Source organism: Equus przewalskii, chromosome 2, assembly GCF_037783145.1.
Source record: "Equus przewalskii isolate Varuska chromosome 2, EquPr2, whole genome shotgun sequence".
Classification (NCBI taxonomy): Eukaryota; Metazoa; Chordata; class Mammalia; order Perissodactyla; family Equidae; genus Equus; species Equus przewalskii.
In genome coordinates, this window is record NC_091832.1 from 18,186,800 (window position 1) to 18,249,974 (window position 63,175).

Sequence of the window (63,175 nt, forward strand, 5' to 3'; positions counted from 1 at the left end):
TCTCTTCTTTTCTGTGGGACTCCGACCACAGAGTATGTTGGCCTAGAGACGCTGGCAGATATCTTGCTTTCATGTAGATCCCAAGAATGAAGTCCACACAGGAGAGCAAAGCCAAGCGCTGGAAAGAAGTCAGATATTAATCATGCTGTTCAAGCCTCCGAATCCAGCCCCCTCCAAAGTCCAGTCTACTCCTGGGGTTGGCCCTCACTGCAGCCACTACATCCTCTTTTTGTTTAACCCATCATGGGCTGGATTTTCTGTCGCTTGCAACCAAGAGTCATAACTGATAGAGAAATATGCCAAACTCATCTGTGTTTTCTGCAAACAAACAGCAATCACCTCTAGGTAACTCATGTTAAAAGGAAGAAGAAGAAGGGGAGGAAGAAGAGGAAGAGGAAGAAGAAGGAGAAGAAGAAGAAAGAAATTTAGGGGAGGGGTGTGAAGTGGCTCACAGAACCAAGAGAAAAGCAGAAAAGGCCTTGGAAAAGACAGAAGCCAGAGTGGTCCCCGGGGATTCAGGTAGCAGGAAGGAATGGACAGCATCATCAGAGCATTGCCCTGGGATAAACCGGTGCTAACCATCTACCATACTCAAGATTCAGATTAGCTTGGGAGAGAGAGCAAGAGAGTCCATTTACTGGAGTCTCACGCCCAACCTTGTCCATGGGAAGCAGGAGACCTGGATTTGATAGTCCCACCAAGACTGTACACAATCGGGGCTGGGTAATTCTCCAAAGCAAAATCTGTTTCAAGCACTTTGCATATATTAACTCATTTTAATCCTCAGAAGAGCCTTTTGGAATACATATGGTTACTATTATCCGTATGTTACAGATGAGGAAATTGCTACACAGAGATAAAGTAACTTGCCTGTGGTCACACAGCTGGTAAGTGGTAGAGGTGGGATGCAAACCCAGTCAGCCTGGCTCCAGAGTCTGGGCACTTACCCCACGGCACTATAGGGCTTTTCCAGCAGAAGGGGAATGAAAACAGGGCAGGTGAAAACACAAGGTCCCCTGCAGGTAATGCTCAAGGGAAGACTTATGGGGACTTCCACTCCCTCTGTATCAGTTTTTTAGCCACCATGTATTAACAAGAAAAAATAAAAAGGTAATAGGTTTCTATTTTGGAAATTTTTTAAAAAAAATCCTGCTTAGCCAATAGAAAAAGAAAGGAGCCCAAAGCTGATGATGTCACTCTTTCTCAGACACAAAGAAGACTGTGAAATATCTAGGACCTGGGGGAATTCCAGCTGTCACCAGGCTGCACTAGCCAAGGCTGAGGAAAGCCAGGGAGGCAGGAAGGCATTCTCCATCCTGAAGGCACTGTTAGAGACCAGCATGGGGAGGAATGCCACGCTTTGGTGAAGCAAACTGAGGCAGCCACTGCCTGCAGCCCTCTGCCCTCACTGGACCCTGCTGGGCTCCATTCCCTCCCTGCCTCCTTTTGGGGCATTCTGCACAACCACACTGTTCCTTCTTCCCTGCAGCCAGCTCTTCCCTCCTTTTTCTGCAGGGCCCACTCCTTCAAAAATGTGGAACAGGTGTTGCCAAGCTCCAAGCCTGAGAATAGCAAGGCCATGACAAAGCTCCAGAACTTAAACCTCATTCCTCTGGCTCAGCCTTTGACAGCAGAACAGCGGAAACCCCAACTCTGTTCCAAACACAACCCCTTCCCAGGAACACAGGTCAGTCAAGGGTTAAAAGTGTGGGCTCTGGTGTCAGACCTAGGTTGGAATCCCAACTCTGTCACTAATGGGCTGTGTTACAATGGGCAAGTTGCCTAACCTCTCTGAGCCTCCATCCACTGCCAGGAAATCAGTAAAGATACCAGGGCTGAAATTCAGTCCCTGTGCATTGGTACAGCTGAACTGGTTGTTAAAACATCAAAATTCTTCCAAATTGATTGGTAAATAGACAGCAGTAGCCCTTGGGCCCCCATCTCCCTACCTTTTCCTCTTAATCCAATAACTAAAGTGTCAACTCTCAGCAGAACAGAGACAGGACTACTAAGTCCTTGATCTAGCAGTAAGGCAGCATCCATTCTGATTGGTAATTCGTGCCTGAACAGTTTGTTAGCTATTTTTAATATCACCCTGGCAGTGGCCATTTCTGGGATTAAATGATGAGATGCAGATAAAGGACTTGGCAGAGAGTCTGGTACATAGTGAAGCAACTCAGTCAACATCAGCTGTCATTGCTTTACACACCAAACCTAAAGAGCAGAGGCGGGATCAAGATCAGGGTCTCAAGTACCACGAGCAGGTGAAGAAGCATTATGACTGGCAGTTCAGGAACAGTCACAGGCCCCCAGGTGATGCACGGGCAAGGCTGCATGGGTGGTTCTGTCCGGTTGAAAGAGGCAGAGCAGGACCAATACGTCCTGCTTCACCAGCTGCCCCCCATCTTCTTTTCCCTGCTCACCTGGGACTCCTGGCTCCCATGCTTGATTGCAGGGCCAGGGATGGAGAAGTCAGGAGAAGCCACACACCAGCCCCCCTGCATTTCAGGAGAGCTTCCCTGGTGTTCACACTACCAGCTCTACTGCTCCTGTTGGAATCCCATGTCTTGTTCGCCTAGACACAGAGAAGATGTTTCCAGGAGGCTAGGCTTTGCCTTTCTAATGCCTTGGGGAATCTGAAAAGAATATTCCAATCCAAGGTCCCTCCCTAAGGACTTGAAGGATCTTAAAGAGAGGCAGTAGTGTGTCCTGGCTATGAGTGTGGGGTCTGGAGCTTGGGTTCAAATCCCAGCTATGCAGCTTTCCTAGCCATGTGAACTTGGGCTAGTCATTTGACTGTTCTCGGCCTCCGTTTCCTCATCTGCCAAATGAGAGGAATAATAGTACCCGCCTCATAGAGTTCTTATCAGGAATAAATTAGGTGATACATAGAAAGTGTTAGAATAGTGTCTGGCACAAGGTAAGCTCTCAACATATGTTAGCTATTGTGGAGGAGCTCACAGGTGTAGTGGGCAGTCAGGTTCATGCCCACATAATTCTGTCCAGGGTGGCAGTCTTTCTTCACTCTGCGAGTTGAAATTCCTCCCCTGTTCCCCTGGGCCTCCTGTACCAGCTGCCACATTTTACAGACTGAGAGGGCCAGAGAGAGAAGGGTCTTGCCCGTGGTCATATATGATGTCATTGGCAAAAATGGGACTTCCTTTTAGAGTTTCAGATACCACTTCCCGCATGTCATGCTGCCTCTCTCCACTTCCTCATGCCTTGGACAATGGTTGTCTGTGAGTGGGTCCCCCAGGGCCCAGAGCAGGGAAGGTGCTGGGAAGTGAGGGCTTTCAAACACCTGTTCCTCGTGAGTCACCAACCAAAGAGGCCAGGGATATGCCTGCCAACTGGAGCCCCAGGCACTGCTCTCATCCTGCTAGGGCCCCAGAGACAAGACATCGCCTGCAACCAGGAGAATGAGAAAGCAAAACAGCCTCAAAGGGGAAAGGGACCGTTCCTAAAGAAAAAGAGAGGCCTCCACTTCTTCCTCCTCAGTGAGCCGGGCCGGGGAGTTTCTGGGACCGGCGAGAGAAGCCTCGCCTCTACCCTTGGGAGACCGGTCTTCATCCCCTGTCGCCCCGCCCAGCTCCACCGTTCCTCCCTCAGCAGAAGCCCCGCCTCTTTCCCCTGCCGCTCTTCAGCATCCCCGCTCCCATTCGACCAATCCCCAGACGCCCCGCCCCACTTTTGACAGATGCCTCGAAGTCCCTCCCCCGCACGTGGCCCAGCTGGAGGCTATCTGCTCCCCTTTCGCCCCCAGTTTGGAGTAAAAGTGTTCCTTCCCATCGCCTTGGGTCGGGAGCTCTCAGCCGTCAGCCCAGCCGGAGCGGCAGGGCCGGGCTTTGGGGAGAACCCCAAGTGCGGGGAGGAGGTGTTCCCGGGGCTCTGAAACCTTCCAGACCCGCTCTGTGTAAACCGCCTTCGGTTTGTGTCAACATCCGAGGCAGGAGACTGGCGGCGGCTGGGGACCGGCTCCGTCTACGGGACGAGAAGACGAGAGGGTGGGGAATGGAGGGGTCCGTGGGGTTGGCGGAGGGAGCCTTCTGGCGCGATCCCGAGACGTCTCTTAGGGGTCTATGAGAAATAAGGAAGATCTGCCTGGGGAGGGATGGGAATTAGGGGCTGTAGGGGGCCCACGGCTAGCGTGGGGCTAATTAGAGGTTGGGCACTTCGCCATCCGCGCTGCGCTCTCCGCGCCCACACGCCCTGCTCTCTGTTCCAACAGCAGGAGGGTGTGTTGGGGGACGTGGGGGTGATGCGAACGCGTGGGTTGCTGACCACTCCATCTCTTCCCTCCCCCACTCGGATTCTCGGCAGCTCTTCGTCGCCCTCCTCCAATTTCGGGTGGGCTATGGAGGGGGTCGCATCTTGTGACTCATCCCCTCTTCCATCCCCACCCCCGCTGGGGCCCAGGAAGAGAAGGCTTAGAGACTCGGCTGTGGCTCTCTTGTTTCCATAGCAACCGTGCAGTTGTTTTTGAGAATCCACTGCAATCGCCGACACTCTTCACCCCAGACTGTGGCCGGGGGTCTGCGCATCAGGGCGGGGTACACATGGGGCTAGAGCCATCCCCCTTCCTGGCGACTCCGGGAAGGTCAGCGCGGACGGGCGGGGCGCGCTCCCGCAGCCGGGCCTCGCTGGCCGCCCGGTTCCCACCTGGAACCGCGCCTGCCACTCCGCGCCAGCGGAGCCAATCAACGCCCAATCTGCTCGGGATGAGGCAGGGCTTATGCAAATCGCGTCGCCTCGGAGAGACACAGTGATACAACAGCTGGGAGGCGGCTCCGGCGCAGACCTTGGAAAGCCTGGCCGCCAGCTCGCCAGCCAGTCGCGGTCCCCGCGGTCCGCCGAGGCTCAGAGTCATCCAGCGACCCGGGGAGCGGCCTCAGGTAACGTGGGTGGGGCCGGGCGGAGGCCCTCTTCCCTTCCCCCTCCACTCTCCATTCCCAGCCTCGTCTCCTGACCACTCTGATTCATCTCCCTGACCCCTGGTTCCGACATAGGCGGCAGCATCTGGAGGGCCCACCCTTGGCCAGGGGACCCCCACCCCATTCCAGGCCCCACGGGTGCTAGGGAAGGAGGCAGAGCTGCCTCCTTAACCCCAGCTCAAGTAAGAACAACCACCCCTCTGACCCCCAACACAGACACACACACACACACACACACCGCACGCACGCACACACACACACCCCTGGAGGTGTGGTGTTGCTGGTGCTAACAGAAGCACCAATCACCCTCCCTCCTTTGGAAATGAGTAGTCCACCCTGCCGCATGGCAACCTCCCACCTCCATAGATAGCCCCTCCCACGCCACCCAGCCCCACCAGCAGCTCACTGCACTTCACATCCAGGTCCCTGCTCCCAGAAACAGCCTCCACCGCCACAGAGAGCCCACTTTTACCTCAGACTGTCCCCTCAGACTGTCCCCATCTCCCACTCCTCAAGCTGACAGCACTCATGGCATAGCTGGGGGAGGGAAGAAGCTCCCCCCCACCTCCCAACAGCCCCTGTCACCATCTCAGTGCTGGGCAAAGACCCCGTGTGTGGCCTCTTTCATCCTGGCTGGATGAACTAGGGAGATCCCCCACCCCCAGCAGGCCACCTATATCTGTCAGTCGCTGCTGCCAAGGTCTCAGCCTCCTCCAGTCCCCTCACCCGCCACAGCCAAAGTGCCAAAGTCCTCTCATTCTACCTATCAAATATCTTTCTAATTCATACCCTCTCTGACCTTCCTGTGCCCAGGTGCTCCCTCCCTCCTGTCTTCCCACTGCTCCACAGGGACTGTGCCAAAGCTCCATGTGGACTATGTCACTCCTTTCCTTAAGGCGGCCTGAACCTGGAGGGCTAAAGAGCTGTGTTCAAATCTTGCCTCTGCCTCAGTTGCTGTTGACTTTGGCCAAGTCACTTCCCTCTTTGATCCTTCATGAAACGGGGAAGGGGGCAGGACAGAGGGTAGACTGGATGAGATGATCTTGAACAGCCTTCCAACACTGACACGCTGTGGCTCTATGGCTGATTATAAGAAAACAGGACCCCCTGCCTCTTTCTCTGAGCCAGTAGGATGTTTCAGAGAGGAGGGCTGGGGCCTCACCAAAGGGATATTGGTTCTTACCCAGGCCCAGATACAGGCCACTCCCCTCCCACATGCTCTCCAGGCCCAGGTTCCTCTCAGCTGTCAGCAGTCCCTCCTAGACCACCAACTCACATGGCGTGGAAAGCTCCAAGGTGGAGGTGGTCAACAGGGCCCACCCTTTGTTTATCATCCCCTGCCTCTCATTAAGAAAGAGAGGAAGAAGACCTGACTGCTGCCGCTAGGGCCACTGCTTGGAGAAGAGCAAAGGGAGGAGAGGAAAGAGAGGAAAATCTCCTGACCAGGGAGCTGTTGTCACCATGGCAACTGTCTCAGCACCAGCTCCTCTGGAAGCTGGGTGAGGGTGTGGGATTATTCCCTCCCTTGGTCCCTCCATCCTCACTGCCACCTCCCCATTTGAAGCCCACAACCCTGAGCCCTGCCCTCTGGAAGAAGACTCTGAGTACAGAGGGGCAGCGGCCTTGTGTGTGGGGCAGTGCCAGCTCCTTCACAGCTGGAAGGCAGCCCTCGGGAGGTAAGCAGAGGAGCCTGCCTATGTTCGCCAGTGCCACGGCTCCCACAGAACATGTCCCCAGTGGGTTCTGGCCTTTGCCTTGAGGCTGCTGGGCTCTAGTTGATCTTGGGTGTCTGAAGTGGGTGCAATAGCAGAACACATAAACAAAACAGCCTGACGCTATTCCAAGGAGGAAGAAGGGGGCTCCACCCCTCTCGTGTAATCCACCAAGAGACATTCATTGAACATCACTGTGTTCCAGGCGAGGCCTTTAGGTCTCTGCAGGGCAGTTCTGTGCAGCCACAAAGGGCAGAGTGGGAACCCGTGTAGGGGAGCTACAAGAGGGCAAACTTAGGATCAATGGGAAAAGTGCATTTCTCCCTGTCTGAGCTGCTCCAAAGCAGACTGGGTCCTATTGGGAGGGGATAAGCTCCTTGCCATTGAACAAAAAGGCCTGGAGAACTTTTTCTGGCTCAGGCAAGGGTTTAATGCAAAGGTCTCTCCCACTCAGGCTCCATTCTGGAATTCTAGAACACCAAGTGAGAGTCAGAGAGCTCTGGAGTCTACATACTTGTGGGGCTCAACTCCACGGCATCACAGGGTCTACTCATGCACCAAATGCTGAGCCCATGCTGCTGCCCATCCACTTTGCAGGCTGGGAGAGGCTGATCATAAGGAAGTGGCTTCAGCCAGGCCCGAAGGCTGACTATAGCTGTGTCAGCCTGGGAGAGAAGAAAGGATACTAGGGGTGGGGAACACAGTTAAGCAAATAGGTGAGGTAGGTCCCGGCTGTGAGAAGCCCAGCTTGAAAGGAGAGTGTAGTTGTGAGGGGAGCAGTGGGAGGTGACACCTTGACACCAGATTCTAGAGGATTCTGGAGTTTGAGGGGGCCCATGGACATGGCCACCTCTAACCTATATGGAACTTCTGGGCAAAACCAGGAAAGACATTCCCTGGGAACTGAGGAATCAGAAGAAAGGCCTTCCCCGTGAGGCAGTTGAGCCCCATGGGCATGGCTTGGCAAGTAGTGTCCCAGTTGGATTTCAGCCCCCTCACCATGCCCCTGGCCCTAACTACGGGGAGAGAGGACATATTGAAGGTTCCACGAGCACTTCAAAAGAAGGAATAATGAGACTCGGTGGCAAGTTGGACCCAGGGAAAAGAGAGAGGGGAAAACTGAAGGTAACCAAGACCACATTTCCCCCGGGACAAGGGAGGGAAGGAAGGGGCGATGGAGAGAGAAGGACCGCCATAGGTTGAGGGAGAGTCTGGTGGTAGATGTGCTGCGCCAGAGGTGCTGGTGGGCCACTTGGAAGGGTGGCTGTTTCCTGGATATCAGACACCATGGCCTGGAGCTCAGGCAAGACAGTCCCACGGAGGCCAAGAGGGAGATCAGACCTGTGGTTTTCCCAGAAGGCAGGTAAGAGTGTTGAAGGTCTGTACTAGAGGAGGGTAGCCATGGTTTGGAGAGAGTGGTCCAGGCAGGTGGCATGGATTCAGCCCGGTGCTCTTCGAGACCTTCCACTGACCTGCTGTGTAGCTCTGAGCCAGTTTCTTCTCTCTTTGGGTTCCAGTTTTCACTAAAATAAGGAGATGATCTTAAAGGGCACTGCCAGCTCTGCCTTTCCAATCTAAGGGCAGTAGAGGGAATGAGGAGAAACAAAGGAGGAGGCCTGGGACCAAATGGGGGCTGGGAACGTGTATGGCCCTGGGAGAGAGAGAACTGTGGGAAGGCAACACAGGCAAGGAGGAGAAAAGGGGCAGAAGGTGAGAGCCACACAGACACCAAGACACGCACGCACCGACTGTGTGTGCTGCCAGATGAGGCAGTCACATACATTGACACACGCTCCCACACACCCAGCTCCTTACGCAGACACTCAGGAACATCCCACAGGAGAGAGCGGAAGAGACTTTGCCTCCCCTGTCAGACACCTCCACCTCTGGGTTCTCTAGCTTCCTTGACTATACCCTGAGTCTTCAGTGTCCTTTGGACTTGGAGAGGGGCAGCTGGGGTTAGAGCCTGCCTCCTTCTGTCCATGGGTGTTCCAGAGGCATCCTTGACTCTGACCTGGATCCCACAGTTCCAGGTTCCTGAAGATGGCATGCCTCCCCCTCCAGGGCTTCTCTTGGGGGCAGATAGGATTCCTCATCCTCTGGGGGTGGTAAGTGGGAGAGGATGTTGCCACCCCCACTGCTCCTTGATCCTCCTCAGGGAAGAAGTAGAGGAATCTCAGGCCCAGGGATATCCTGTAACTAGCTTGAGGTCACACAGCAAGGGAGGGGGCATGGGACAGACGAATCTCAGATCTGGTTGTCCAGGGCACTCCCAGAAGTAAGGATTGAAAGCCACAGTGGCCTGGGTGGAAGTGGAATTCTTTCCGCCAGCCTGAGGACTTCCTTTTCCAGAGTATCTTCATGACAGGCTATCCTGGGGTTGGAGTCTGCCCCCTTCCAAAGAGACTCTAGGCAGGTCAGAGTCACCTCCCAGGACATATCCTGCGAAACGCAGGCTCTGGAGGGACATTCCTCCCATGGAGGCCAGACAGGATTGTCCACCCAGCCTTCAGGGCCTGGTGGGGCCTCGTCCCAGCCAGGCTTCCTCGGGAGGACTTGTGCCTCCCTCTTCACATACTTCCCCTGGCACAGGCCACTCAAGCGGCTCATGTTCCAGCTGGGGACTGACACTTCATCCTCCCCAAACCTGCTTCTCAGCAATACTATCATCCGTTCAGCCCCAAATCTTAGCACCTGCCTCAACTCTTCTGTCCTCTCGTCTCCACATCTAATCAGTCGGCAAGGGCTGCCAATACCCCCTCCTAACATGTCTCGGTCCATCCCCATCTCTCCACAGCCCCTATGCTAGTGTCATCATCTCTCACCTTAGCTATGCAGCAGGCCCCTCTCTGCTCTCTCTACCTGCCCCCAGGTCATCTTGTACACAGTAGCCAAAGGAAAAATTCTAAAACACGTTCCTTCTCTCTAGGTGCCCGGCACCTAGTTCGGGACCTAACATATTGTCAGCATTCTGTAAGTGTTTGTGGAATGAATGCTATCTTCCTACCCCTCGCTTTAAAACCTTAGGGGCTTCTGTCCCCTACGGGTAAAGGCCAAATTCCTCGGCATGGATTGGAGACCCCTTACAATCAGCCATCTACCTCTGTGACCCAATTATGAGTTATTGAAGGTTGGCTCGTGTCTACTTTATCCCCATCACTGGTACACACACACTGGCCTAGCACACAGCCAGCCTCAAGAGATGCTCAGGGAATGAACTACTGAAAAGTAGAATGCAATCGGTCATCAATGCTATCAGCTAGGATTTCCATCTGTACAGAGGAAAGAAGGAGAGGAGCTTCCTGCTGGCGTGGCCTGAAAGGCCTTGAGGAAGATTGGGGGATGGTGCCAGGGGGACACACGAGGACCTGCCTCGGATTCCTGGTGGGAGAGGAGCCTGCAGAAGGGGGTGGGGGCTGAGTGTGGAAGCTCTGAATAGCAAGGAAAGGATTAGGACTCTATTCTCTGAGCATGGGGAGCTATGGAAGGTGTCAGCAGGAGAGGAGAGGATGAAGATTGCGGCACGCAGCCCCAGCCAGTGAGGAGAAGGAGAGCTGAGACCTGGAAGGCTCGAGATCCTAGGTGCCAGGAGAGGAACCCTGCTGTGAGGGGAGCGGAGGGGCCTGCTGTGGGTGCAGGATGCTGGAGAGAAAGGCACCCTGCTGCGGAGAGAGCGAGCCCTTTATGGGGGAGTGTAATGAGGGGAACTCCCCCCTTGCGTTTAGGGGAGAGGGGCAGGGAGGGGCGCTAGGAGCTCTTATGGGAAGGGGTGTGGTGAAGGATAGAGCCCAGCTGTAGGAAGGTACGGCTCGTTGGGGGTAGTGGTGAGAGGAAGGGGACCCACCCCGCTGTGGAAGGAGGGATCCTGGCTGTGGCAACGTGGGGTTTGTTGTGGGAGGGGGCTGTTGTGGAGAAGGGGAACCCTGTGCCCGGGGACTTGGGAGACTGCTGCGGAGGTGAGGGTCTTGCCCTGGACCAAGTTGAGGGAACCCCCTGTCCCCCAGGCCCCGCCATGGGGAAGACCAACAGCAAGCTGGCCCCAGAGGTGCTGGAGGACCTGGTTCAGAACACCGAGTTCAGCGAGCAGGAGCTGAAGCAGTGGTACAAGGGCTTCCTAAAGGACTGCCCCAGCGGCATCCTCAACCTGGAGGAGTTCCAGCAGCTCTACATCAAGGTGGGCGGGCCGGACGGGAAGGGCGGGGCCAGGCAACCCCAGGGGTCGGGCCGGACAGGCGGGGCGGGGCCAGGCAACCCCAGGGGGCCGGCCGGACGGGCGGGGCGGGGCCGGGCAACCTCACGAGGCGGGCCGGCCGGGCGGGGCGGGGCCAGGCCACCCCAAGGGGCGGGCCGGGAGGATGCCGCTACCTCTGCGTCCCAATCCCCGGGTCTCTGCCTCAGTTCTTCCCGTACGGCGATGCCTCCAAGTTTGCGCAGCACGCTTTCCGCACCTTCGACAAGAACGGCGACGGCACCATCGACTTCCGGGAGTTCATCTGCGCCCTTTCGGTCACCTCCCGCGGCAGCTTCGAGCAGAAACTCAACTGGGCGTTTGAGATGTACGACCTGGACGGCGACGGGCGCATCACGCGCCTCGAGATGCTGGAGATCATCGAGGTGCGCTGGGGCGGATCCGAGAGGCCGGGGCGGGCTGGAGCAGGCGCCCTTGTCTTTGCTGCCCTGCCCTTTTCTGGCGTCGCCCTCTCCACCCACCCTCCTTTCCAGCACCATCCTCAGGAGCCTCCTCGCTGCGCCCCACCTCTCCCCGCATCCCGCCTCCCAGGATCCAGTGGCCACCTAACATTGATTGGGCGCTCGGTGTAGAACAGGCCTTGTGCTAAATGCTTTACCCAATAGCTCTAAGGGGTAGTACCATCAGAAACCCCATTTTACAGAGCTGGAAACAGTGCAAGCGGTGGTCCATGATTCAAATCCAGGGAGTCTGACTCCAGAGCCTAAGTTCCTAACTCATTAATTCTTCCAACAAATATGTATTGAGTGCCTGCCACATGCCAGGCACTGTTTAAAGTTCCTGCTTTCATAGGATATGGCTGCTAGTGAGAAAATTTTAAAACAGCAACAACACCAAAAACTATGCTGCGTCAGGCAGTAAGTGTTATGAAGAAGGTAAGCAAAGCAAAGTAAGAGGAGAGAGTGATGGAGGAAAGGCAATTTTATATGGGGTGAAATGTGAGCCGCAACCTGAGTCAGGTGAGAGAGCTAACTACTTTGATATCTGGGGGAAGAGTGTTCTGTGCATAGGGAGCAATAAATGCAAAGACCCTGAGGTTACGTTGTGTTTGCAGTATTCAAGGAGTAGCCGGGAGGCCAGGGTGGAAGTAGAGGAGTGAGCAAGAAGAGAGTGTTAGGAAGGCGGTCAGCTAGGTAGCTAGGAGCACAGTCACTTAGCATCTCATATTCTGGAGTAGAGACTCTGACCTTATTTTGAGTGAGCTGGAAAGCCATGAAGGCTCCCTCTATGCTCTGTGTGGAGAATATACCCAGGGGCTAGGAGGGCAGCAGAAGCAGGGAGACGGGTTAGGTCCACAGCAGTCCGGTCAGGAGCTACGGAGGCGACAACCGTGGAGGAGCAGGAGAAGGGGTAGGAAGTGGTTGGATATGGGACCTATTGCAGAATTAGGGCTGCTGAGATTTGCTGAAGGATTGGATGTGGGTGTGAGAGAAGGAGAGTCAGGAACAGCATCAAAGTTTTTGGTCTGAACAACCAGAAGAATGAATTTGCTATTTACTGAGACGGGGAATGCTGGGGGAGAAACAGGTTTGAAGTGAAGAGTTGGGTTTTAGATATGTTTAGTGTGAGATGCTCATTAAATATCCAGTCTTAATGACCATATAGCACTTTCCGGTATCCTCACCATCTCCCAGTGTTCTCCCTGTCCACCCCCGAGACCCCTTCGTTCACCCCTGATCCTCCCCCACCAGGCTATATACAAGATGGTGGGCACTGTGATCATGATGCGCATGAACCAGGATGGGCTCACGCCCCAGCAGCGTGTGGACAAGATCTTCAAGAAGATGGACCAGGATAAAGATGACCAGATTACGCTCGAGGAGTTCAAGGAGGCAGCCAAGAGTGACCCGTCCATCGTGCTGCTGCTGCAGTGTGACATGCAGAAGTAGAGGCTGGTGAAGGGCAGGGCCCCTGGCCAGGAGGGGTGTGGCCACCTCCCAACCCAATGACCTCTGTGGCTGGCCCTTCCCCAGGGGGAGGGGTACTCCAGCTCGCTCTCTGGCTCACCCACCCTCCTGCCCAAGCCCTTGCTCCCCTCGGTCAAGATCCTTGAGGGACCACCTCACCCTGGAAAAAAAGACAGCTCCTCAGGTATCCTGTCATCTAGCCCCATCCCCAGTCTTGGCCCAGAACCAACACCTACTGGGCATAGGGGCGTTAACTTTTGCCCCAGGAGGCAGGGTTTAGGAGGGGGGCTGAGGTTCTGCTTTGAAATTCTATCCTTCTCGGGATTTTGCTTTCTAAGACTGGTCCTACAGACCTCAGTTAAAGGGCCAAATTGGGTCTGTCCTTTGCTGAGGACCCAGATCCCTTAAAGGTGGTCTCTGCCCTGCTCCCTCGACTCTACCTGGCCCCTCTGGCCCCAGCCTTTGGAGCATTTCTTCAGTCCTTTCTTCAGCTAATGTTTATGGAGCACCTGTCCAATGCCAGGCAGCTCTAGGCGATAAGGATATGGTGGTTTACAAGACACATATCATGCCCTCTGGAAGCTCATAGGGCAGTGAGGCAAACTTCCAGTGGTCAGAGCCTCAGCCAGGGATATCGAGCACAGCTGAGCAGAAAGTGTGGCCGGGCTGGTTAAGAGGAACTATTAAATCCTTCAGCTCAGTGTCACACAGAGCAGCTACAGAGGATGAAATGAACAGTGTTTGGAAGTCTAGGAAGCATGTGAGTGGAAGTTTTACAAAAAATTGAAATTTATGTAATGCTTATTTTTTTAGTACCCTTTAAAAGAGCTAAAGTTGTTTTATTAGTTTAGGATATTAAAACATACTTTATATTACTTGGTTTCTTGTAAAATGATTAAATGAATATAGAAAATGCTGATATTCAGGGAAAAAGAAGAGCTGAGAAAAAAGAGAGAAAATACCATGAAATTTACCAAATAAGACTTTTTCTTATCAAGCGAAGCCCTGAGCTGTCACCATCAGCAGTTTCTGCTGCTTCCTTTTTAATGATCTTTTTCAATTCAATGAGCAACTCTCTATCGTGCACATCTCTGGTTAGGTGCTGACTTCAGAAACAGAAAAAACAGGCTTTGCCGAGAATGAGACAGGTGTATTTCCCACATCTTAGTAGATCTTTTCTGGATTTGGTCTAGTTTCAAGGAGGGGCTTGTCCTTTCACTGCTACGGAAGAGAAGGAGCTGGAAGAATAGGACCACCTGGCCTCTGTTTAGGCTACCAGGCTGCATTTATGAACCAAATGCCTAAAAATGTGCAGGGCATGCTGCATTTGAAAGGCTTTTCCTAACACCCAATCCTAAATCTGCCGAGTAATTCATCATCTTCCTAGTGCGCTGGCTTTGCTTTCCAATGTCTTCTTCCTGATTTTAGATCCATGAGCTATACAGCTGCATGCTTTGACTGCCAGAAAATGAATCTTGCTTCTTCATCAAGTCTTTCGCTTTACTTTCTCCTGTACTCGTGATCAGAAATTAGCTTTGATGTGCAGTGAGTTGATTTCCTCTTGAACCGCTGGTGAGAACAGTCAGTACACAGGTGCTGTCAGCCCAGGATGGGAGCAGGGGATGACTGCTGAGTCCTGGGGGTGGGGGATGGATCTGTAGGAAAGAGATGCGGCATGCCTCTGACTTCTGAGTGCTCACCTGCCCTCCCTCTCTGCAGGTGGAAACTCTTGGGGATGCTGACCTTTGGTCTCAAACTCTATTGAACCTTGCTTCTTGCTGCCCTTGGAGATAGCAAGGCCACTGGGTTGCCACCCTCTTTCTGTCCTTCTCCCTATGACCTGCCACATGGTAAGGCTGGGGAATTCACATCCTCAGGCAGGAACCAGCAGTTTTTTATCCAGTAATGCCTCAAGGGATGTTCTCTTGCTCTCAGGAGCTGGCCATGGGGTGTGTCTTGAGCTGTCAGTCAGCATCAGAGATACATAAATACTCAACAGCTTGGCTCAGCCGAGACTTCCAGTGGAAGGCTTTTTACAAAGTGGGGTTCCGTCTCCCAAATGGTGAATCTAACCTAATTCCCAATTGCACAGAACTCCATGACTTTCAAAGGCTTGCCATCTACCCCGTCTCATTCTATCCTCAGAGCCTAGGGAAATAGGGATTTTCATTCCCTTTCTGCAGACATGGAAACTGAGGCACAGAGACGAGGAGTCCCTTGTACAAAAGCAGATAATCAGGAAGTGGCATAGTGTCAAGACTTGAACCCAAGGCTCTCAGAGGGTTTCTTCCCTCCAGAGTCTCTTTCCTGCTCATCTCTCTGACTCTGAGTTGTACCAAGGTTGACTGTGGAGCAGGCCAAGTCTTTTTACAAGCGTCCTGCTAAGAAGTTTCCGAGGTTGTGGTCTTCTAAAAAGAAATAGGAGCTTGAGTGAAGTCTCCACATTTTCAAGCATTTGATTTTCTGCTTCTGGGCAGCTCTGCTAATGGGTTAATGCTGTCCTGGGAGGCCTCTGACTTAGAACCTTGGAAGCATCTTATGCTGTCTTTACTGCTGTCTTCCTTCCTAAGAGAACCGTTTTTGTTTTTTCCCTTCTGGTGGGCAAGTCCTACCCATGAGGGTTGTGTTTGATCACTCCAAGCTTCTGGACATACCCCAGCAAGGATTCTCAAACAGCCCAGCAGTGTGAACACATAATGCCACGCCAAGAACTGGGACCACTATCTTGCCGATGGGAGAAGCCACAGGCAGGCCGGGTCTTGCTCCCACATTCTTCTGGGTGTCCCAGAGACTGCGTGCTTGGGAGCTCCTGTGGTGGAGCACCAGCCCTGCTGTGAGAAGAGAGGCAGGCCTCCCATTCCTGCCCCAGCTGAAGGGACCTGCCACAAAGCACAAGGCTGGCAGAGATTAAAGTATGACTTGCATAGATACAAAAATATACAGACTGCTAAAACACTGATACATCCAAACTCTCCTTTGAAGATCTCTATCTTCTTGCAGCAGATCAATGAATTGCCAGGTCCCAGAATCTGCCTTCTTATTCTGTCCTCATTCATCCTTTTGGGCTAATTGATGAGCCTCTTATTTCTTATCTCCCAAAATCATCAGCAAGGGCTACTTCAGATGGCCACTTCAGTCCTTTGAGCTGTGGTCGGGATTATATAACTTACCTCTAAATCAAAAGTTAAGAAAAAGGAAGCCCGTAAACAAAGATACCAAATATTTTCCTGACAATGGCAGAGTCCCGAGAAGTAGAAATTCATCCTGCTGCAGAGAGAGAGAGAAGGTTGGGGGGTGGGGGGGGGGGCAGAGAAAGAAAGGAAAGAGAGAATAAGAGGATAAATTAGGGTTTCTAGGCAGGATCATAAACCGACACAGTAAATGTTTTTACACAAAAATTTATTAAAGCAACAAATATTCCCTGAAGGTCCCCCCGGGTGAGGCTTTGTGCTGACTTTAGAGATCACTGTGGAAGCAAGAATACATTTCTTACATGTTTTATTCATCGTTTTTGGGGGAAAAAAAATATTCAAATCCCGCAGTTGAAAAGCTTCCGAGTGTGGGGGCAGGACAGGGCCTCCTAGGGTGGGCCTTTCCTTCTTGGTGGAGGCTGCAGGAGTGTGGGGGCCTGGGGAGGTGGGCGGCCGGGTGGCAGAGGGAGCCTCCCAGCTCCTTCTCCAGTGTAACCCCCACGCCCTTCAGATGCGCTGCCCCTGGCTCTGCCTGCAGGGACTGTCCTCACTGTTCGACCCTGTGCTGTGTGGTGTGTGTTTTTCAATGACAGTGAATAAAAGGTATGACTGTGCTCAGGGCTACTACTCTTCCATAAGCTGGGACAGGGCTGGGGTGAGTGGAAATGGGGAGAGCTCACCCAGTGGGAGTACCTCCGAACCTCCTTGGGGCTGAGATTCCTCTAGCAAGTACTCTGCTTACGTGGAACCCATGGGAGTGAGTTCAAAGAAGGGGTGAGCAGATTACAAGGGACCCAAAAGAGGGAAAATCAAGAAAGGCTGGGCCTCCCGAGTGCTGGAACTGGTGATGGGGCCTCTCCCTTCTTATCTCTGGGCCTCACGGGCTCTCATCCCCTTGGCGTATTTGCATCTGTGCTCTTTCCCTTGGTTTCTCTTCAGTCCTCCTTTGCTTCCCTGCACAAAGTGGCTGCTTCACCAGCTCTGTATCAGGACTCACCAGTGACTGACAACTCCCCTTCTCTTAGTTGCAGTTCTCAAGCAAAGGAATCTGATTGGCTCCACCTAGCTTTTGGTGGGAGCCCTTGGTCCATTCATCAGTGGCCAGACTGAGCGCTGATATGTGGGGCCTGTGGGCAGAGCAGTTCCCTCAGAAGGGAGTTAACAGCAGCAGATAGTGGGACCTAGATTCTCCCTCTGTCCAGCGGAAGGCATTGTAAGAGCTCAGGTGAGTGGGTGGTGGGCAGTGGGGAGAAAGGCTGAGAACCAGGATTACAATTAGTCCATATGATGCCTTTTGTACAGATTAGAAAAAGGCACCCCCTCTGAGTGGAAGCAGCCGCATAAGTATGCAGCTGGGCCAGTGGATGGCACCTTGGGCTAATTAGAACAATAGCCTTCTTCTGAACACACACAGCCTTGTCATGTCAGGGTGCACAGCATCGCAAATGGAGCATAGCCTGGATTCCAGCCCCCACCTGCCCTGCTGGTCAGGGGTGTTGTGTAGTGCATAACCTGTTCCACCATCCCCAGGAGCCCAGCCCAGAGCCCTGAGACCCCCTACACTGACCCAAATACGGTAGGGGCGGGAATGGGAGTTGGGGGGAAGTGATCATCTCACAACACCCCCCAATAGCCCGAGAGGCACTGTTCCCTGCCAGGAGTTGGGGGCAGTGGCAGCTGGAGGTGCCTGCTTCCTCCTGAGACGCTCAATTGCTTTTACAAGGGTTTTCTCAAGGACGCTTGGCGGGGGCCAGCTCTCCCGTGGCAGGAAGCAATTAGGCAAAGAAGGAGGCTGACCTGGCCTCAGGGCAACCGTGAACCTAGGGAGGTGATTCAGAAGCCTGAGAACTTGGGGCTGCTATTCCCGGATGAAGCCGCGTGGGGCGGGGAGCGGGGGGATGTCTTGTTCTCTGCCTGCCTTGAGACACACAGGTCCTGGGGCACCATCTCTAAAAACCCCCCACTCAGGCCCGTGCTATCTCTAGCCTGGGGTCAGTCCACCTCCTGCTTTCAGGCTTGCTCTCTGCACCATCCAAGAAATGAGAGCCATCTTCCTAAAGCGCCAATCTGACCACGTGGACTCTTCAAAGTCTCCCCTCTTCCCTCAGTGTGATAAGCTCTTTAAAAATCCCTCAAGGCCCTGTGTGATCTGCCACCTGCTGGCCTCAGAAGCCTGCTCTTCCCCCCTCTTCCCCCTCCTGCACCCTACACCTGAGCCACCTCGAATTGCGCCCCCTTTCCCTAGAGGGTGTCTTGGCTTTGTGTGCTTGTGCACAAACCGTTGCCCCTCCCTGGGCCACCCATTCCTCTGCCTCAATGACCTTCTCTGTGAAGCCCTCCCAAACCTCGTGTGTACACAGTCCATCATGGTTACCAAACTGCTTCCCACGGGATTCCCGTCAGCTGAGCCGAGTCCGTGTTTCAGTCTCCGTTTTTCAAAAAAGGACAAGGAAATGAAGGCTCAGAGATTGGTTAAGGCTGGGACTTGAACTCAGGTCTCCTCACATCAAGGCCACTGTTTACTGTGCTTTCTCATCCATGAGAGTGAATCCAAATCGGAATGTGAAAGAGGAGGTAACAAAACATGAGCTGTGGGCTTCAGAGGAGGAAGGGTCTTACCTTGAGTCGGGGCGGAGCAGGGGGAGGGGGACAGGCTGAGGGTGAAGGGAGGGAGAGATGGCTTCATGGAGGAGGTGGCATCTGCCCCTGGGTCTTGCTAAAGTCCAGGCGACAGGGCCAGGGCTGTGCGGGGGAGCAGTTCAGGTGCAGGGATCCTGGAGTTCCCTGGAAGGGGTTTGTTTCCAGCTTATCCATCTGAAGATGTGCTAAGCCCCAGGGAAAGAGCTGGCTGAAGTACAGGAATGCAGAGAGCCGGGGACTCCCTGCAGCCAGCCGTCAGGATGTGACAGGGAAGACAGAGGCAGTGGCCAGGAGCCTGAGAGGGTGGAAAGCACAGCCCAGGATCAAGTTCCCTAACCCTTCCAGAGAGGGCTCTAGGAAAAGGATGAACCAGGATTCTGGGCAGGATCCTTTGACGGCAAGCGACAGAGTCCTACTCATGTCAATGTGAGGAACGGGGATTAGTGGAGAATTTCGGTTGCAAGTGAACAAAACCCAACTCAAACAAGCTCAAGCAAAAGGAGGCTTATGGGCTCATGTAACTGGGAAGGTCAGGCACTGCTGAGTCCAAAGGCTCAGTGATGCGGCCTTTCTCTCTCGCTGCTCCTCTCTCTCTGTGACTCATTGTCCTCTCAAGATGGGCTTCTCCTGTGTTCCTTCATCTGCCACAGGGAAAGATGGGTTCCCAGCTGCCATTGTCTTAAATTAATAACCCCAGAGAAGAGAAAGCCAAATCTCCCAGAATCCCTATGTAAGAGTACTGAAGAGTGCTCCAGCTGGGGTCACGTGCTCATCCTCGGCCCAGTCAGTGTGTCCAGGGAAAAGGGTTCTACAGTTGGTCATGTCTGGGTCACATTCCTATTCCTGTGACCAGGGAGGCAGCGTCTATTACTAGGAGAAAAGGATGAGAAAAGTTGCTAGTCAAGCAAAACCAATAGCCACCAACTCTCTTGGGGGCATTTGTTGAAGTGATCTGGAAATTTCGAGGTGGGCACAATAGCTGGGCCTCAACTCGGACCTGGGAGACTGTCAGGATCAGAGGCAGCTCCCTCTCAGGCAGCATCGTTTCTCTTTCCTGGGGTCTCTGCTGCCCTCTGCACGTCTTCTCCCATCTTTATCTGCCGATCGACTCAGTCGGCTCACAGAGTTTCTGCCCTCTTTTAGCTTTCTCTTGCACATAATTGCAACTTGCTAAGGTTCATCCGAGTCTCTTAGAAGCCAATTATATTCCATAGCATCCTCAGCATCTATTCCATTGGTTGACTGTCCAGCACCTGTTTCCCAATGCCAAATTCCTGAGAAAGAGAAATTTGATTGGCCCAGATCATCTTTTCAACCCAGACCACACAGGTCAAAGGTCACTGGACAGCATGGGGAAGGTTCACCTTTGCATCAGGTGCTCACCCTCATCCAAAGAGCCACTCTATACGTTCTTCCTAAAGGACCTCCTCCTCATGAGGCACTGGAGAATAACTGACCCCTTCCTAGAGTTGCATTATCTATTGTTGCATAACAGGACACTCCAAAACTTAGTGCTTAAAACAACAACGATTTATTATTTTTCATGATTCTGTGGGTTGGCTGAGCTCAGCTGGGAGGTTTATTGCTTTGTGTGCTGTTGGCTGGGGTCACTCAACAGCTGCTGTCCCACCGGGGTGAGGCTAAAACAGCCAAGATGGCCTCACCTATATGACTGGCAATTGGTAGTGACAGTTACCTGGGAAACCACTCTTCTCCAGTGCCTTCTTATCTTCCAGGGACTCTGTGCCTCACCATCTGGCCTTTCCGGCAGGACAGTCCAGACTTCTTTACATAGAACCTGGCTCCCAAGAGGGCAAAATGGAATCTGCAAGGCCTCTTAAGGCTTAAGCTTGGAAACCGCATAGCATCACTTCTGCTGCATTCTATTAGTGAAAGCAAGTCAAAGCAAGGCACTGTGTCAACTCAGATTCCGCTCCACTTCTGTCTGGGAGGAGTGTCAAAGTCACATTGCCAAAAGGCAGGCAGGATGGGAGAGAGTTTGAGGCCCTCTGTGGAAACAATCTACTAAGCCTGGAGAAGGGCGAGTCTAAACAAACATTCCCCAATCCTAAAACTTTTTATTATTATTGTTATTTCCCCTTCCCCCCACACAAAGTTTGTTGGGTTCCTCCCAGGACGTGGGGAAGGCTGGGGAGATCCCACCATTCTGTACTCCCTCCCAGTCAGATGCCTTCCAGGCTAAGCCAGTATTTTCTTCTGCTGCTCCCACTCACCTGTCCATACTTCTAGGCTCACAAAGAGATGCCCCTTGTCTGCTTCCTGGCCTGTACCTGGGATGGGTGGCATTAGTGTCTGCACCGCAGGATCTGCACCAAAGGAGACAATGCCTGGAACTCCAGGACCGTGGTCCAAGATTCTTTGGTTGCAAGTTTCCTTTTCTCCCCTCCCTGCATGTCTCTTCATGGCATGTAACTAACCACCCCAAGCTCGGCAGGTGGCACCTGGGAGTGAGCGCTCCCTGCTGGTCATCAAGGGGCCAGCAAGAATCCGGGTTGAGCGTCCCTGGGAGGCTCTCCGGTCTGGATCACCCGCCAGGCGGAGAGGAGCCTGGTCTCACCACAGCCTTCACCAGTCCCTTCGCCTTAGTGGGGAAGAGCTGTCCGCTGTGCGCCCGGCTAGGAGCAGGCTCCTGCTCATGGACACAGTTGTCCACCCACCACCTCCTCCCTGTCCACGGAATGGACTAGGGTCTAGAGAAGGGGATGCCGCTCAGGGTCCCAGGGTTCTGGTATCAGAGCGGAAAGAGGGGGGCTAGCTCTTTTTTGGGGGCAGAGGGGGTTAACTTTTATTTTCTCCTTTGGGAATCACCATCCTGGGGGAAAAGAGTTGTCAAGTCTCCCCTCTCTTGGTGCCTGCGAGAGCCTGCGAAGATCATGATCCCCGCAATCCTGTATCCCCAACAGCCCCAAGCCCCGCTTCAGGCCCCCTCCTCCTAGAGCCAATCCCCCATTCACTTGGTGCGTGGAACGGTCTGGGAAGGAGAGCTCAGTTGTCCCGAAATACACATACAAGAGCAACGACACACGGGCATCCGAGAGGGCGCGTTTAGCACCCCATCGGCACCCCCCCCCGCCAACACCACGCCCTCCCGCGGGGCTGGCGCTCTCACTCCCGGCCGCTGCCCTCCCCCTTCTCACGCCCGGGACGCGCGTCCCTTCTGCAGCCCCGGCCGCTAGCTCCGCGTCTCCTCCGCCGCCTGCTCCGGCCGAGACGGGGCAGAGGCGGAGCATGGAACCCGGGGCGCCCCGGGAGCCCCGCGAGCCCGGGCCGGGGGCAGAGACTGCCGCGGCCCCGCACTGGGAGGAAGCCAAGACTTTCTACGACAACCTCGCGCCCAAGAAGAAACCCAAATCGGTAAAAGCAGGGCATGGGTATGGGAGGAGGGCAGGGGAAGGGTCGCCGGGGGAGGGGTGGTAAGCCCCCTGGAGAGGGACCCGCGGCGCACCTCCAGGAGGCAACGCAGCCCCTCAGCTCCAGAATGCGCCCGGCGGTTGGCACCGGCTCGGGTTTATTTTGGGAGCTCTGCTCCGGTGTTTTTTTCGGGGCTCGGGTTCCACGCCAGGATCCCCCTCCCCCACCCTGTCATCAGGGCCGAGCTCGGGGCCGAGCGCATTCCCTCGCCCACAGCCCGGGGAGTGCGGACAGCACTTGTTGGCAAAGCCGGTCCTTGGCATCTGCGGAAGCGCCCCGGACTCGGGTAATCCGACTCTGGCTCCTTGCTGTGCCGCTCCGGTTTCTGACGTATGGGCACCGGGATCCACACTCGAGCCTCTGTGTTCAGGCTCTGGGCTTGGGGCGCTGCGCTCCCCGCATCCTAAGGGAAGGGAACTGCGTTGAGATCTGTGCTCCGTGCCCCTGGTTCCCGGCTCCCGAAGCTGGACTCTGCGCCCCAGCTCCGGGCTCTGTCCCCTCGCAGTGGGCCTCAATATCCCCGGGATCCCCGTGGTGGTCTCGGCTCTCCGGGACTCACACAGAGGAAAGAGTTCCTCCCCCCATCGGACAAGTTCATGATGCTCTTCTTGGCCGCTGGCCTTGCTCACTCCAGCTGCCCAGATCTCAGAGTTTGAGGAGGGAACAGAGGACAGAGGGTGGCTCAGAGCATCCTCCAAAGAGCCTGACCTTAAAGCATCCAGCTGCTTCCCTCCAAATACCCTTCCCCACGAGGCCCACCCTGTCAACAGGCATGTCCTGTAGCACCTCTAGGCTCGGCTCAGCAGTGGGGAGTGAGTGATGAACTAGGCTGAGTCCCTGCCTCGGGAACCCGCAGTGCACTGAGGGAGACCCTGGATGTGGTGTGTGCTCCTACATGATGCAGTGGGAGCATAGGGGAGGTGTGACTGCCGACTCAGGAAGGCTTTGTAGAGGTGGCATTTGAGCTGATCTGAAAGCCTGAGCAGGTGGAGTTTCCCAGGTGGAGGGGGCAACAGGATGGGCAAAAGGCCTGGAGATGTCTCTGAACCTGAGTGGGAGGATGCAGAATCTTTGGGGAAGAGCTGGAGGGGTGCTGCGGACCCATGGAAGGCCTTGAACGCCGTGGTAAGGAGCCTGGACCTTATTCAGTGGGGTGAGGGGTTTTAAAACCGGGTTCTACCGAGGCCCATGTTTCAGAGGGTCTGCACACATGTGAATCCAACCTATTTTCTTTCTCCTTCCAACTATGTTTTAAACAATTAAAAATGTATAATAAAACTCAGCTCACTCAAATGTATTATGTGGACAGTTTAGCACCCTGGAGACCATTAACACATTAACTTATGTGGCAGGTTGGTTTTGTTTTCTTCTGTTTTAGCAAACCTCAGGATAAAGCTTTTCCTGTGCTCTATTTAATAAAAGAGTATCTTGAGATTGCTGACAATTGTTGCTGAGTCTCTTGAGGCTTGCAGTTTAAAACAAAACAAAACAAAAAGCCTTTTACCATTTGCAAGCACTTATTGGTGCGAATCAGGGCTTTCTCAATACTGTGCAATTAACGAACAAACGCAGAAACACACTGACTAGATGATGAAACTTAAGTCTGCTCCGGCATCCTGCTACCCAGTTTCAAATTTGTCGTCACCCGAACAACTGTGTTGTTTTCATTGGTTGATGTTATAATAAATACAGCAAAATACATTTGAATTTGTAAAATAAATTTACACCAGGAAAATATGGTAATATCTGTTTTACATATTACAAGACTTCATTTGAATAAAAGGTCAACCTACTTTTTTAAAAAGCATGAAAACCATTATGGAGCTATTGCCAGATTTTGCAGCAAGGGATTAATGTGGTCCTATTTTCATTTAAAAAGATCCCTCTGGGGTAGTGTTGTGGATGGACTGGAGAGGATGCTTCTGGCAGCAGGCAGACTGGTGAGGAGGAAGCTGGAGTACTGTCATGGCCTGGGGGATGGAGAGGAGGGGATGGACGTTGGAGACTAGAGTGGTGAGTGGAGTTCATAACCCATTTCCTCTCCAAGCACTAAGGAAGCTGGGAGCTCAGGCCCAGCTGTCGGTCATGACCCCTCCATCAGCCCCCAACCCTCACTGTTTTCTGGGAGACAAGGAGCTTGGTGGCTTCCTGGCCCCCACTCCTCCCTGTAGTAGCCCCTCCTCCCACAGGCTATTTTGGGGGCTTTGGGCCTCATGGGCCACATCCGGGCCTGGCCTGGGCTTACTCTCATTCCCAGGAGCCTGAGTGAAATATTTAACCCCCGAGACCCATAGGAGGCCCTCACCTCATGGGGTCAGACGACTTCCTCAGTCCGGACCTATCTGTCCCCCTCTCCTCTGGAGCCCTTCTCCCTCTAAGTCCTTCTAGAAATAACAGCTTCTGGCCATGTCTCTATCTTGAGCCCAACAGGCAGAATCATGTTGGCCTAAATGAGAGCTCCTCAGGCAAGCTGGGTGGGGCTGGGCGGCCCTCCACTACCTCCACCCTGTCCCCCAGCCCCGTGGAAGACAGGCAGAGCTGGCAGGACCCTGGCTCCCTGGAGCCCAGTGTTCCCAGGCTGAGTCCCTGGTCTGGGATAAGGGTCTTTCGGACCCAATTCCCAGTCTGGAATCTGGACTTCTTTCTGATTTCCGGAGGAACTGTCCTTAGGTGCACCTGACAATATGTGACGGGGTGGCCTCTCTCTGCAGCTGGGTCCAGAGGGTTCCTGAGTGCTTGGTTTCTCCCGGCTCTGATTAGCCCCCTTCACCCGTTCCTTCCACTCCACCTGGAGCCTGGACAGACTGCTTGTCTCTCCCAGCTGGGATGCACATTTCCTGCAGCAGCTCCTGCCCTCCGGGCCCCTGGACTCCCCCTTCCATGACAGGTGTCAGAGCAGGCTGAGCGGGGAGGCAGGGTCTTGCTCTGGGGACCTCCATTCTGAGGAGAAAGAGAACCCTGCCCTTAGAAACCTCGGTCTGAGGCACAGCGCCCCTCACCATTTCTCTCAAATCTGGACAGGGAGGGCTGTGTTGGGGGAGTGTCCCAGAGAAGTGCCTGAAGTAGCAGGGGCGGGATCTTCTGGGAGCGATTGAGGAGGGGCACATTGGAGGGGCTGCTTTGATGACAGAGGCTAGGCTAGAGGCCAGAGACTGGGGATCTCATCCTGGCTCTGCCTTGACTTTGCTGTGCAACCTAGAGTAACACTCTGCCTCTCTCTGGGCCTATTTCCCCATCTGTAAAAGAGGGAAGTAGAGACTCCTGAGCCCATACAGCCGGAATATTTTTCTTGTAATGGCCAGAGGTGGGATAGGGTGGGGTCTGGGCAGATCAGCCAGAGGGGACGCAGAATGCTGTAGTCTGGAAGGGACTGTGGGACAGAAAGTGAGGAGTGAGACCTTGGCTGGCTGCCTGGGCTGGAGCAGCCAGCTTGGGAACCTGCCTGAAGGGGCTGGGAGGGCAGCAGGCTCTCTGTCCTTGAAGGGGTGATGGGCCTGTGCCTGGGGCAGTAAGCCCAGGGGGTGGGGCAAGCTCAGCTCGTGTCCTAGAGGCCAGATGGCTTCCTGGGTTTATGAGAGTGGGTCTCCCCACTCCCCCAACCCCAGCCTTACCATCCCTGGCCATCCCTCTGCCACCCCTTTTCTTAGGTCTTTTAACTTTACCTTCTTTCCTTGAAGGCTCACAGTAACCGAGGCGGGTGGGAGGTACCCGGCTCAAGGACACACAGACACACGAGGGTGGTTGGCACCTGGGAGAGGCACTTGGGCTGAGCCCCAGAGGACAGGCCGTGTCCTGCCACTGCCTTCCACTGACACTCCAGTCCACATACGCCATCTTGGTTGGGGTAAAGGTCAAAAGCAAACTGAGGTGTACCTCACCAGCTTGGGGAACTCTCTGGTCCTCCATTCCTACTTTGAGGTTCTAAAGTTTCACTAGCCGCTAGCCATTTGTAGCTACTTAAGTTGAAATTGATTAAAATTAAATATAATTAAAAATTCAGTTCCTCGGTCTCACTAGCCACATTTCAAGTTGCTCCGTAGCCACATGTAGCCACACGACAGCACTGGACATTTGTTTCTATTACTGCAGAAATGTCTACTAGATAGTGCTCTCGATAGGATGGCACAAATCTCTGCCTTGGGGATAGAGCTTAAGCTCCATGGGGGCAGGGATCACACTTGTATTGTTTCCTGCCGTGTCCCCAGCACAGTGCCTGTCATGTGGTAATCACTCAATGTCACCAACTGATTAGGATCCAGGCTTGATTCCAGAGAGAAGCAGGGGTTGAGTGCGTGTCCACAGAGCTGTCAGGAGACGCCAGAGGTCTCCTGATACGTGAGGTTCATTTATGAGTCTTGCCCCCAACTTGAGCTCCTGTGTCTTCATCTGTAAGGTGGGAATCACGGTCCCAGGACCGCTCAGGTCACAGAGATGTGGTAGGACTCCAGATGTCTGTGAATCCATTGGTCTCCCACATTCTCATCCTCCCCAAGGATTGTAAAGGCTCCAGCTGCTATCCGTGGTGGCCTGCTCCTGTTCCCATTCCACTGGAGGTGGTGAAGGAGCTCTGAGGCCATCCTGGGGCCCTAAGGAAGGCCCTCTGCAATCTAGCACCTGCCTACTCTTCTGGGCTCATCCACACCCGTGCCCATGACCTGAGCTCTGCTCACCCTTGTGAATGCACTGTGTAGCTGCACACCTCCTCGTGCCTTCCTTGTGCCCTCCTCCTCCTTCAAGAATCCACTGAGGGGCCAGCCCAGTGGCGCAGTGATTAAGTTTGCATGTTCTGCTTTGGTGGCCCGGGGTTCACTGGTTCGGATCCCAGGTGCGGACCTAAGCACCACTTGTCAAGCCATGATGTGGCAGGCGTCCCACATATAAAGTAGAGGAAGATGGGCATGAAAGTTAGCTCAGGGCCAGTCTTCCTCAGCAAAAAAGAGGAGGATTGGCAGCTGATGTTGGCTCAGGGCTAATCTTCCTTAAAAAAAAAAAAGGGAATCTGCTGAAATGCCTCCTCTCCGAACGCCTCCTCAGAGCCCCTGTTGTGGAGACTTTGCCTGTGTTCTGTCGCTCATTTCAGTCCCTTTTGCATTTGTGTTTACCTGTCTTTCCCCTCTACCAATCTGTGACTCTGAGCGTGGGAGCCAAGTCTGTACCAGGCAAAGCCCACAGGACTGGCACAAAGATCCAGTAAGCAGTTGTCAAATTTGCATCAACCAAAAAAAAATTCTCTGAGCACCAACTATATGTCAAGCAATCTGAACAGATTAGGGCACTGATTTCTAGTTCATGTTATACTTGTCATGGCAAATACTGTTTGTTATTGAAATATACTACTTAAAAGTTTGCATGCATTAAGACTTTACTGAGCACCTACTATGTGCTAGGCACAGTTCTAAGCACTAGAGAGACAATAGATGAACAAGATAGTCGTAATTCCTGCTCCCTTAGAACTTAAGCCTGGTTCCTGCTTCCTCCCTAGAACTCTGTCTAGAAATTGGAATAGTTAAATAAGTGATTATAACTGTGTTAAATTTAACTAAAAAGGAAACCCATAGGAGAGGTAACCAGCCCACCACTAGGGGTGAGGGAAGTCTTCCTAGAGGTGACATGTAGTTTGAGACCTGAAGGTTGGGTAGAAATTAGCTGGATGGAGGTCGGGGAAAGAGCAGATCAGGCAAAGGGAACGTCATGTGCAAAAGCTCAGAGGAAGAGGGGAAGGTGTGCTGGGCATGAGAAAGGGCAGACTGAGCAAAGCAGGGTAATGGGAAGGTGAGAGTGGAGCGAGAGGTGGGAGTCTGTTGTGAAGGGCTCCCTACTCCGTACTCAAGGCTGCTGAAGAGAGCTGGAGAAAAGTGGGCGCCATTGGAGGGGGGTGCCACGATCAGATCGGAACTTGAAAAAATCCTCTGGTGACAATAGGGGTGACAGATTGGAGGGGCGCGAGATGGTGAGGGACTGGACTATGGTAGGGAAAAGAGAAAGAATTGGATGGAGCCTAGCAGAGTGGACAGGTTTGGTGATTGACTGATTGGGGTAGGGAGCTGAGGAAGAGGGAAGCATTGAGGTGACTTCGGGCTTCCGGCTTAGGTGATGAGCGCATGGTGGGGCTGAACAGTGAGGTGAGGAAAGGAGGGAGGTGATCAGGTTTGGGGGTGGAGAGGGCAGCGGGAATTCGGCCTTGGGCACGTTGAACTTGAGTGTCTGTTAGTCAACTGGGGCAGTTAGAAATAGGAGTCTGGAGCTCAGGAGAAAGATCTGGGCTGGAGATAAATTTTCTTACATGATTATCATGTTTCTGGGCATCATTTCTTCCTAAGGGCATGGAGCTCTCATTTTCTAATGGAAACCATCTGGAGATCATCTTGAGCATCAGTCATACTCTGACTACAAACACTGTATTCATTTTCCCATTGCGTCCAGATGGCCGACTAGATTGCAAACTCCCCGAGGGCATATCCCTCACATCCGATCATGCTCCTCGGTGGAGAGCCATCATGTCTCTCAGTCCCCAGCTGGGTCCTGCACCGAGGGGTCCTGACCCTGGTCTGCCCCAGCCCAAGGCTGAGCCTCCTAAGAGCAGAGGCTGGGCCTGGGTCGTCTCTCCATCCCCAGTACCCGGAGGGGCTGGCACATGAGACCTTCCTCAGGGGAGTCTGAGGGAGGGCCTTTCCTCCGCACCCCTGCAGCCCAAGCCTCAGAATGCAGTCACCATCGCTGTGTCGTCCCGAGCCCTGTTCCGCATGGAAGAGGAGCAGCGGATCTACACAGAGCAGGGCGTGGAGGAGTACGTGCGCTACCAGCTGGAACACGAGAACGAGCCCTTCAGCCCTGGGCCGGCCTTCCCCTTCGTGAAGGTGAGGGCCCCTTCCGCCACTCGCCACACAGTGCCTTTGTGGGCATTAGGAAAAAGCACTCCCATGGGTGTTTGAGTAAGGAAAAGGGGCCCCCTCTGGGCAAATGCCACCCCACAGGAGCACAGCATGGCAAGGGAACAGAGCCATTGCGGGAAGAAGAGGCCACCCTATCCTCTGGACTAATGCAGCCCCACTCCAGGTAACCCGTGGGTGAGTGGGATGTGGGCTGGACTTTGGTCACTCCCCCTTTTAGTGAGGCACCCCTGAGCAATAACCAACCCGTACAATGGCGAGATTAGGAGGAGACAGTCCATGGCCACTGATGTCACCCCAAGCCTGGCCCCTGACCTCCCTCTCCTCCCCACGTTGGGTCACAGCTCACCCCTCCTCCCCAGCCCTGGCTCCCAACTCCAGGTGTCAGTCCCTGGGAGTCTTAGCTGGAGGGTCCCCTCTCCCATCCAGGCTCTGGAGGCTGTGAACAGGCGGCTGCGGGAGCTGTACCCTGATAGCGAGGATGTCTTTGACATCGTCCTTGTGACCAACAACCACGCTCAAGTGGGTGTCCGTCTCATCAACAGTATCAACCACTATGGTGAGCACGGGGGCTCTGGCCATGGGACACCCCTACCAGATGCCTGGGGACAGGGCCACACCTCTGCAGGGTCGGGTAAACTGGCTGGAATGTCAAGCCCAGTGGTGTGCCTGGCTCTTTAAAAAAAAAAAAAACAAGAGGGAAAGAACCCTGATTGTAGCATTGCCATTTCAGGGTGTGACTATTCCCACCATGGCTAATTTCAAGCTATCGACAGTTGAACACTCTAACTGGCTCCAAAAATCCCTGAATATTTAACATTTGGCTCCTGCAAGCTGGCTCCAGCCAGCTCCAGCACACTGTGGCACAGGCCCCGCTCCCTGTGTGATCGGGCAGGGCACTTGCTGCCTCCGTGCCTCAGTTTCTCTATCTGCAATGGGGCTAACAGGCCTCAAGGCTGCTGGGAGAAGCAGGTGCAGTCATCAGAGTGAAGGAGCTTTGTGTCTTTCTTCAAATGCTTGATTGGAAGTAACAGACCCTCCTGAGCTAGCTGAAGCTGAAGAGAATAATTTCTTATTAGGCCGCAGTGGTGTCTCTTAGAACCACAGGACATGAAGGAGAATTGGGTGCACAAAGGCCTGGCTCCAAGTACTGGAAATTTCTTCTGGGCTCTTTTTTCTCTCTGGGCCACATGAGCCGTTATTTCTGCTTCTCTCAGCAAGTCTGTTCCCTTTTTCCCGTGTCTCTCTCTCTCTCCCCAAGCTATGTTTCTCTGCTTTTCCTGAATATGGCCAAAATTTACAAGTTTACAAGTGCTTGTTTTAAGCAACCAAGAGTGGCCAGTTGGCATTTTTAATCCTAATCTGAAGTTCCTGGGAGGAGGGGTGATATTCAAAATATTTAACCACCTTGTGACACAGGCACTGAGTAATCAGGACAGATGCCACCTGTAGTGCTGGAGAAGGGTCCTGCGGGGCTCCCGTGCCAGCCATTTCTCCTTCCATTGCAGATTGTCCTGCATGAGGGGCTGGGGTAGTGATGGGGTAACAATTGGCTCAGAGCAGCAGCCGTTTACCAACCAGCAAATATTTTACAAGCTGGCAGCCATGGGTACTAGGTGACGATCAGTCCCGGCTGGGAGAGAATCTGGCTGGCCTAGCCTGGGTCAGGTGCCTGCCCTGATCCAGTCAGCTATGGCTGGGGGGTCAGTCATGCCTGGGGGACCCACATTTTGTAGTACTGTCATTCCCCAATGAGAGGATGTTACTGTGAGCCAAGCAGTTGCTCCAGAGATGAGATCACCCCCATTTCATGGATGAGGGATGGAGGGGCTCAGAAAGGGGGAATGCTGGCCTAAAATCACTCAGAGAATCACTCTGCTGCCCCACCACCACTCAGAACCAAGATGGCGTCCATTGGACATGGAGGGACCACTCTGAGGCCCTGAGAGTTGGCCCCGGCATCACCTGGGTACTCTCTACCTCCTCCCCAGACCTGTTCATTGAGAGGTTCTGCATGACAGGTGGGAATAGCCCCATCTGCTACCTCAAGGCCTATCACACCAACCTCTACCTGTCTGCTGATGCGGAAAAAGTGCGGGAAGCCATTGATGAAGGTGAGTCAAACTGGAGAGGGAGAACGTGGGGACTCTGGCAAAGGGGTCCCAGAGGAGGAAGGCCTGGTCCTAAAGCTCTGAACAGGTGCTAGGGGTTGCCATGGTAACTGGAAGGGGCATACCTTCCTCAGTTGCTATGACCTGTTCTGTAAACTCTGAGAACAAGGCCTCACCTATTCCACTTATTGCCCATCTGTTCCACTCTCCCACCTCCTGTGCTACCATGTTAAGGATGCTTTTACTCAGCAACATCACCCAACCTTCTGTTTCCATGGAAACCTTCCTTACAGCTCAGAAAGCTACCCCCCCTAAGAATCCTCCAGGTCAGTAGGAGATCTGATTCCTGTGTGACCATGGGCAGCCTCTGCCCCTCTCTGGGCCAGTGAGGAAGGAGATCAGTATCTAATCCAGCCTGAGCAGTGGGGTCTGGGAAATAGCTAGCATTTCCAGAAGCTGGGCTGGCCAGTGTTGAGACAAGTCTAGGAGACCCAGCGGCAAGTACTGACGAAGAGAATTTCCCTCCCACGTGTCTCTTTCAAGGGGCCGCTTTGGGTGGTATCCATAGTCTCAGTGCTCCCAACAGGGTGTGTATCCATATTGTACATGGAAGAAAACAGGCCCACAGAGGAGGAAGGACTGCCCCACTGCCCAAGAGGGCCCCTCAGGCTGAACGCTACTGGCAGGTTTCTTTATCAACCAGCAATGTATTCATTTTCCCTTCCTCTTTCACGCTGTCTCCTGCCTGGAAGCCTGGCCTCTCTCCTCACTGATGCCTCACTCCTCTGATCTGCTTGGGGCTCCAAGAGGCTTTCTTTGACCAGGGACCAGAAGCCATTTCCCTAGACAGGTGTCACATCCTCTGGTTGGGCCCTTGGCACTGGCCTGCATGTGTGCCTCTATATACGTGTAATTTGAGCTCAGGCTAGGGAGCAGAGGACAGTCAGGAGGGAGGCCCTGCCCAGGGTGGGGGTGATTCTGGTTCATTTTGGCTCTGGTATTGGCAGAGCTGAGAAGGTGCCTGGCCTAATGCCCAGGGCCTGATCCTACTTATAGCATCCTCAAGCTGGTGAAATTGCTGTGGGGCTGGCACTGCTCGCTCCTCCCAAAGCTCTGCCTATGCCCAGCCCCTATGACCCTAGATTCCCAAAGGGCAGGGCTGAAGTAGCCTTTGGAGAGATGGAGAATAGGAAAGGGACTGGGCCAGCTGCCCGGTCCCCAGCCTCCTAGCACTGGCTCTCTGTTGTCCACTGCAGCCCTAGTCTGGAGCCTGGGTTCCCGGGAGGCATCCTTGAGCCCCCGGAGAAGCCCTGGGTTGCAGAGAATCTGTGCACATGGTTGAATGTAATTAGCACTGCCTCCTGTAGCCAACCACGGCCAGGCTGCCCTGAGTAGAACATACCTGGGTACCACTGTGGTGGTAGACTGAGGGTGCCCACACCCACCCCACCCCAGACTGCAGCCTGGGATCTCAGCCCTGGACAGAGCTGAAACGCCCTGAATTTTACCTTGGTCCAGAGAAGGGGAGGGACCTGCTGGAATCAACAGCAAGAGAATAACTGAGGCCATGTGAGGATCAAGGCTCCTCCCCAGCCACCCTGTAGGTCTGCATCAGGGGCCTCTGAGGAACTCCTGGGACAGCAGTGGCCTGGAGGACCCTTCCTTCCAACCAGGACTGACGTTTGGCTGGTCCACACCAGCATGACCTTACTAGATATTAAAGTATTGAAATTCCTCCATACTGATTGATAGCTGCTCCTGCCTTGAGTCTTCTGAGTGCCCCCCTGTTCCCTCGGACACCCCCAGACCTTCCCACAAAGCAGCAACTCAAAAGGAAACCCTGGCACAGGCCGGGCCCTCACAGCCCTACTCAGAGCAAAAGCCACAGTCCGTCCTTATCGGCCAGCTTTTAAATATTCTGAATATTAGCCCTCTCTAGCCTTGCCCTGAGTCCTGGGTGAGGCAAGTGGGGCGAGGGTAGCCTGACACAGCTGTCTCCTGGCCCCAGGCAGCTGAGGCAGGAGCCAGGGGACCCCTATTGCCTGAGGAAGGCAGACGACACTTGCCTCTCTCCGCCCAGGGATCGCAGCCGCCACCATCTTCAGCCCCAGCAGAGACGTGGCTGTATCCCAGAGTCAGCTGCGCGTGGCCTTCGATGGGGACGCGGTGCTCTTCTCGGACGAGTCGGAGCGCATCGTCAAGGCCCACGGGCTGGATAGGTTCTTCGAGCACGAGAAGGCCCACGAGAACAAACCTTTGGCCCAGGTGCTGCACACACTCCCCAGAAGCCCTGAGTTGAGCAAGGTGTCTCCCCAGAACGTGCCCTTGGCCGAAACCTCCAAGCACAGAACCAAACCCCAAGCTTGGCCCAGAATCCAGCCAGGGCCCCTCACCAAACCTCCAGCCCTCATCCCTCTCGCCTGACCCTTGGCTCCCCTCACTGAGCTTCTACCCCTTCACTGAGCCCCCAGCACTGCAGTCCAACTCCCCCTTTGAAGCCCCCTTTCTCTCTCTAAGCCCCTCTCTGTAGCCCCTACCTCTTCTTCACAGCTCCCCTCCCTGAAGCCCCCATCCTCTCTCTAAGCCCCCATCCCCTCTCTGACGACTCCATCCCCTCTCTGAGGTCTCTATGCCTTTTCTGAAGTCCTCACCCCTCTCTGAAGGCCTCATCCTCTCTCTCTGAAGGCGCCATCCCCTCTCTGGAACCCTCATCCCCTCCCTGAGATTCTCCAGCTCCTCTGAGTAGGCTGCCATCCTCTCAAGAAGCCCCTGTTTCCCTGGCTGGTTGAAAGGAGAAGCTGGACTGGTACCCCTCACCCAGGCAGGGAGATCCACCTGGTGTGGGGTCTGTGGTGGCCCATCTGCTTTGGGCCACACCAGCCCTTCCTCCCTGCCATCCATCCCTCAGCAGGGGGGCTCAGGGACCCTCACTCACCCTCTGTCTCTGTGAGAGCAGCATATGCCCTTGAGCTTGGTGGAAACTCCCTGGGGTTGCAGCTGTTGGGATTCTCCAGGCCTGCTGGGAGCTGCTATTTGTACTTTTAGCAAAAATCTGGGTGCTCAATAATCCCAGAGCCCCTCTCTCCAAGAGCTCAGCGGGCTTCCGTTGTGGCCCCTGAGTGTTCATTTCACTTCCGTTAGTGGTTCCTCTAAAATCCTCCGGAATCCAGGGCAGGACAGTTTTCCCACCAAGTGGTAGGCAGAGGCCCAAGAGACCACTGCTTGCTCCGGGTCACCCAGCGACTGAGGGGTCTCCAAGATGAGAAGCCCATCTTTCCTTGTTTCCAGCTGCTGTTAGTTTTCTTCTTCCTCATCATCTGGTTCTTTATTCACACGTCCTCATTCGTTAAGCTTCATTGTTCTGGGCACTGTAGACAGTAAATCCTTTCCCTGACCCTAGAGTGCTGGAGCAGGACACCCTCGGCCACCTGCGCACCCCAGGAGCAGGTTGATTTTTGCCAATTACTCGTTGGTCTGTCTGTCCCAGCTGTTTGCAGCTAGAGTCCATTCTGATTGGAGGGTACCTGTGCCATAGTTTCTAAGTATTTTTAATATCCTCCCTGCTGATGAGCACAGAAGGCCACACTTACAGAGCTGCAGAGCAGGCACCCATGTACCTGGGGACACATGGATGGACATACATAGTAACAGCTTCCCTGATATGGTTATCCTGACACAGACATCCCCAGCCCCAGCAGTACCAACACCCAGACTGACATAGGTACCTACGGTCCTGTTGATGCACACAGTGGCCTGAGCAGGCAGAGCAGAAGTGAGAGATTTAGGGATCCGGAGAAGCTCTCCTTCGCCTAACAGCAAGATGCTAGTGCTTTAAGTAGGAGCCCAGCTGGAGAGGGGGCAAATGTTTGGGAAGGGAATGAGCTCACAGTGTTCCCTTGCCTTCTCATAGGGCCCCTTAAAGGGCTTTCTGGAGGCGCTGGGGAGGCTGCAGAAGAAGTTCTACTCCAAGGGCCTGCGCCTGGAGTGCCCGATCCGCACCTACTTGGTAACGGCACGCAGTGCAGCCAGTTCCGGGGCCCGGGCTCTCAAGACCCTGCGCAGCTGGGGCCTGGAGACGGATGAGGCCCTGTTCCTTGCGGGAGCACCCAAGGGCCCCCTCCTCGAGAAGATCCGCCCACACATCTTCTTTGACGACCAGATGTTCCACGTGGCTGGGGCTCAGGAGATGGGTACAGTAGCCGCCCATGTACCTTATGGCGTGGCACAGACACCCCGGCGGACTGCACCTCCAAATGAGGCCCCATCTGCACAGTAGATGAGCCCCCAGCTTCACTGACCCGCATTGCTCCAGGCTCAGCTCCCTGTCATTCTTTGAGTCACACAGTGGCCCCTCCTAATTCCTCACCATTCTGCCCTTCCGCATGTCTGCCCTCGTCCCTATGAGTGCTGTACTTGTAGGAAACTATGCAGACTGGCCCAGCATTCTTACCAGCCCTCCTTTTGGGCTGACACTGTGCCATGATCCTGGCTAGGAAAGCAAGACTGTGCAGCGTTGCTGAATTTAAGGGGAAGTTGATGGAACTGAGGGTGGGAAGGTCAAAGAAGCCAGGATGCCTCAACAGTGACTTAGGATGAAATTTAGCTCCGTGTAGTGCAAAGAACACTGATTTGAGAGAGAAGGGATGTGGCTTCTAAGCTCCGTCCTGGCATTAACTGCATGATTTTGAGTAAGTCCCTTCCATTCGTGGGCTTCAGTTTCCCCATCTTTTATGTGGTTTTCAAACTCTCCTTTACCCTTAGAAGCTTGGTTTTATAAGATTGCCCTCTTTGAAGGAAGCATTCTGTGCCAGGGCTGCTGCTGGTATAGACGGCACCTTTGTGCAAGTTACAGAAGGATGCTGTCTCCAGAATGAATTACGAAAAGGCGGCCCTTCTTCTGGGCTGCTCCAGTCCCATGCTGGGATACCCAGCTTGCTTCAGGATATAGCAGGATATTTCAGCCCCCACGGGCACCTTAGTCCGGAGGCCTTTGCTATATGGGCAAAATGCAAATCGTCCCATAGCAATCCTACCTACAGTTTTTATACGTTTGGGAACCACTGGAAAAGACTTATCCGCTTCCTGTGATCCTCGAATCTGAGCCATCAAGGGGTCAGCCGCCAGATGCAGGGCTGGTGAGAGGAGCCTGGGGGTGAATTTCCCCTGCACGCAAACTCTCCTCCAGCCAGCAGGGGGTGCTGCAGGCTCTTCCTGGGGAGGAGCTCTAGCGGCAATGGGCTCAGTGCTTGCTTTGCCTTTCCCTTAGCCAAAGTTCAGTTGTTCCTGCCTGCCAACCCCCTCACCTCAGCCCTCACTTCCCCAATTATTGCCTCTTGCTGTGCTGCCAAGCATCTCTGCCAATGGGGAAAGAGGAAGAGTATCAGGGTTTACTGTTGTGGGCCCAAATGAAAGGGAAGAAAGTTCAGTGGCTGCAGTGAGGGACGTTGTCCAGGCTGAGCCCGAGGGAAGGCCTGTCTGGGGCGATGTGGGGAGGTCTGGTCTGGGGCAGTGATCAGTTAGAGAGGAAGGAGCTGAAATGTGCGATGGCAAGATTCTCCAGCCATGGGATCGTGCATGGAGATAATGAGCTCTCCGTCACTGGGATGCTGTGCAAGGGACTCCAGGATAAGGTGACTTCCCCCTGCAGTGCACTGATGAATCCTCCACCCCAACAGGAGCCCCTTCGTCACCACTTCTAGGGGAGAACTGTCACTGCTTGATGAGTCAGCCTCCTCCTTTGCTGACCAGCCTAGCTCTCTCCAGAAGGAGGGCAGGAGCACCAATGGCTGGTCCTCAGGAAGACCCAGAAGGGGTGAGCAGATGTCTGTGTGGGGGGCTGATTGCCCGGCTCCCTGGGGGAATCCTAGCTGTGAGCAAGCACTTTGTGAAGACGGCCAAAGGTATCACGGGGGTGGGGGAGTGTCGGGGGGAGCCTGGAGGTGTGTGCAGGAGAGCTGGAACGCTTTTGAGAGCAGAAAAGGGGGGAAGGGCCACCTGGAGCCTGACCTTTGTCCTTCTGAGGACTCAGCCCAGGATCTGAATGGACACAGGTTCTGGGTATTATAGAGCAGGGTAGTAGTTGCAGAAAGATAATCCAGGAAGGAGAAAAAAGTGAGAAGACAGAGGTGGTTCTTGAAAGGAGCAGCAGTTTGGGCCAGAAGTGCTGGGCTGGGCTTTCACTATCAGCCCTGTCCCGCTGGGCCTCTTGGAGGCCTCCAGGAGGCGGGTCCTGGGAGGAAGGGCAAGGCTGTGCTGAGTGCCCGGGGCGGACGCCCACTGCCCACGGCTGACTGCCTGATCAGGGGAAGGGCAGGTGATGAAGATGTCCTTGTGCAAGGTCATTTCCATCCACAGCCAGCATCCTTCTGGCCAACAGAGGAGACCTCAGGGCAGAGGGCCCGGTTCTGAGCTCCTTCCCCTGCCCGCGCCCCATCCCAGCCGAGAGATACTGTGAGACCTGAGAACTGCTTTGAGGAATGAAAAGAAAGTGAGAAGGACAGCTCAACTCAAGTCACCTCGGATCCTGGCTGAACCACGTAAGGGCTTCTGCCACCTCCCCTTGACCCCCTCGGATGAGCCTTCAGGACTCACACAGCCAGCTGGTGGTCCACAGAATGGCATTAGGCTATGATGACCACACATACGCTATGAAGGCAGCACCAGATGTCACCTAATTAAGACAAACCCCAGGGATCCTGGGAACCAAGAGGTCCTGCCCCCAGAGCCTAGTGATCAACACCTGATTCTTCTAGGTCTCCCGGGAAGCAGGCAAATATGATGCTGGAAGCAGAAAGATAAGCCACCATTAATAGAAATAGACAGCCATGGGCAATGAGAGACACTGGGGGTCCAAATTCTATTATTGAAACCATAAATGAGCATCTCAGGCCTGGAAAAAAGGCTTCTAGTAGTTGGAATAAAAGGCGAGAAGTCCTGGGGCAGGCTTAGGCAGCTGCCAGACACACTTGATCGTTTCAAGCAGGGAGGAGGAGCCCTGGGGCGAGGAGCGTCGTGTATTTCATCACCAGACAAATTCAAAAGCCAGGTGAGCACAAAGCCCCAGGCCCAACTCTGGCCTGCAGCACTGGGCAGAGGGGCCACAGCTCCCGAAATCTGGACCCCTGTTGCCAACAGCACTGCTTCTGCAAGTCCTGCGGAACACTTCCAGGAGATGCCTGCCAACGAAGTCCCAGACTCAATGGAAACTGCCACTTAGCAGAAAAACAGAAGCCCTGTTACTGCGTGCTAAGACGGCTAAGAGGGCTGCAAAACAGCCCCCTCCCCTTCCTGAGAGCCCAATAGGAAGGGTGGGAGTGCAGCAGAAAACGCCAGAAGAATTCAAAACCAGCAAGAAGTTCAAATCCAAAATGGTCTGGCATTATAATGATATTCAACCAGTGTGCACCAGTCCAGGCAAACTGGTGCTTAAAATATTGAAATACCTCTGTAACCGTTGGCAAATCGCGCTGCCTAAGCCCCTGATTGCTGCTGAGTAGCCTCCGCTGGCCTGACCCCTCCACTGTGATCAGTGCTTCCTCCCATGATCCAGCAAAAGGGTCCTCAGGAGGCTGCACCAGCATGATGGACAGTGTCCACTCTGTTTGGTGGTGCCCCGGCCATACTGATTTAGAGGGGCGAAGTAACTTGTCCAAAGTCACACAGCTAGGAAGCGGCAGCACGGGGACTGAAGCTCGTGTCTGTCTGATGCTGGGACTCAGGCTCAACCGTTTGCCATATGGCCCGTACACCTGCTTAGAGGCGGCAATAGAAGCTTCATAGCAAAGGAGTTCACCTGATAGTCAGTTCACATGTTGACCTCCTGCATGTTATTTTAATACACTTGAGTGTGTACATTTTTGTTATACCTTCCTAAATAACTAAGAATAATTTAAAGCCAAACATTTGCAGCCCCCCTGAAATACCTCCAAACACCCCCAAGTTCTATGAAGGCCAGTCTGAAGACCCTGCATTGGGCTAACACAGGGTTGGCAAACAGTGGTTCCTTGGGCCAAACCTGGCCCACCCCCTGTTTTGATAAAGAAACTTTTGTTGAAACACAGCCATGCCCGTTTGTTTGCAGATGTCTATGGCTGCTTTTGCACTGCAGCAGCAGAGTCGGATTGTTTCAACAGAGAGCACGGAGCTGAAAAGATTTATCTTTACAGACAAAGTTCGCTGACCCCTGGGCTAAGGCAAACCTCCCTGGACCACTCCTCAGTGCGAGAGACCAGCTCACATCCACCGAAGCATTGGGAGGTGGAGGCTGGCTCTGTTGCCCACAGGGCAGCACGTGGGAGCTCCATGCCCACCTGCAAGCATTGTTAGGGCTGCAAAGAATTGCAGAGTTGATGCCAACACAGCAGACCCTTGGTGTCTGAGGATTAAGACTTCAACTTTTGACTATTTTCAAGTGACCCATGGCCTGTTGTCATTTGAAATGTGGTTGATGCACAAATTTGACTCGGGTGTGCCCTCCCAAGCTGATTAGTGAGGGGCAGGGAGCAGGACCCCTGGCTGGGGTCGAGCCCAGCTGGCAGTGCAGCATCTGCTCAGTGTGGCTTTCTTGTTCTCAGCTTGTTATTGCCCTCATGGGGCCTCTCGAGGAGTGATAAGTGCTGGTAGACGGATGGGCCTTGGTTAAATATTAGTTTTGGATAAAGCGAAGTGCCCCGTGTTGACTTTAGTGCTCAGATCTCACGAGTCCTCCACATGTTCTCTGTGGCAGCAAGAACAAACTGTTCACGACAATGGTCCCAGTGAGCGCTGTATCGGTGCAGAAGTTACTGATCAAGCAAGAGATAAAACTCCAGTGAAAGATGGAATGGCAGTTTTCCTGTGGTATGAGGGTGTGAGAACAAACACACATGCCTCATGATGGAATTGTGGACCAGGAGAAATCTAGGACCCTGCAGATCTAGGGATTTACTAAGGTTCCAGGATCCACTGCAAGAATGGCAAGTGCGGAAGCAGTCCCACCTACCGCCATGGTTGATGTCGCCATTCCATCATGATACTCTTCTCCGCTAAGCCTAGACTTGGCCTCAAAATCCTTCTCAACCCAGCATTCCAGGCAGCCACTACATGAGGGATGGAATCCTATTTTGCTGTCCTTTCTGGTGTTGGGTATTGCTTTCCAGGGAGCATGCAAGGCCCTGAATGTTCATTCTCTGATGCTGTGGTGTGACTCTGAGGATGCCAGGGTCTCACCCGACTCGGGCAGAACATAAAGACGAGGGAGACTAGCATCCTGTAGTTGGTGGCTCCCTGAGGAACTGTCCTGGGTTTCACCCAGTCTTTGAGCAAAGTAAAACCCCCTCCTGCCAGTAGGTGGCACTGCAGGCCCACTCTCAGCCTCTGGCCTCGGTGGTTTCATTCACTGGTTTATTTTTCTCTCCTGCCATGTTACTTGGTGCAGTGCTGGACTCCTGCAGGTAGCTAAGCCAAAAAGGACTTGAAGGGCTCTGAAAATGTTTGCTAAAAATACCTGTGTGAGAAGCTGATTGCTCTTACCAACAACCACTGTGATTGTGTGTATGGACACACCCCTGTGAGTGTGTGCAACAGGATAAAAACTGCATGTGTGCATGTTTATGTGGGTGTGTGTAACGAGTCAGAAATCTCTGCTGACAACTCTGTGTGTGTGTGTGTGTGTGTGTGTGAGTGTGAGTGTACAAGATGGTTATCTCTGCTAACTGAGCATCCTGGGTTCCACATACTGATGGCCAGCCCTGCTTCTTGGGACTAGTTCTGGCTGTTCCCATCGTCTCATGGGCATTAGCGCATGCTCCGGGCGGGGGCTGCTGAGGCCAGGCTTCTTATCTTTCTCTCCAGTTTCTAGCCTCTGGCCAACAAGGTCTTGGTCCTAACCCTCTGCCTCCCACCCCTAATCCTTGCAGCTTTGGGAAGGAAGTGGTAAAATCTGTGCTAGGACAACCCTTTTGGCTGTACCTGCTTCACCATCTCTACTTGTTTCTTCCCTTCCTCTGAAAGTCCAAGGCCAACATGCATAGTTGGGCAGATTGTGCACTGCACAAATTCAGATGGAGCCATTCACGCTAACTATGACATAAAGTGTAAAAACCAGCCAATTCTTCCCAGCTGCCCTGGTCATCTCATGGCCATGGCTAGAAAAGCTGCCTTCTTCCCTGCCCCCCTGGCCCAGCCCAGCCTAAACTGGGATTCCTTCCTCTGCTTGGGTGTTCTAGTCTGGCCCAGAAGTGACTTATGCTTGGCTTTGATGAGGAATTCTCTCCCTGCTGGGCCATCCCCCAGAGACCTTTGGGATTCAATTTATGAAAGTGAAATATGGCTGGCAGCTTTTCAGTTACTCATCTTTGCAAAGTGAGAGGCCCCTGTAAGACTAACCAAAGTTCTGGGGACTGGTGTCACTGACTCCCACGCTCCTGGCCCGGGGGTGAATACACCTTCATGGGCCAACTGTGGAGATGGGTCTGCCACAGAATTAGGGTAAAGGCCTCAAGGCTAGGCTTGTAGCTGCCACCAAGCAGAAAATCATGAAGTCACCACACACTGGATGCCAGGGCCAAGTCACAAACCCTGATGCCCCCAAGGGCCAGGCAGGAAACAGAAAGGAGCGAAGAGGATTAGGCGGGGTCTTCGGTGAAAACGCTCTGTCGTCCGACACGGGTGCTGCCATGTGGGCATGCAGCCTGGTGTTGCTGGGTCTTCCACTCCATTTTTCAAGGGAAGCTAGAAATCTGGACTTCTAAATGTTGGCAACTGTTTTGAGTTTAGAAAACACTGCGCAGGCCAAATAAAACACATCTTGCAGGCTAAATCCGGCCCTCGGGTCTCCAGTCTGCACCCACTGGCCCAGGTCCAGGGAACTGGGTTTTTCAGAACCGAGTAACTGAGAGTGTAAGAATATTACCCTCAGACTCACAGAGTTTGAGATCTTTAAGAGACCTTAGAGATAACCTAGTCCATCCCTTGTGTGTTTTAAACTGTGTACATCCGAACTTCTTTATTAATTAATAGCACACACATCCTTAACTTCCGGTTTCTACTTAAAAGTATCTCAGTACCTCCAATTTAGGACAAGATTTGAAATGAAGCCTCTACACATGATGTGCTTGTATCTACCTGTCAGAAGCGCTGTTTTATACCATTTGCTTTATGAAAGCTCTACTTTTATCTTTTGCAAACATGGACCGCCCAGTCTTCCATATAACCTGACCTCCTTGGGTTGTTTTTGATGGTACATCTTCTAAGTGCCTCCTTAAACCGTCGGAGCATGTGTTTCTTCATTTGCGTGACTTTCCTCGCCCCGAGGATAACACTGCTCCTGCTTTTCCTGGCTTTGCCCCTCCCTGGGCTGCTCTCAGCCCTCCCCAGGCCCCAGCTCTGTCTGGCTCTGCAGCATTTACCCAGTCACAGGACAAAAGGGTGCTGCGTGCTTGTCAGTGTGGATCCCTCTCACTCCCCATGCTTGTCCTCTACCTTAATTTTGCAACATGGGCCTCTGCTTCTTAAAAGCCATTCAAATAAAAGAAGACTTTTAAAATAAATGTATACTGTTGTGTTTCCCCCTCTCACAGTTGTAATCACACACTGGCTTAGGGTCCCCTCAAGAAATGCTAATGGGGACGCGTGTAGTGAACAGGCCTGGGATCAGTTCCCTGATGGCTGCGAGGGTCTCTCTGTAGACCCACTCCCTCCACATGAAGACCACCCCGAGGGGAGATTCTGCCATGGACGGCAGCCTGAGCCCATCAGAAGGCAATCTTCCCCCAGCAGTGCTCTTGGCGTGGACTCAATGTCCCCATCTGGAACTACCAAGCGGGGGGTGGGGCATGGGGTGGGAGGAAGAAGAGAAGCTAAGAAAGGATGAGAGATGGAGGAAGAAGGGGGTGACTCAGACTCCAGCCACAGACTTCCTCCTGCGCCTCAGCCCCCCTCCACAGCCCACCCAACCTAGGGCCAATACTTCTGCACCATTCTGTCCACCACCCTCCTTTCTCTTGCACTCCCCTTCACCTCCAGCTGCTGAGCCCCTGTCACAGTGCATCTCAAACACGATTTCCTCAAATAGGCTCCCTCAAAACTCTGTGCATCGTGAGGAACAGATCACTTCCTCCCTTGAACAATATTTACGTCCATGGCTCTTTCTTCCATAGCCCAAAAAGTCTCTCCAGCTTCATTTTGGTGTCCCCTAGCCCTAAATAGGTGTCAATAAAAGTGCCTGTAAGTGAATAATTGGATTAGGGCTGACAGGACTAGGCCAGCTGCTGGCAGCCAATGTCATTTCTGAACTGGTTGTAAAGTATTTTGAATATCTCTCCTAAAAAGATCACCAAAGGATCACCTGTGGCCTGTTTGAGTAGGAAACCAAAGGTATGGGAGTCTTAATGCATATTAGTTATTTATTGTGTGTAACAAATTACCCCAACACTTAGCAGCTTAAAACAATAAACATTTATTATCTCATCATCTTTTTTAAAGATTGGCACCTGAGCTAACATCTGTTGCCAATCTTCTTTTCTTCTTTTCTCCTCCTCCTCCTCCTCCTCAAAGTCCCCCAGTACGTAGTTTTATATTCTAGTTGTGGGTCCTTCTAGTTGTGCTATGTGGGACGCCGCCTCAGCATGGCTTGATGAGCAGTGCTAGGTCTGTGCTCAGGATCCGAACTGGTGAAACCCTGGGCCGCCAAAGCAGAGCGCGTGAACCCTACCGCTAGGCCATGGGGCCAGCCCTGATTATCTCATGATCTTTGTGGGGCAGAAATCAGGAGTGGCTTAGCTGGGTGGTTCTTGCTCAGAGTGTCTCCTGAGGTTGTAGTCAAGCTGTCAGTTGGGGCTGAAGACTTGACTGGGGTGCTTTCAAGATGGCGCACTCACATGGCCATTGGCAGGTAGCCTCAGTTCCTTGCCACAGAGCTGCCTGAGTGTCTTCACAACACAGCTGTTGGCTTCCCCCAGAGTAATCCAAGAGAGAGCAAGGCAAACTTGCTTTAAAAAACTGTCTTTTCTGACCTAGACTTGGAAGTGATGTATCATCACTTCCACTGTGTTCTGTTGATCACACAGACCAACCTGATGCAGTGTGAGAGGGGACCACGCAAGGGTGTGAACGCGAGGAAGTGGAGGTAATTGGGGGCCATCTTTGAGGTTGGCTCACACGTATTATTATGCCTCCATCAGCCAGGTATAACTCGGGACTTCCGAGTTTATCTTAACCATTCCCCAGCCTCCAGTCAAGACCAGCTCCAAATGTGCCTCCTTGATTCTCTAACCTGAAGTCCCCCACCTTCCCACCCAGTCACCAGGGACAAGGAGAAGTGTGACTCCTCATCCATTTCCTTCCTCACACCTCTCATCCAGCAGATTCCTTCAGGGGCCCTGGGGTCACCTACTTGGGAACGTCATGGAAACTTTGCGTTCTGACATGTTTTGGTCTCACTGTGAAGTTTTTATAATGTCCGAAAGACCAGTGGTACCAAAGCTGCTTACACTGGTTTGTAGCCAATGAACCATGTCCAAGGTGAGGGAAAGGGCAGGGGTGGAGGGAGGGGGGAGGCAGGGCTGGGGAAGGAGGTGGCCCAGCGCCCTCTCCTGCTCCGCCCTTGGGTGAACAGACCAATCCTCTGATGCCATAACTGAATCCTGTACTTTCTGACATGATCTTGAACTGGATTTGGGAGCAAAAACCCCATGATGTGGTAGAGATATGACTGTAGCTCGGAGCAGTGGGATGGAGAAATTGTGGACATAATTCTTTCTCCTCCTCTGTGCCCTCCCTTTTCACCCTGCAAAGCACATCGGAGACCTGAGAGCTACATGTACTCTTTCTTTGTCTTTCCTTTCTTTTGCTATTGGTGGTCAGTTCTACTTGCCAACAAGTCATTTTAAAAAAAACATTTTTTGTAAAGAGGTAACTCAAGGAATAAAATTACAAATTTGCATCATAACAGTGAATAGAATAGACTCTCTTCTAAACACTTTATGCAAATCAATTCATTTAATCCTCTCAATAAGCCTACGAAGTAAGTACTATTATTATCCCCATTTTACAGATGAGGAAACTGAAGATCAGAGAGGTAAAGTAACTCACCCAAGGTCCACAGCTAGTAAGTTGTAGAGCCTGATTTAACCTCACATTGGCTGGCTCCAGAGTGTGTATCTTAAGTGCGACACTATACCGACTCTCCCATGTATATTTTTAAGATAAATGCATGTAAGAAAATTTGAGCTTACATTAACTGACCTTGAGCTATGTGCCCCTGAACCTCAGGAGTGGTACAGATAATTTTCTGCTATTTGGGTCACTCTAGGGGAAAAGTTGAGGAGTGGTCTTTCACGGGCACCTCTGTAAGAAGCAGAGCCATCTTTCCAGAGGCAAAAATACTGATTCCCCCCACAGCATGCTTTTTGGATCTGGACGGGGAGGCGTGAGTGAGATATTCTCATCCACGTCTCTCAAAGGAGAAAACCAACTCAGAGAGGGGAAGTGACCTGACTGAGGACACGCGCTAGTAGATACAGAAAGGAAATTTAATACGAGGCTGTTGCTCCAAATTCGGCGCTATGCCCTCTCAAACACCATATTTTCACCTGCCTTCATCTGAATCTTCATCCTCTCATTCCCCTGACAAAGTCCCCCTTACAAGCCCTGAGAAGATCGGAGTGATTTAAAGCTCACCCAATGTTACGATACTGCGGGCACAGCCCAGGTGCAAGCTTGTCACCTGCTTACTGCAAAGCATGTCCTCTCTCCAGACCAGGGGAGATGGGTGGGAAGCTCTACTTGGCAGCATCAGGGCGGGGGCCAAGCCGAGAGCTGTGTCCTGACTATGCCCTGACACATAGTGGGTGCTGTGCCTGGGCTCCTGAGGATTTCCATCAGCCCCAGGAAGGACAGCTCCCTGAGGAGGCGCAGTCAGGGAAGGTAAGCAGACAGTAGCAGTATGGGGCGTTCAGGCTACCATAAGCAGAACTATGAGAGTACAAGGAGGCAGTATCAGTGCCCAAGGGAGGCTGGACAGGCTTCCTAGAGAGGGGCTTATGTGCTGGGCTTTGAAGGCTAAGTAGGAGTTTTTCAGAGAGAGAAAGGGAAAGGCTTTCAAGGCAGACAGACTACAAAGACTCAGAAGAATGAACCTATCTTACATGTTCTAGAACATATGAGAAGTGGCAGGTCTGGGTGGAGGTCAGCGAAGTGGTGACAGTGGGCTGCGCCCATGAAGGACCTCCCACAGGGGGTGAGATTCTGCAGCCTTCACTATGACATGTAGGAGGTGGATGTTGGTCTTATCTCTGTTTTACGGATGAGGAAACAGGCTCCCAGAGACGGAAAGAAGCACTGAGGGGTGTGAGGACTCAGTCAGGCTTGGGAGCCAGAGGCCAAGTCATCCTCTCCTTATTGGGTGGGCAATGCCAAAGCCCAGACTCTCCCCATCCCCACCCCCTCCACAGTCATCTGACTTCAGGGAGCATCGTGTCCTCAGTCCCTCCCCTCCCTCCACCCTCAGTGTCCTTGTCCTGCTGACATCATGTGCACATGGAAGAGAAATCTGCGGAGATTCCAGAGGCCAGAGTGTGGGAACCAGGACAGATGCTGCTGGCGCTGCCCCAGGGCTGAGTCTCTTCTGGAGCCTCTGGGCGCTGCCAAGGGGGCTCTGGAATGTGTCTGAGGCCTCTGGCTTCCTCCATTGCAGGGCACCCTCCCCCCTCAGGGCCTGGGAAACCTAGGGAGGCTCTCAACACCCAGCCTGCCCTGCCGGCCCTGGGCAGCCTCTGTGGGGCTTTGCGCTGCCTGCACGTAGGAACGGGCAGTGGATGGACATCAAGAGAGCTGGGCCAGCCCAGCCAGTCTGCTCTCAGGGGCCCCAAGCTGGGGACGCTGGACCCCATAGATGGAGCTTGATCCTCATGAACTCTGCAACCAAGGGATGGGGAAGGGAACCGAAGCAGTACTGTCCACTGCCTTCCCTGAAGAGGAGTTTGGGAGTGTGTGTGTGTGTGTGTGTGTGCATGTGTGTGTTGTAGGCAGACAAACAGACACAGACAGATGGTCCCACCCCCAACCCCAGCCTCCAGGATAGCTGCGCACCGCCTGTTCTGCACATGTGGCTCTCAGCAGCTGCACATTCCGTCAGTGACCAGCTGTGGCGGCAGCTGGGGAGGTGGGAAGTGAGTGCTGATGGGTCCCGGGGGAGCAGGGGAGGAGTGCAAGGGGAGGACAGGAAGGGCCTGGATGAGCAGGGGTCAGGGAAGGGCTGAGGCAAGGAGGCTCAGATTGTTCTCAGAATGGAACACCAAGCAGGAAAGTGGTGATGAGGAGGCCTGACATCTGGGCCAGAGGCCCTCTATTTGTTAGCTTTGGAACAGAGAGCCTGCGGGAGGTCCAGGGCAGGCCCAGCACACCCACAGCTAGGTCTTGGCACATAGGTGGACCAACATGAGTATAAGGAGAAAGACTCTGGGGAGTTGGATATATCAGTCTGAAGCTCAGAAAAAAAGATCTGTATTAGAGATATAAATTTAAGAATCATTGGCTTATAGGAGGTAAAGCCATGGGAGCTGATGAGTCACCAGGGGAGAAAATGCATGGAGACAGGCTCAGCCCAAATGCTAGCATTACCAAGCGTTCACTGTAAACACCAGGCAGTGTTCTATGCATCTTCCCTCACGTAATCCTCCCAAGAAGCCTATGGAGTACGTAACGGTTACCGTCCCATTTTACAGATGAAAAAACCAAGGCATAGAAAGGTCTTTCTTATCCTGGCTCGCCTCCTGCCTCACTGAGGCTCTAGGAATGTTGCTGACCCTCTCTGGGTCTCAGTGTCCCCAGACATAAAGGGAGGGGTGAGGCCCTGCAGAGAGATGATGGAGTGGCACCCAGGTGCTCCAGACCTCCTCCACACCCCTCCCCAGGCCCTGGGTGGGGATAGTGCCCCTTGTGACTCTGCTGTTTTCCCAGGGGCCAGGCACCACCTCCTCCACAGAGAGGGTGGAGGCCTTCAGGAGCCACCCAGCTCCCCTTCCCATCACTTGTCACTCAACCAATATTTACCAAACACTTACTACGTGCCAGATGCTGCTAGGTACAGGAGAGACAACAGTGAGCAAATCCTGGTTCCTGCCTTTACATCCCAGAGACAGGCACAAATTATCGCAGAATGAATAATACCAACCATGGCCCTGAGCACCCGAGCATCTCCATGCCACACATCCTCTCCTCTGGGACCCCCCAGATCCCTCCCCGACCCAGCAGTGAGAGGCTCAGTGCCTGGCCCAGCAGAGGTCTCTAGAACCCTGTTCCAGCAGAAGGCCATCACAGACCCCAAACATTTGGAGCCTGGACCATGTCCATTTAGTAATCTGAATACCAGCTCTGAGAGAAGACTGGAGCTGGCCTAGTGTGGGGGTCAGGAATTGAGAAAGTGTCACTGGAGCTGAAACCTGGCCCTGAAAATCTCCTCCTGCTCGCTCAGCGCTGGGGCAGGGGCCGGGGGAAGTGGGGAGGGTGGAGTTCCCTCTCTGCCTCCCTCCCTTTGGACTGAGGCTGACTGCTACGGCTGAGCTCCCTGGGGCTCACGCCTCTGCCCTCTCCTGACCCTCTGTCCATCAGCAAGCAAATTCCTGCTGAGCCCCTGCCGGCCTCTGGAGCTGCCTGCGGCGCCCTCTCTCCTTGACCTGCCCCTTCTTCCAACTGCTCCTGCATCCTCCCCCAGACACTTCCCCATCCACAGATCTGGCTCCTGGCTCTGCCTCCTCCATTCATGCCAAGGCCTCTGTGACCCCATGATTGCCCATCTTCCTCTTAGAGCCCAGGACTGGTGACCAGCCCCTGTTCTTGGCCCTCTGGCCTTGGCCCCAGGTGCTCCATTCTTGCTCAAATTTCCACCCCTCCCCAGAGTTTCTCTGGCTGTTTTTGCCAGGGTCCTATCCTAAGTTCTCCTCCTTCTTGCTCAGCACCAGCTCCTTGAGATATCTCACGTACCCCACGGCTGCTGCTACCAGTCCTCAAATCTCCACTCCAGCCCAGATCTCTCTCCGGTTCTCCTCCAGGTGTCCCATGGGCCTCACAGAGCATGGCCACACTGAATCTCTCACCTTCTGCTGTGTCACCTGCACCCACTCAGTCACCCAACAGGAACCCAGCATCGCTTGGGTCTGTTCCATCTTCAGCCCCTCTAAACCAGCCCCCATTGCCTGGCCTATTGTAGGAGTCTCAAATTGGTCCACCCCGCTCTAATGCACGGTGGCTACCAGCATGAATTCTGGTGCCAGCCCACCCGGCTAGAATCCCAGCTCTATGACTTACTAGCCGTGTGATCTTGGGGAAGTTACTTAACTTCCCTATGTCTCAATAAAATAGGATTATAATAGATGACAACAGTCACTTCTGTTATAGGGTTGTTGTGAGGTTTAAATGAGTTAATATACATCAAAATACTTAGGACAGTGCCTGGGACATGGCAAGTGCAATAAGAATTTGTTTTTATTATTGCTATTATTATTATTATCATTTATTTATTTGACAAATATTTTAGAATGCCTACTATGTGCTAGGCACTTTGCTACGTGCTAAGGGGGCTAATAATGAACACAAAAGTGGTTCCTACCCCCACCAACTTTACAGTCAGGGCGGAAGCCGTTCATCAAAGTCCCATGGAGTGACAGTTTCCTGCTGCTTGAGCCATGCCCTACGCTTTCTCATCTTATTTATTTATTTATTTATTTTGAGGAAGATTAGCCCTGAGCTAACTGCTGCCAATCCTCCTCTTTTTGCTGAGGAAGGCTGGCCCTGAGCTAACATCCGTGCCCATCTTCCTCTACTTTATATGTGGGATGCCTACCACAGCATGGCTTGCCACGTGGTCCCATGTCCGTACCAGGGATCTGAACCGGCAAACCCTGGGCCACCGAAGTGGAACGTGCGCACTTAACTGCTGTGCCACTGGGCCGGCCCCCTCTTTCTCATCTTAAAACAAACGGCAGCAAAAGCAAACAAACCCCGGAGTCCACATCTCCCTCCAGCTTCTGTCCTAGCTTACTTTACCATCACAGTCAAGTGTCTGGAATGAGTTTATTCTGCCAGCAAGTATTTATTGTACACCTACAGCATGCCAGGTGCTGTGCTAGGTCCTGGAGAGCCAGCAGTGTACAGAAGGGACAAATCTCCACCCTCCATGAGTTTATCTTCTAGTGGGGGACACAGCCAATAAACAACTATAGCAGCATATATAATATAATGTCAGCGATATTAATAGATGCTGCAAAGTGAGATAAAGCCAGATAGAGGACAGAGTGACTGCAGGATTGGTGGCTATTTTAGATAGGGGGTCAGGAGAGTCCTCTCTGAGGATGTGACGTTTGAGCGAAGACCTGAATGGAGTGGGGTTGTTTGAGAAGAGCCGGGGGAAAAGGATTCCAGGTAGAGGGAACAGCACATGCAAAGTCCTGTGGCAGGGACAAGCGTGAATATTGGTGGAATGGCAAGAAGGCTCTAGTGGCTGAGTGAGCAAGGCAAGGTCAAGGACCAGAGCTTAGGACGACCGTACATATCCAGTACGCCCTGGACTGTTTCGGCAGAGTTATGAGTATTGCGTCCTTTCACTCTTCAAGATGCTCCACGTTTAGATGATAAAGTATATAGTCCCCCTACGTACAGGCCGTGGGAAGCAATTGGCATTCCAAATGTGATGGAAAGCCTACAGATGGGTTTTGAGCAGGCAGTGACATATCGGACTGACATTTTCAAGGATCGTGACCAAGTACTTGAAACACTCTTCTGGCTCTTGTAACGCTCCTTCCTGGCTCTCCTCCACCTCGCTGGCTGTGCTTTCCCAGTCTCCTCTGGCAGCTCTTTTTCTTCTACTCGACATCTAAATTCTTGGAATTTCTCTGGACCACGGTTTTCAACTGGGGTGATTTCTCCCCCAGGGGACATTTGGTATTATCTAGAGACATTTTTAATTGTCACGACTAGGGCAGGTCCTACAGGCATTTAGTGAGTAGAGGCCAGAGATGCTTTGAAACATCCCACAGTGCACAGAACAGCCCCACACAATAAAGAATTTTCCAGCCCAAAATGTCAGTAGTGCTGAGATTATGAAACTCTGCACTAGATTAGCTCTGTCCAACAGCAAGATAATGGGAGAAATATACAATTAAAGTTTGCCTCGTCGCCACATGAAGAAAAAACTAAAAAGAAAACAAGTGATGTTAATTTTAACAATGTATTTTATTTAATCCAATACATATAAAATATTATCATTTCAACATGTAATCAATATTAAAAATATCAATGCGCGTCCTTCTTTCTTTTTTGAATTCTCCTGGGTATTTCACACTTACCACACATAGCAATTCAGACCAGCCACATTTCAAGTGCTGAGTAGCCACATGTGCGTCATGACTATTGTATTGACAGCATAACCCAGTACTAGATAATACAGTCTCATGTTTAAGAGCTATATAAGGTAATAAATTCTAATGGTTTGGCCTTGGAACCAAATTACCTTGCTGAATTCCACTCCTTCCATTTACTTCTTGTCCACTTTGGCTAGAGTTACTCCACTTCCCTGTGCCTTTGATTCTCATTTGTAAAGTGGGGATGATAATAATATTACTACTTTATAGAGTTGTCGAGGATTAAATGAGTTAATACTTACACAACAGTTTCAGATGTTATGCTAAGCGCTCACCAAATGTTAACTGTTTAGCTAGGCCCTTCCTCTGTCTCCGGTCACATTTTCTATCTGGGTAATCTGTCCACTCCCACAGCTTTTTGCTTTTTTTTGGTGAGGAAGATTGGCCCTGAGCTAACATCTGTTGCCAATCTTCCTCTGTCTTATGTGGGATGCTGTGGCTTGATAAGCGGTGCTAGGTCAGTACCTGGGATCCAGGCATGCGAACCTGGGGTCACCTAAGCAGAGCATATGAACTTAACCACTATGCCACCCATCCAGCTCCTCCCACAGCTTTAAGCGTCACCTATTATCTAATGACTTCCAAAGTTAAATATCCAGCTTAGACTTCTTTTCTGAGCTCCAGACCCCCTATTTAACTGTGCACCCCATTTTGATGAGCTGGGGCATCTCACATGAACTTGCCCATAACAGAGCCCTTGACCTTCGCCTGCAAGTTTGTTCCACTGCCAGCCCTTGTCATCTAAGTCATGACACAGGGCAGATATCTGGGGGGCATCCTTGATTTCTGCCTTTCTGGGGAATGCATAGTGCACGGATTGTGCAACTTCTGTGTTGGTTGAGATTTCCACTCACTGGTGTGTGCTCACAGAAGTTCCATGAGTGCTGAGGGCATTTGGACTAAGAGAGTCCTTAGGCGTGGCTAGGGTGACCCCCAGGGCCTCCTGAGGAAGCACAGGCTGCGGGTACTGACTGCCCATGCCAGCGGCATATCAGTGTGTGTCTGCATGTATGTGTTTGCGCACTTGGTCAAGTGGTTGTGTCTGTGGACATGTGTGGAAGGGGACACAGGAATGTTTTCCCACCACTGTTATGAAGTGTCCCCAAGTGTCTTGCTGTGGGGGTAAAAGTACAGTTCCTCTCAATGACCAGCTCCATTCTCCCGAGCGAAGGGGTGGCTCCCTCCATGTCCTGGTGGGCAGGTCCAAGGGAAAGACTTCTCTGGTCCCACCACATCAAGACCTCCTCCTCCCTGCTCGTGAAGTCCACCTTCCAGGATGCTCCCGTTCCGCTTCCTTCTGGGCCTGGGGCACTTCTCTGAGGTACCAGCCCAGGAGAAGGGCAGGTGAGTCTCAGAATCTTCCTTGAGTCTCCCTCCCTAGGGGCAGGGCAGCTGGAGCCCGCACAGAACGAACAGTTTGGTCTGTTGGAGGAGGAGGTGGGTACTAGGAAGGGAGGTTGGAGGGTGCCTCCCTGTATCCCTTTTGAGGCCCTGCCACAGCTCTAGGAATGAGCCCTCACCTGGCCTTCTTGGCCTCCCAGGACAGCTCTGCCTCTGGGGAACTGGGAGCTGATTCCCAGGGACCCACCCCCCCTCCACTACCACCACCATGAAGTCAGGTCCTCATGGACCTTGGCCGGAGACCTCCTGTTCAGGTGGTGCAGCCACAACCTCAGCTGTCCCTTTAGGGGATGACAGCCACCCCTCTCATGTCTGACCATTTCCTGGCCCCCACCCCCAAGCCCCATTCCACTTGCTTCGGACCCCTATGGGAGACGCTGCTAGGGGATTCTTGTCGAAGATCAGACCACAGCCACCCCCACCAGCCTCACCACCCTCACCAAACCGGACGTGTTTGCTGCCCCCAGAACCCCAGGAGGCAGAACCCGCAGAGGCCGGGGCATGGTGGAGCGGCGCCTTCACAGGCCGGCCGCGCCGGGGCAAACCAGGGACAGACAGGGACCCCAGGCTTCCCGGAGGGGCCTCCAAGGGCACCTGCCCAAGGCCACCCAGCGCGCGGCGGCCAGGAGGCCAGGCGGCGGAGCGGAGCCGGCCCTCCCGCCGTCGGTGGGGGCGGCGACCGCCCGGGGCCTTCCCACGGCCTGGCCTGTGCGTCCCGGCGGGGGCGCGGGGGCGCGGGGCCCCGGGCTGCGGGGCAGGAAGGGCCCTGGGAAAGGGCGGCGGCGGCGCCCCGGGGCGGGGCCGGGGCGGGGCCCGACTTCCCGGCTCGCAGCCGCCCGAGCCCCGGCAGCCTGCGCTCGCCATGAAGCGGCCCAGGCAGCCGAGCGGCTCCGACAGCGAGTCCGACGGCCCCATCGACGTGGGCCGCGAGGGCGAGCTGAGGTAAGGCGGGCGCGGGGAGCGTCCCGGGGGGTCCCGGGCGGCGCAGGTGTGCGCGAGCGCCCGCAGGTGTGTGTCCAGGGGGCGGGGGAGGGCAGGTGCAGTGTGGGCCGTTACACGCGCGAGTGCCCGAGAGCCTGTGCGCTCTCGCCATTTAGGGCTCGGGAGACGGGGATGGAGGTGGACTTCAGCTCGGGGGTCTGATGTCCAGTTGGCGATCGGCTTTCTGTCCAAGTGCCCGGGTGAGGCTATGCGCGAGTTCTCCCCGGAGATCATTGGAAACCCTCATAGACTGTTGGTACCATACGCCCCTTTCGGAGCCCGCTGACGATGCGGAATAACCATGCTTTCCCGATTTTACCCTTGCTTAAGCGCACTTTTCATATAGCCCCCAAAAAGCTTCCAGGGGAAGAAAGTCTCTCCTTCCTTCCTTAAGCAAACTGGACTTTGAAATAAGGTTTTGGTATTGAAGACAATAATCGCCAACTCTCCCGTGGTCAGTCCAAGGGCCTGGCCTCCAATTCAGTGCTCTTTCTCCTGCATCCCTCTGCTGCCAATGTCGTTCGGCTCTTGTTAAATATTCTGACCAGCTTCAAATCGATTGAACGAACTGCACTTGTACAGTTTGCTACTTCCCAGTTCTGTGAACAATCTAAGCTTCAGTTTCCACATCTGTAAAAAGGGTGTAAATAATAGAACTGACTTCATAGGGTTATTGGGAACATCAAATGAGATGATATACAGGGCCTAGCACATGGCAAATGCTTAATTAGTGTCAGGCCCCCAACATGTGGTACCCAGAACCCAGAGACAGCAGCAGAGACTGACTGAGAGTATGCAGGCCTGGGTCCCAGCCCCACATCTGCCACCAACTCACCATGTGGCCTTGGGCCACTGCTTTCCCTTCGTGAGCCTGTTTCTTCATCAGTAAAATAAAGGAGGATGGGGAGTGGGAAGGGGCGGCTCTCTGATCTCTCCTGGCTCATCCGAACCTGACACTCTAGAATAGAGTTGGAAGGGGGATTCAGTTCATTCTCATGGGCCTTTCTGAGGGCATGTCATAATTTCAATGATCTTCAGTTTTCGGAGACCAGGAATCCTGCCTCAGTCACAAATCCTAGTAAAGTGCCACCAGCTCCCGATTACTTATAGCTTATAATAGGAGGTACAGTAATAGATAGCCCCCTTGCATCCTGTACATTAGGTTTGGGGGTGTTTAACACAATTTCCTATACAACTTATTAGCCTTTTTAAATTGTTTGGCAGAAACTGCTATTTAGAGAAGCAGTTCTCTGAATCTGTGCCTGCTAGGAGCAGGGGAAGGGCCCAGCACCACATGGTGGGGGGGGGGGGGGGGCGGGTCTCAAATTCAATGTCATTGGGTCATCACGAATCAGATTCATGAAACTGATGCCAGAGAGCTAGGCTGATCAGAACTGGCTTCTGCCCTCTGAGAATCTGTCAGTGACCTACCAGGTCACATAAAGCCCATAGACAGGATGGAAGACAGAAGGAGAGACAGACTGTGGACTGCGAGGACATCTAAACAGGGAGAGGTCGTTCACAACCAAAGGCAGCAGGGAGGGCTTCCTGAAGGTGGTGGCATTTGGCCTATGGCATAACGGATTAGTGGGCAGTTTTTTTCCTATACAGCATTTTGTCCTTTCAGCCAGAGCCCATTTTTAGAGACTGTCTAGATTCTTAGAGGAGCAGACCCCCTCAGAGGAGAGAAAGCAATTGGACATCTGGCAGAGGCTGACTTATAGACCCCTCTTTGTAGCACTCACCAAAGGGCCCTCCCCCAGCAGACATCAATGCTTCAATTCAGGGAACACTGAACGATGCCTGCTGTAGCCCAGACCCTCGGTTGGGCGTGGGGGGCCCAGATGTATCCTGCTCAGCTTCTGCCCTCGGGGAACTCTCAGAGAAGAAGAGCTTCATGTGGAAACAAAGCCAGATAAACAGTGGCCAGGGCCATAGGGCTGGGGCAGCCAGCCTCCCTGGGGTCAGAGGCAGGGCACAAATCCCCCATACTCAGAGACGTGAGAGGAAAGAGCAGGGTGTGTGCCATCATCACTGTGGGCATCTGCCTGGTGGTGGTATCCTGCCCCATGTGACAGAATCACCCACAGGGCTCCTGTCTGAACCCAGCCCCCTGACACAGGCTGGGTCCACACTGAGAATATAGCCTCTCCCCTCCCCCTCTGCAAACATTTAATGAGCACCTGTCACATGTCGGGCACTGGGTCAGGGTCTGTGGGTCATTCCTACATGATTTAAGGCACATGGTGGCCTTTGAAGTCAGATAGACAGACCTGAGTTTGACTCTCACCACCATTAACTTGGGCAAGTGACTTGACTGCTTTCTGCACCTCAGTTTTCTCCCTTACAAGATGGGGATGCGAATGCCTATCTTACAGGGTGAGGCTTTGATGAGGTAATGTACCTAAAACACACAGTTCCCTGTTTTGGCACAAGGTGACTTCCAATTAATGCTACTCTCTCTGGGGTCACCATTCCGTTGGAAGATGCCATGAGGCAGCATGGTCCAATGAAAAGACTGGAAGTCTGAGGGCTGGACTTTCTGTGCATGGTTCTTAATGCTTTGTGTCTCTGTCACTCCATCTATCAAATGATGATTGTCCCTAAATGCGAAATGGTCCCAATTATACTTAACTCACAGAACTATTGTGCAATAAATGAGACAAGTGAATGTGGAAGTGCTGTCTAGAACAAGAAGTACTGGCTATGAGATATACGTGATGGGACAATGAATATAGGGGGTGCACTGAGAAGAGCACTGGATTAAAAGCCAGCAGACTTGGCTCCAGTTCTGGAATTTCCTCTAATTTGCTGTGTGGCCTGGAGCAGCTCCCTTCCCCTCTCTGAGTTTCCCCATTTTACAAGTGGGCTCAGTGCTCTCTGAGAGCCCTTCACTGGAGACATTGTGATCCTGCTTTTGGTTGATGCAAAACGGGTGGGGTCACCTGCCAGGGCTCCACGGGGGGAGTTTCCAAAGGGGAACTGAGGGTGAGCACTGAGGGTGGTAGCACTGGCAGCCAGACCACCTAGAAATTTGCCCCCACCCCCACCCAAGGGACCACCCCAGAATTCTGGCTAGGGACCACTCGAAGCCCGTGCAGCAGATCTTAGCAGTCGACATATCTTCTCTGGATCCGTGAAAATCTGCCTTACTTTCAGACTCTCAGACAAGAAGCTCCCACACCTCCTCCCAGTGTCAGGGCCAGATCACAGCCTGGAAGCAAGCTCTGGCTGAGCTCTTGGGAGTTTTAAGGATAAGAGGACTGGAGAGCTATTCAGACAGACAGGAAATAGGAATTAGGAGGGAAAACAATACTGAATTTGGAGCCAGAAGACATGGATTCCCATGCGGGCTTTGCTCCTTAGCAGCTGTGTAGGCTGGGCAAGCTGCCTTAGGTCCCCGAGGCTCAGCATCCTCATCTGTAAAATGGGGCTTTTGTTAGGCTCAAAGGCAGAAACATATGTAGTGATGCCAAGACAGCTGTGAAATGAGGCTTGCCCGTGAGATATGGGAGTCGGGGGAGAGGGATAATAGTGCTCAGAATGAGGGACCAGGAGAGTGGAAAAGGGATGGCAGAGCTGCCGTGTCCTGAAAGGGGTGCATCAGCCTCTGAGAGATGGTCCCTAAGGAAGGATCAGGCTGAAAGGCAGTGACGTGTGCAGTGCTAACCCAATACCCCTAGATACGCCTTATCCAGCCCTAGTCAGGGGGGAAAGGGGGCAGGCAGACAGAGGCCGTGTTTCTTAGTTTACCTTGGCTCTTGGGGCTTGTCCTGAGTGAAGCTTTGTAAACAAGTTGCCCTACAGATCTCAGGATCTGGCCGTCTGAACTCTGGACCTAACTTGCTGGGCTGTCCCTCCCAGGACCCTTCACAGGCCTCTTACCAACCCTTCTTGTCCAGATGTTTGGATGGCGATATTCTTTTCCAGATGTAGCTGGACAAAGCCAGGGGCATAGCAGTGGGATTTGACAAATGTTGATCTGCTCTCTCCTGCAACCTTCTCTCTTTGAACAGTTGATGAAAATGATACAGCCTGGGATGCCAAGAGGGTAGTCATGTGGGCTGGGACCCTCCTGGTGAGCCACATATGCTCACTCCCCTTCTACAAGGGCCTAGGACATGGATTTTTTGGTGCCACCTCTCTGTTCCCCAATGATAGCAAAGATGAGGGCTGGAGGAGGAGCTGAGCCATGAGCTGTACTGTGTTCCAAGCACTTGCTGAGTACTGGGGCTGCAATAGTGAATGAGACAGACATGGCTCATGGCCTCATGGAGCTTATGGACTTATTGGAAAGAGAGACATTAATCAAATAATCATACAAATATAAAACAACAAATGGGCATAAGCGCTATGAATGCGGACTGCTAGGAGAGTGCAGATCAGGGAACATGTAGTGTGAGGGGGGATGTCAGAAAAGCCTCCCCCAGGAAGGTGACATTTGAGTTGGGACCTGAAGAGCGGTAGAAGTGACTAGGCAAAGGGGCTGGGCCTTGGGGGTGGGGAGATTGGTGACCAGAGAATTCTAGGCTAGAGGAACAGTATGTGCAATCCTAGGAAAGAGTTCATGCGTTCGCAGGCCGGAGCACACAGAGTGAAAGAGAGCTGAGTCTAGGAGATGACAGGGGCCAGCTGGGCCACCGGAAAGATGGTGGCCTTGATCCTAAAAGCATTGAGAAGCCCCTGACTGAGTTTTAAGAGAGTGACAAGATCAGAGTTGCATTTAAATGATCACTCTGCCTGCTTGTAGGAGGTAAGAGGGGCGCGCAGGGACTGGTGGTCCCTGGGAGAGAGGACAGAGGTTTGGTCCTAAGGATGGCAGAAGTGACGTACTTTAGACATGGAACGGGCAGGTTTTAATGAGTTGGGGTGAGGACAGAGGAGGAATGAAAGATGGTGGCCAGGTGTCCACCTTGCAGAACTGGGAGAGGCGGTGCCCTCACTAAGATGGGGAACCCACCGGGAAGAGGAGGCCAGCTCATGGGTTCCTGTTCGGATGTGTGCATTTTGCCTTCCAGAATGGCAGGGGAGTCACCTTGTCTAAAGTTATTTGTTGAGGTGGTGTCTCCCCACGGTGGCTGAGCCTCTGGAGGGCTGGGGTCGGGCTGACCACCTCCAGTCCAGCCCTGGGCCTGAATGGGGCCTCTGGAGTGTTGGCCAAATGAATGATCCTCAGGGCAACCCAGTGAATCCCCTCCATTCCCAGAGAGCCTCTGAAGCAGGAAATCGTTAAGGGGGCCAGCAGCTGTGCTTAAGAGGGTTTCTATCAGTCTGGGCAGGAAAAGCCCCCAGGGCTGAGCCTCTGCCCAGTAATGGGAACTCGTGGGGCCGAGCAAACATCCATCCTTCAGGGAGGCCCGACGCGGTGCGGGGCTGCGGCCTTCTGGGGAGGCCAAGGCAGTGTCCCCAGAGTCCAGAGGAGCCTGTGACCCAGATGCCGCCTCCCCCTCGCCCCCGGCCGCGCTGCGTGGGAGGAGGCGGCAGCTGCAGGCCGCCGGAGGGCGGGCGGCCGGCGCGCCCGGCCCGTGGGAAGCGGCGGCATCTGCTTTTTCCACGCTCGTTCCCAGCGGCTCCCTCTGAAACCCAAGCCGCCGGCCCGGCCCCCGCCGCCTCGGCCCGTGCCCTCGCCCGCCCCGCCCGCGGATCGGGTTGCAGGACCCGGTGGCCGGGCTGCGGCTGCGGCTCCCCGGGCGAGCAGGCGAGCCCCCCGACTCCAGGGCAGGAGACCGCGTGTAGGGGAGGACTTGGCCCCGGGGGAGAAGGGGAGAGAGCGTCCCCACCCACGCCTGCCCCGCGCCTCTTCCCGGCCTGGGAGACCACGGCCGCCTGGGAGGGGGCTGTGCCCGCCCACAGCCCGGCCTGCGAGGTCAGCCCAGGCCAGGGAGATGGGCCCCGAGCGCTGAAAAGTCAGCCTTTCTCTTCCTCTCCAGCCAGATGGCCAGGCCGCTGTCCACCCCCAGCCCTTCGCAGATGCAAGCCAGGAAGAAACGCAGAGGGGTGAGTGTCTGTCTCCGCAGAGTTGCCTGAGTCTCCAGGGGCCTGGCGGAGCGAACCGGAGTCAAAAACATCACCCTGAACCTAGACTGCCTGGGTTCAAATCCTCGCTCTGCCAGTAGCTAGCAGGGGGGACTTTGGGCGAGCCACTTAACCTCTCTGTGCTTCATTTCCTCATCTGTGTAACTGAAATAATGACAGGACCTCCCGCAAAGGGTTGTTTTAAGATTAAGTGAATTAATGTAATGCACTCGGAACAATACCTGACACACAATTAGCCGTTATTATTTATTCCAGCCTTCCCCTCTTCTCTCTGAGCCCAGAGCTTTCACTTCCTCCTAGTGTGCTGCAGGGCGGGGGAGGGGGACAGGAGGAGGAGTGGCCTCTGCTTCTCTCGGTGGTCTCATCCCAGCCCTGCTTTCCCCCAGGAGGCAGCTGTGCTTCTACAGGCCAGTCCAGAGACCTGGGATCTGGCAGAGACCAGCCCTGCCACTCACTAACCATCAGACCTTAGGCACACCGCTTCCGTGCAGCCCTCATTGTCTTTATCAGTAAAATGGGGGGTCATCATTTCTGCTCTGCTATCAGTATTGCGAGATGAGAATGAGGTAGTGTGAATGAAAGGCCTTCCCAGCTGGAGAGAGCAATGCCCAGGACTCTTCAGACCTCATGCCCCTGGCCGAGCAGGGGTCTCCAGGGCCTGCTCCAGCACTGTGGCTGGTGTCCCTGTTCTGATTGGTTGGCGCCCTGCTGTATCAATGGTTAAATGTTTTGAATGTCACCCCTACAGATCAAGATGAGAGATCCGAGTTCTATTCCCAGCTTTGCACTTCTTTGCTGTGTGACCTTAAGCAAATCACTGCCTCTCTCTGAGCCTCGGCTTCCTCCTCCATAATGTAAGAATAGATTTTTCTCCCTCACATATGTTATGAAGGAAAATATGAGTCAGTGTCCATCAAGGCGCATTGGAAACTGTGATGAAGTGCCTACGTGTAACTTCTTGTCATTGTCTTTTAGATCATAGAGAAACGGCGCCGAGACCGCATCAACAGCAGCCTGTCTGAATTGCGGCGCTTGGTCCCCACTGCCTTTGAGAAGCAGGTAGGTGGCATTGCTGATTGTGCTGGAAGAAATACTCTGCGAGTGGCAGAAAGGTTCACCTCTCCTGGCGTTTCCTGTTGATGGGTAGCAGCTCCCTGAAGACGGTGCTACCATTTGCCGGAATAAGGGGAATCACAATTGATATTTCCTGAGGTGTCTCAGGTGTTGTGGCTCTATGTCCATCATCCAATTGAGTTGAATCCTCGAAATGATCCTGAAGTAGGGAGGGATTATTATGGCTATTGCACAGGTAAGGAAACCGAAGCACAGAGAGGTAAAGTAGCTTACACCAGGTCACACAGCTAGTCAATAGCAGAGCAGAACTGGAACACAGAACTGTGTGATTCTAAAGCGGCTTATCCCTCTGCACTACTGATATTTCAGAGCTATTTGAAAGTAGAACAGGCTGCTTGGGGAGTGAGCACTCTGCCATTGAACAGCATAGGGTGGAGGGACTACAGTGGGAAGTCAGATAGTTGAATCAGTCACACAGCCTCAAAGATTCTCACCCTGTGCCCTGAGGCACGGTCATAGGCTTGTGCCTTCCTTTATGCCTGTGAGAACAAATCAGTCATCTCACGGACATTGACTAAAACCCTCACAAGACCAGCCATGAACTAGACCTGGTACCTACCCTCATATGGAGGGTCTGACCCTTAGCTTTCACCTGGAAACCAGGTGATGCTGGAGGCTTAGGAAACATTTCCCAAGAGATAGAATAGAGCAATAGCAAGTGCTTTGGGGGTAAAATGATGAGCTGGATCTTGGGTATGGTGAGTGTGGAACTGGAGTCCCAGTGAAGCTGGTCCAGGAGGCAGGTGGGTATGCAGGAGTGGCATTCTAGTGATGGGGCAGGAAGCCATGGAATAGACGAGACCCTCCGGGGAGAGTGTGCAGAGCGAGAAAAGTGAGCCAACCCCCACCGGGAACACCGCTGCTTTAATGGATGGTTAGAGCAACAGGCAAGGGGAAAGGAGAACCAAGAAGCTGTGGTGTCGTGGAAGTCGTGGGAGAGGAGTTTCAGGAAGGATGGTCAGCAGTGCAGCGGACAGGTAGACTGAAATGAGAAGTGAGGAGAATCCGTTAGATCTGGAGGCCTTGGCCAAAGCAGAAGCCCAGTTGCATGCAGGGGTGGAGCGGGAGGAAGATGAGAAAATTGGGACAGTGAGTGCTGATGATGCTGTGCAGGTTGGGCAAGTGACAAAGTCAGCCAGAGGCCTTCACGCTTCTATCTTCTGTCCACGCAGGGCTCCTCCAAGCTGGAGAAAGCCGAGGTCCTGCAGATGACGGTAGATCACTTGAAAATGCTCCACGCCACTGGTGGGACAGGTACTGATGCTCTCCTCTCCTGGGAGTCCTTCATGTAGCAAATATTTTCGGGCCGGGCCCTGGGGATACCCTGGTGAGCAAAGCACATGTGGTCCTTGCCCTCATGGAGCCCACAGTCTGCAGAGGAGCTGAAGCAGATCCAGGTGGAACATGCGCAAACTTGGCTCTCTTCTTTGGGATTCACCCTCTCTACTCTCCGTGTCTCCATTTGTCCCAACCATTCCTCCAGCCTTAGGCCTTGGAGGAGCTCTTCTACCACAGACTGTTCTTACTGGTCCCACCCCCCAGGGCCTTGTTAAGCACGAGCCTGAAGGAGCTCGTTCTCACTGGGATCCCATTGGGAGGGGCCTGCCTGAAATTTTTAGCCACAGACGTTCCCTGGTGTGCCTGCTCGCCGGGTAGCCTTCTGGACTGTTGTGTCCTCGGTGGTGCTGGGGTGATATGTCGTGCTCACAGTTGAAGATCCGTCTAAGGATTGTAGTACAGTGCAAATGTAACTCATTCTGTTATTTTGAGCTAGGCCATTACAATAAAGTCACGGAACTGTGACTTTGAAAACACTTCAGACAAATGGCAATTTTGTCTGCATGAAGCCTCTCTGTGTGTTTTGGTGATTTCCCAATTGGGAAACCTTGAAAACTCCGCAGACCTTGGCCACAAAGACCTAAGTCCTAAAACCTTAACTTTCTACCCTTCCAGGGGACAGTTGCATTTTAAGCGGCCCACGCTGGTGCTCCTCAAGCCTCAGTGTGCAGCAGGATCATGTGGGGACAGGCAGGTGTGGGTCACACCCCAGAGATTCTGAGGCGGTAGGTCTGGAGTGAGTTTGGAAATTTGCAAGTTTAGCAAGCCCATTGATGACCCTGATGCAGGTGGTCGCTTTGGGAACTTCTGCCAACGAATGCATGGC

The 63,175-nt window shown here is 53.4% G+C and overlaps 3 protein-coding genes across 7 annotated transcripts in view; all 3 read left to right on the forward strand.

The window, feature by feature from the left end:
• Nucleotides 1–3,766: 3,766 nt before the first annotated feature.
• On the forward strand, nt 3,767–16,604 carry HPCAL4 (hippocalcin like 4). The gene is made up of 4 exons (XM_008539980.2): nt 3,767–4,892; nt 10,648–10,817; nt 11,042–11,257; nt 12,584–16,604. Exons 1-4 carry the CDS (start codon nt 4,733–4,735, stop codon nt 12,779–12,781), a joined length of 744 nt encoding a protein of 247 aa, XP_008538202.2. The 5' UTR covers nt 3,767–4,732; the 3' UTR covers nt 12,782–16,604.
• A 4,635-nt stretch (nt 16,605–21,239) lies between these two features.
• NT5C1A (5'-nucleotidase, cytosolic IA) lies at nt 21,240–42,591 on the forward strand. Of its 2 annotated transcripts, XM_070594003.1 has the most exons (7): nt 21,784–22,005; nt 23,942–24,075; nt 28,752–28,919; nt 29,382–29,511; nt 30,944–31,066; nt 33,144–33,328; nt 34,974–42,591. In XM_070594003.1, exons 2-7 carry the CDS (start codon nt 24,028–24,030, stop codon nt 35,337–35,339), a joined length of 1,020 nt encoding a protein of 339 aa, XP_070450104.1. In that variant the 5' UTR covers nt 21,784–22,005; nt 23,942–24,027; the 3' UTR covers nt 35,340–42,591. The 2 variants fall into 2 exon arrangements, with proteins under 2 accessions (XP_008538203.1, XP_070450104.1); XM_008539981.2 differs by lacking the exon at nt 23,942–24,075 and having other exon boundaries at nt 21,240–22,005.
• Nucleotides 42,592–53,615: 11,024 nt separating this feature from the next.
• Nucleotides 53,616–63,175, forward strand: part of HEYL (hes related family bHLH transcription factor with YRPW motif like) — a 14,253-nt gene continuing 4,693 nt past the window's right edge. The window contains exons 1-4 of one of the 4 annotated variants that reach the window (XM_008539985.2): nt 53,616–53,802; nt 59,772–59,838; nt 60,853–60,936; nt 62,184–62,265. In XM_008539985.2, coding sequence (XP_008538207.2) covers nt 53,723–53,802; nt 59,772–59,838; nt 60,853–60,936; nt 62,184–62,265 — 313 coding nt within the window. In that variant the 5' untranslated portion in view covers nt 53,616–53,722. Of the gene's footprint in view, nt 53,803–53,885; nt 54,042–58,381; nt 58,595–59,771; nt 59,839–60,852; nt 60,937–62,183; nt 62,266–63,175 lie in introns of those variants that run through there. The other 3 variants (XM_070610194.1, XM_008539986.2, XM_008539984.2) reach the window with 3 other exon arrangements.

Coding starts and splice junctions, on each gene's coding strand:
- NT5C1A (XM_008539981.2), top strand. CDS start 21,880: ATGGAACCCGGGGCGCCCCGGGAGCCCCGCGAGCCCGGGCCGGGGGCA. Junction 29,512..30,943: donor CAACAGTATCAACCACTATG/GTGAGCACGGGG, acceptor CCTCCTCCCCAG/ACCTGTTCATTGAGAGGTTC. Junction 31,067..33,143: donor GCGGGAAGCCATTGATGAAG/GTGAGTCAAACT, acceptor CTCTCCGCCCAG/GGATCGCAGCCGCCACCATC.
- HPCAL4 (XM_008539980.2), top strand. CDS start 4,733: ATGCAAATCGCGTCGCCTCGGAGAGACACAGTGATACAACAGCTGGGA. Junction 4,893..10,647: donor GACCCGGGGAGCGGCCTCAG/GTAACGTGGGTG, acceptor CCTGTCCCCCAG/GCCCCGCCATGGGGAAGACC. Junction 10,818..11,041: donor TCCAGCAGCTCTACATCAAG/GTGGGCGGGCCG, acceptor TCTCTGCCTCAG/TTCTTCCCGTACGGCGATGC.